Source organism: Cyprinodon tularosa, unplaced genomic scaffold (genome assembly GCF_016077235.1).
Source record: "Cyprinodon tularosa strain WSP-4 unplaced genomic scaffold, ASM1607723v1 ctg1081, whole genome shotgun sequence".
Taxonomy (NCBI): Eukaryota; Metazoa; Chordata; class Actinopteri; order Cyprinodontiformes; family Cyprinodontidae; genus Cyprinodon; species Cyprinodon tularosa.
This window is the reverse complement of record NW_024037873.1, coordinates 21,540-93,628: the sequence shown is the minus strand read 5'-3', so window position 1 is coordinate 93,628 and position 72,089 is coordinate 21,540. Positions and strand designations below refer to the sequence as shown.

Sequence of the window (72,089 nt, the reverse complement as noted above, 5' to 3'; positions counted from 1 at the left end):
CGTGGCCTACCACTTCGTGGCTGAGTTGCTGTCGTTCCCAAACACTTCCATTTTCTTATAATACAGCTGACAGTTGACTGTGGAATATTTAGGAGCGAGGAAATTTCACGACTGGATTTGTTGCACAGGTGGCATCCTATCACAGTTCCACGCTGGAATTCACTGAGCTCCTGAGAGCGACCCATTCTTTCACAAATGTTTGTAAAAACAGTCTGCATGCCTAGGTGCTTGAATTTATACACCTGTGGCCATGGAAGTGATTGGAACACCTGATTCCAATAATTTGGATGGGTGAGCAAATACTTTTGGCAATATAGTGTATATATATATATATATATATATATATATATATATATATATATATATATATTAGGGATGGAACGGTTTATGAAAACCGTCCGAACCGTTTGGTTCGACTGTCTCGGTTTGATTCGTGTGTGTTGCGTACGGTTCATGCGCAGCTCCTTTTTCTCATAGGTGAAGCTTGTACACTCCAGAGCAGAAGGTGGCAGTACTGCGACCAAAGCCAACCACAAGAAGAAGAAGCGAAGCAGCGTAGCCGAGTCTAGCAGAAAAAACTCTGTTGTTGTGGAGTTTTGTGTGGGTATGGCGAGTGAGAAAGAACAGGAGTTGGAAGACGCGCAAGCAGCACTTTATAGGTCTGCTGCATGGGACCACTTTGCATTTAGAGTGACCTACGATGACGGCGGAAAGGAAGTTGTGGATAAAAACAGTGTGCAAGCATTGTATGTGTGCATTGTATGCTAACAGCAACACGACCAACATGTCAGGCTAACAATCAACATATACCGAACCAAACCGAACCGTGGATGTTGTGAACCGTTCCACCCCTTATATATATATATATATATATATATATATATATATATATATATATATATATTAGTGCTGTCAATTGATTAAATTTTTTAATCGCGATTAATCGCATCAATGCCTGAGTTAACTCGCGATTAATCGCATTTTAATCGCACATTTTTTTCCTGATTGAAAATCATTTAAATACTCTCGATGACATACAAAAAAATACATACAGGCTAGGTTTGTGCCAATGTTCTTTTTTTAAATGAAAACAGGTCACAGATACTGATTTATGCCATAGAAACATATGGCAAGAAGATGGGGAGGCATGTAGCAAAAAATAACAAATATGTAGCCAAAAAAAAAGGCCCTGAAAACAGGCTGATGTAAAAGACAGTCTTTACAGTTAATACAGTCTTTTGAACAAAGACAAGCATTTTACCCTACTGCTATAAAATTTAGTAGAGTTAACATTAGATGTTAATTAACCAAGGTAATAATGAACAATTTTCAATCAATACATCAAGATCAATAGACCGACATCACTAGATGAAGGTAGTCTATGCTCTAGAAAGTTACTTTTCAGCCTCTTAACAAAAATGAGAACACACACACAAGCACCCACCCACACACACACACACACACACACACACGATACCGACCTGTGGCGTACACAGACGGCAAGAGTGCTGCTACGAGATTCCATTTCACCTCAGTAATCTGTTTTCTCAGCGTATTTCAGGTTGCTACTAGTTACCAGACACTCAACTTGTTTGTTGGTGGTGGGGCTTAAAGAAAAGGCACTAGCGCTACCCAGTGTATGAGCGTCTTTTTCCCTTGAGGAGCTCCGCTCTCGAAGCCTATGAGAAATGCATAGACTGGGGGAAAATAGCCCCGCCTTCCCGCAGGCTGCAGCGGGATGTACTTGGAAAATTGTACCATAAAACCACATAGCGTTAATCTCACGTTAAAAAAATTATCGCCGTTAAAATGGCCTTGCGTTAACGAGTTAATAACGCGATAATTTTGACAGCACTAATATATATATATATATATATATATATATATATATATATATATACCGTATATATATATATATATATATATATATATATGTATATGTGTCAGGGTTTGGTTGAGGTTTGGAGGACCCAAATGCAGAGGCAGAGAGGCTGAGGTGAATACTTGTAGTTTAATTATGAAAATGATTAACAAAGGCAGTCCAAAAATCCAACTAAAAAGTAACAGACCAGAACCATGGAGACATCAAGGGAAAACACGTAGAAGGAGCAAGGGAGAGACGAGGGGAGACAATTGCAGCGATGACAGGACCAGCAACAACAGAGGAACCAACAAAGAGTGAGAGCAGAGGGAGAGCATAAATAGCTGACAGAGACAAAGGGAGGGCTAACGAGCTGACAAGGAGCAGGTGTGAGGAGACAACGAGGGAATCAAGGGGAAAGGAACACACACATATACAAGAGGGGAACAGAGGACAACATAACTAACATAAATCTAGAAATTACAACAAAATAGGAATTAAACCAATAAAAACTAGAAAAAAGGAGCAAAGTAAAGCATAACATAACCAAAACCATGACAATATATATATATATATATATATATATATATATATATATATATATATATATATATATATATATATATATATATATATATAAATAAAATAACTTGTTTTACACAACATTCAGCAGTCTAATGGCAGTGGGGAAGAAACTGTTCTGGAATCTGCTGGACCTGCATCCAATGCTTTGAAGCTTCTTCCCAGAGGGCAGCAGGGAGAACAGTCCATGGTGGGGGTGTGTGAGGGGTCATTGATGATGTTACGGACTCTTTAATGGAGGGAACAGGAGCCCTGATGATCTTCTCTGCTGTTCTTACTACTCTTCTCACCTTCTTCCAGTCTGAGGCGCTGCAGCCTCCACACCACACAGTGAGACAGCTGGTCAGAATGCTCTCTATGAGGGTTCTGTAAAAGGTGGTGAGGATGGGTGGGGGCAGGTGGGCTCTCCTCATCCTCCGCAAGAAGTACATGTGCTTTTGTGCCCTTTTGACCAGTGAGGTGGTGTTTACATTCCAGGTGAGGGTGTCCAGGTGATGTGCACCCCCAGGAATTTGGTGCTGTTGACCACCTTTACAGCTGAGCTGATGATGACCAGTGGATCGTGGTTAGGCCAGTTCTTCCTGAAGTCCAAGATGATGTCCTTCATCTTCGCATGCGCTGCGCTGAGTGGACGCTGGCGCGTTTTTGCAGCCGCTGCTCTCCGCTACCTGTTTTTAAGTATTTTTCAACGTTTTTTCGGAACTTTGGGCCGTGTACTCACATTCAAGTGAGAGCAAAGACACTTGCCTTCGCTTTGATCATCCTAACTCCCGCTGCCATCCCGTTGTTTTTGTGTCTGAGTGTGTTTAACTAACCTCACTCTCCAAGTGACTCCTGACTCGACGCCGTTGCTGCTGTTGGTTAGCCACCCGCTGCCGTTAACAATGTCAACCTCCAAGTTCTACATCTGGTGTATCCTCCTCTGGACTGTCCTCTCCATTCTACACCGACCTGGGGCTGGTCTGTTCCAGTATTCGGCTGCTGATCTCCTCCTGCTCCGTGGGCTTCTGTCTGCGCCTCCACCGCCAGTTCTCCAGCTACACCCGGAGATCATGCTCCTTCCCCGCCGGAGATACATCCACCGTGGATCCCGTCGGAATTTCCACATCGATGACTCCAATCCAATACCATCATTCTGGTCCACTTCACGCCGCTCTCGCCGATATCCCGGTCGGACCGCTGACTTCAGTTCGCTTGCTAGCCTGGCTAAGGCAGCAAGCCCCGCCTCCGGTCATATCAACTCTCCCGTCAACTTTGGACTCCTGAATATCCGCTCTCTCACAAACAAGGGTCAGCTCATCCAGGATCTCATCAATGACCGTAAGCTGGACTTCCTCTGCCTCACGGAGACGTGGCAACAACCTAAAGACTTCTCCCAGCTCAACGCCTCCTCTCCACCTGGGCTTGTTTACCATTCTCTTCCTCGTGTTTCCGGCCGCGGGGGAGGTCTCGCGTTACTTCATCGCGAGAAGTGGAAGTTGTTGCCTGTTTCTATTCCTGTTTTCCGCTCTATGGAATGCTTTGCATTTGAACTGCCTGGTCCTACTCCAATATTTATTTCCATAGTCTACCGTCCCCCCAAACCACATAGTGACTTTTTAAACGAATTATCCATACTACTTACCCACCTGACTACTCTCTCTCCTAATGTCATTCTCCTCGGTGATTTCAATATCCATATGGACAATGTAAACCTTTCACTCACCAGAGACTTTTCCTCCTGCCTGGACAGTTCTGGATTCCATCAGTATGTTGATTTTCCCACCCATATAAAAGGACATTCACTGGACTTGATTTGCTGCTCTGGTTTAATCCCATCTAACTGTTCTGCTGATGATGTCCATATTTCAGATCACTTTCTTTTATCCTTCAACGTTTCCCTGTCTTTCTCTATAATCAAGCCTGTCCGCCAGATTTCCTTCCGCAATATTAAGAACATAAATACAGACATTTTATCCTCCCACATTGACAATATCCCAATCCCTGCTCTTTCCTCTCCGGACCACCTTGTCACCCACTACAACTCTGGGCTTTCCAATATTCTCAATTCCCTTGCCCCTCTCAAAACCCGGTCTAACCCTAACCCTAACCCTGACTCCTCCCTCTCCTTTCAGTCTCACATAAATAAAATTACCAGGTCTGCATACTTCCACCTTTAACCGTCTCCGTTCCTCCCTCACCACTCATACTGCCTCTGTCCTTATCCACAGCCTCATCACCTCCTGTATTGATTATTGCAATTCTCTTCTTTTTGGCCTCCCTCATAAATCTCTCCATAAACTTCAACTTCTTCAGAACTCAGCAGCTCGTGTCATCACCAGAACCCCCTCCTTCCATCATATTTCCCCTGTTCTTCACCAACTCCATTGGCTCCCAGTTCAATTCAGAATTCAATTCAAAATCCTTCTCTATACTTTCAAAGCCATCCATAACCTTGCTCCTTCATATCTGTCAGACCTCCTTCACATTGCCACCTCCTCCCGCTCCCTTAGATCCTCCTCCTCCATCCACCTCACTGTACCCCCAGCTCGACTTGTCACCATGGGGAGCAGAGCCTTCAGCCGCTCTGCTCCCCAGCTCTGGAACTCACTTCCTCCCGACCTCCGCAGTATTGACTCTCTCCCCTTATTCAAAGCCAGACTCAAAACCCATCTGTTCCAGCTCGCTTATCTGTGAATACACTGCTCTTTTCCCTATCCATAATTGTTTTTTTGTTCTCTGTTTTTTTATGTTCCTGTATCTGTATTTTGTATTTTTATCTCTTTTTATTTATTTTTTGTATTATTTGTAAAGTGACCTTGAGTGTCAAGAAAGGCGCTGTTAAATAAAATGTATTATTATTATTATTATTTCTCCACGTTCAGGATCAGGCTGTTATCTTTGCACCAGTTCACCAGCTGCTCCACCTCCATTCTGTAGTCCTGGTCATTTTCATCACTCATAAGGCCCACCACCGTGGTGTCGTCTGCAAACTTCACTATGTGATTGGTGGTAAACCTGGGGATGCACTGTTAAAAAAGTAAATGGCAATTGTTGTTCTAACACACAATTGTATTGTAATCCGACTCAGAAATATAAATTTGACATCTAACAAATAAATACACGTTTGCCCAACTCAAATTCTCAGAAGTTGGTTTAACAAGGAGTTTTAAATCGCCTATACAAGATTTTTTGAGTTCCCTCAACTGTAAACTCATGGGCATGCGCACTGCTTATGTTCATGGACACGCCCACTACGGTACGGGGTTTCCTATCCCTTTCTTCAAGGGCACAGCCTTTTTCCCTCGTGTTTGAGAAGATTGGCGGACATTGTGATTTTATGCATCTGGAGAACCACGGAGGAACGACCCTGGGACCTTACCAGTTTTCCCGGTGAGTGCTGCAAAGTACAGACAGTTAGCGGTTAGCTCCGTGAGTTAGCATTCCCTTGTGGTGTATTGCCACCGAGTTGAAGCATGAGTTCACATGTTTTTCACGTTCTGATGAAAGGAAAAGCAGCGCACGTGCGCGTTTATAATGCGCGTGTGCGCGTGCGTGTTTATGCCGCGCATGTGCGGGTGAGTGTTTATGCATAGAGAAAAGAGTGTGCCTGTTATTTTCATTGTACAAATGAAAAGAGACATTAAGTTGAGTGTAATAACTTATTAAATTTCTAAATTGTTTTATGTAGTGCAGTGTTGTTGCACTCAGGCACAGAATATTACAAGACTACATTATTTTACTTTCTTAATCCGATGTGGGTATTTACTGTTATTTACATTATTTACATGTGGATTTTTTGCTTTCATGATTTTATTTGCTTTACAAGAAAAACAGTGACATTAACATTTTATATGTTAACCCTGTAATGCAGCAGTTAATTCGTAATGAGTTAGAAAAGTTACATTACACACTGAAATTTATCATACTTGGAGAGATATAAACTGTACAGTTAAGAACAAGAAGTGAATGGATTTAACTAAGCTCTGTTGTACTATGCAGGCTGGGTTTTTTGGATACCCTGGATTCTGGATTCTCTCCTTAAATGGAGATGGCGAGCCAACCGTGTGAACATCTGGATTTGGACTGAAGAGAAGGATTTGGACTGAAGAGGACTTTCTTTTTTTGCATTCATCGTCCTGTCGGAGTGGTAGGACTAAAAAGAAAAACTCAGAGATAAAAAGGGAAAACCTTTTTCTTTTTCCGTTGGGAAACAAGACATTTTATTTCATTTTATTTTTTTTAAAAGGGTGCACCCAATTTAAAGAGACTACAATTGAAAAAAACAAACTGAAGGCCGTCCAAATTTGTAAAACTGTTATTTTTTCATATATGTTAATACACTTACTTCACAAAAAATTACCTGTGTGTTTTCAACTTACTAAAATGGTGTCTTACTGTTTTTTCCCTCATCATCACTCTTACGAATCTAGAACATTCTGGTCCAGTGTCAGGTTACTTTGATCTGTGCAGTTAAGATTATGTTGTTGAACATGGTTTTATACTGTATCTATGCAATGTTTGGCTTGAAGCAATAAAAATGTTGTATTAACATAATTTTTTGTGTGTTGAATGATTGGTAGTGAAGACGATTGGTAGGACTAAAAAAACTGAGTTGATAGAACTCAACTTGCAGATAACACTACAAAATCTGAGTTTGTAGAACTCAAAATCTATATGTCAAACTCATAAAACAAAGTTGATAGAACTCAGAACTTAAAGGTGAAACTCAAAAACCTAAGTTGGTAGAACTCAAAATTTCTATGTAACACTCCAAAAACCTAAGTTGGCAGAACTCAAAAATCTTTGTAAACTCAACCACAGTGAATTTAAGTAAGGAAAACTCAAAAAACCAAATGCATCACGTTGCCTAGAAAATGTAAGTTCTGTCAACTTCTATTTTTTTTTCAGTGTGTAGTCATGTGTCATCAGGGTGAACAACAGGGGGCTCAGGATGCAGCCCTGACGGGGAGCCTGTGCTGATCTGATCCACTTGTTTCCAGCTCCTATATATGCTGTGTGTTTTCCAACACACGCGTTACTAACGCCTTACCTTGTTTTAGTAACGAGTAATCTTACTAATTACTTTGACTGTAACTATAACGCAGTTACCATTGCAGACACCCCGTTACTGCGCGTTACTCAGGTCGCACAATGAACTTTTTTTTAATGATAGGACTCGTAGATGTAGTATCCTGCCTTTCTCCCTCATATCCCAGAATTACAATAAAAGGTGATGGTACACCCTCTCTGGTCATCATATGTCAAAAAGGAATGCACATTTTGCTGACTGTTAACATACAGGAATATAAGCAGTAACAGTAAATAATAAAATTAAATAAAAATGTACTACTCTTTAACAGAGCACACTGGAATCACTTGCTGTCAGAGATGGAGAGAAATCTCTTGCAGGAAGCCTGCACACATTCACTATAAAAAGATATGTATTCAGGAACAGCTCATTAGATCTGTTTAAGCCCTAAGGGTACCTTCTGTCAACTTTCCCTATTCTCCGCCCAAAATTATAATGTTGGGTGGGGAATGGGGAATTATGTTTTTCAGTCCAGTGGTCCATTTGTCACCTGTTATGTTACTGGGGCAAAACAAATGTGGCTAAGTGGTTTCCATGGTGATTCTCTCGATGTTTCTGATCTTTGGTTGTGGGTCTAAAATCATCCCACATTGGTGCCCCACAAACTGAGAGTTTGTAGATTTTATTATATCTGGTCAATGTGTCTCTGGGCGTTCAAAAAGAGGTGTTTTCACCTGTACAGTCGTCCCACTTTCTGTAATGTTCTCATTGTTTGCCACCAATTGAAGGTACGATAGAGGTGACTTTTTTGGTGAACAGGTTGACAAACTTCTTGTGTGATGAAAGCAACAGCTAAGGTCCTCCCACCATTATTGTTAACCCTTTCAGAAAGGCTTTGTATGACACCCAACCATGGGCTGAGTCTGCACTCTCATACACAAAGCCATCAACCTCAGCCAGGTGTATAAAATCTGGGAACCTAAAGGTATGACTGCACTCAGCCTCTTCCAGGTCCACTCCGGCAACATGGTCCCTACAGACATGAACATGATGAGCAGGGTAAGTCCACACAGCCAATAATATTCCTATGCTTTCAGGGTTGATCAATGCAGCAAATATTGTGGATCCTGGTTTAGGAACAAGCCCAAAAAACATAGTTATTGCAGAAGTTAAGAGTGATTGAAATCTTCTCAGTTAGTCATTACTTTAAATGTCATCTCTTCATCTTTAATTGTTCTTTTACTGTTCTCTTAGAGAACAAGAATGGGAAACGATTGTCTCTGTATCCAAAAACCTCATTGAGAATTAGCATAAAGTAATATTTCTTTCATTAGGATGTTATAAGAATACTGCTGAATCATTATATAGCTTACCTGAAGGACAGCTGAGTTCACAGCAATCTAACAGGAAATCTGTGTGTAAAGTTCAGAGAAGAGGGACAGTAGCAACAGCAAATAAAACAACTTATTCATCAAGACGCTAATCTTTCTTCATGTAACTTGTTTCTTCTCAGATCATCTTCTATGAAGACAAGAACTTTCAGGGACGTTCCTATGACTGCAGAAGTGACTGTGCCAATCTTTCCTCCTACATGAGCAGGTGTCACTCCTGCAGGGTGGAGAGGGGCTGTTTCATGGTCTACGATCGCACCAACTACATGGGTAACCAGTACTTCATGAGGAGGGGAGAGTACGCCGACTACATGAGCATGATGGGAATGAGTGACTGCATCAGGTCCTGCCGCATGATCCCTATGGTAAACAGCTATTTTGCTAAAGTACTCTATCCCCATGGTAACCAGTCTCACAATACAGCATATATAAGCTTCATGGTAATTACAAAAATTACAGCACTACTTTGCCCCCTGGTAACCAGACACATTTCGACTAAAGTGTCCTACATAGTATCCAGTAAGACTTCATTGCTTGGTTACAAACTGATACCTATAGTTGTATGTATATTGAAATATGACAGTGAGAAGATATGTTAGCGTCTTAGGGGAAGGGAAAAAATGACTTAATGTCCAATAGCACTCTACGTATATTATGTCCATTGTTTTCATTTATTAGATGTCTGTTTCTTCCTGATATCTAACTGACTACATAGATGTGAACTCACAGATTATTGTCTTCATCTTCTAGTATCGTGGCTCCTACAGAATGAGGATCTATGAGAGGGAGAACTTTGGTGGCCAGATGTATGAGATGATGGACGACTGTGACAACATCATGGATCGTTACCGCATGTCCAGCTGCATGTCCTGCCACGTGATGGATGGACACTGGCTGATGTACGAGCACCCCCACTATAGAGGCAGGATGATGTACATGAGGCCTGGAGAGTACAGGAACTTTATGAACATGGGCATGAGCAACATGAGGTTCATGAGCATGAGGCGTATCATGGACTCTTACTACTGAAACATTTTAAGATGCAAAGCTGAGAAACATTAAAGAATTCTTTGTTTCTTAAAATCTATCTGGGTGTTTTAATTTGTTGTACAAGATCTAGTTTAAAACTGCATAGGGGCAAAATACAAAACAGTTGTACTTTTTTAATGTTTTCTCAATCAAAATGCATCATAAAAAAAAATAAGGAGTCAAAGTAGAAATTGGGGTGGTAAATTTGTTTATGGTAACCTGTCACTCATCACAACTATCACTGTTAGATAAATCAAGAAAAAAAATTATAGTTTTAAAAGTTCAGACAAAGCAAACAAACAAACAAAATAAAACAAGAAAAAATCAAAATGTCCATATGAGTTCATTTTGTTTTTAGGAATATACTTTTTTGGGGGTATTTGGAAAATCAGTCCTAAAGGTTTTGTTAAACGTTAACTGGAATGTCTGGGCCTTTCCACCTATGGGCTGAACTGTATTGTGCTCACACTCAGCACTGCTGCTCACACATACCACAGCATATTTATGCTGGAGGTTGTCGTGGGAAAAAAGTATTCAACTATTCATCCGAGTTAAATAAACGGAGATCGATGGATTTCACTCAGTCGGCACATTTATTCACATCTTTGCAAAGAGAGAACAGTTCATCATACAGCCCTAATGGCACAGCATTCTGCTCTGTTCTGATCTGGGCAGCGTTCGTCCCCCCCTACCTACAACAATGGAAAGCAGTCAGAGTCATAACAAATTACACACACTTTGGTTAACAGTAACATGTTATGAATAAACCTTGAGAAAGAACCTGATTTGTTTTGGGAAGAAGCTATGTCTGGTCTACAAACACCATCCTGCAGGGAATGGTGTCGCCTTGAGAGAGAAACAGACTGAGTGAAAACTTTTATAGTGAGTAAATAGGATAAATTATTATATATAATAGAAGAAAGATAAAAATGTTCCGACAACAAGGTCAAAGCCCAGCATAGCCAGATTTTCTAAGTAACCCATCATGAATCCTCTCCTGGCCAAGAGCTTTCATTTAGAGGCAACCATGGGGAGTCATTGTTTTGATAGAACCTAGAAAAACAGTAATTCTGAAGTTGCAAAAAAAGATCTCACACAAGCTGGAATGCAGAAATACACATGGGTATATAATTTCCAGGTTTCTGTTAGCAGATGGAAATATACCAAACTTTGACGAACTGTGGCTACAAAGAAAACATGCCCTCTCAGTGTTTTTTCTCTCCTCAATCTCTGCAATGCTCCTCAGTTTTTGTCATACTGATTCATGGGAAAAACACCTGACCTTTGTCCATAAATCTAAATAAAATACTTCTTTATATAGGTATATTTAAGGGTACTGTGATTCAAGGTGGGAGTGTCTAGTGCCTAGTGTCTAGGAGGGAGTGTATGGATTTGTACTGTTACAAAATAAAAATTTATTGAATATCTAAAACATAAATCACCATCCAAGCAAATGTTGGAGTTCTGCACTTGGACACTCAACTGGAGTGTCCAAGTGCAGAACTCAACTAATTGTTGGACTTGTAGGACCAGTTCTGCTATTTTTCTTGATGTTAAGCACTTTTAACTATATGTGCCTGAACAACCAACAAAGGCAACATAAACTACCAGGATTCTAAGCAGTGGGAAAGTAAAAAAACGGCTTCAAGTTTGACTAAAGATATGGAAGAACTCAACCTGTCATTGAATGTCAAGTGTGAAGAACTGAGTAAGGTGGTGAAGCAACAGACAAGCTGCGCTTGGTTAGAGAAATTACAAAACACAAAACACAAAATTGAACTGCAATAAGTTTTAAAAGACTAAAGGGAACAAATGTGTTTTTGAATGAACACCTCACAAAGAAGAATGCAGAGATTGTCTACCAAGCCAGGATATTGAAGGATAAAAAATACAGGCTACATGGACTAGGAATTTTAAGACACTGATAAAACTTAATGGTTCTCCTTAACAAGCACAGCTCTTAACCATAAAAAATGTTGCCAAGCAGGAGAAATATAGATAAATAGAACAACATTGCCTTGGCACTGCTGGGGTTACAGTTCCTTGTGATTTGTCTATTTTCTTAGTTTTCTCTTTTCTGTTTTTTTTTTTTTTTGTTTGTTTCTGCATTTTCTTTTTTTCTTTTTGGGGGCATTGAACATACTGACGGAAGTGAAGAATATATTTGCTCATGAGTAAAAAAATTGAATTTAAGTGTGTTGATCTTACAGATCATAAATGTTATGATATAGAAACTAATATAGACCCAGAGACCAACTCCAGTTATATACGTACAGCACTGTGATATTTTTAAGAAGATAATTTTAATGTGGGGCCAGGGGGCTTTTCAATGATTCATTTTAATAGTAGGAGTTATTTTTTTCAGAAAAAAAACTACCTTGGAAAATTTGATCAAAAATTTAGTGCGGTAGCTGTTGGAGTTATTATGATTTCTGTTGTTTTTATCATTTTATTCATTTATATGTTTTATATTGCTATGTTACTGTCATCAGAGGAAATAGTGTATGCAGGTCATAAGACGGTCAAATGTTTTGCAAGAATGCTTTCCTGTTTTTCATTTGAGAAACACAGAAGTTGAAGTTCATAACCCCCGACTGTTGGGATCTGGAGGTCTGTCCACCTTTCTCCAGCAGAGGGCGCCCTAGGACTCTTGGAGCTGAAGCTGACTACCACACCTGCGGCTCGTTTGCTCATCAGGAGACCAGCATTTAAGCAGTGGCAGAGCTACACTCCAGTGCCAGAGTGTTAAGCCAGTTACGGTTAGCAAGCCTGAGCCAACCAACCTGTCTGATTCTCTGACTCCCCTGAAACCTGAACCAGAACCTAACCTGTTTTGTCTTCTCTGCTTCCTAGGAAGAACCTGAATGAACCCTGGAACTCTGGAAGAGTTTCTCAGCTGAGACCAGCTGTCTGATCTCAGATGAACCTTGGAAAGTCAAACTGTCTGAACCTGCCTGTCCGCTCTCAAAACGAGAACTGGAAAGTAACTCTGATCTGAACACTGCAGTCTAAAGTCAAGCCCTGCCTCTGCCTAGCCCTCTGCCTACCTTCTGCCTCTGGACCCTCCTGGTTCCCTCCCTCTGCCGCTCAGCCTAAATCTCTGAACAGGTACAGACCTGCATTGTTCAACAAACAACAGTATTTGGATCTCGGCTAACCGAACTGTCCCTCTCTGCAGAGAACCCAGTTGTGACCAGTCCTGGATCTGTTTCCCAAGAATCAGTTCTTTAATATCATTGTGTTTCAATAAACTGTTGAACTTTTCCCTCTGAGTCCGTGTGTTCTGTGGGTTAGAAACCTTGATCCCAACATGACACCGACACCTTTTTAAAAAGCGTATACTGAAACCAGACAAGTTCCCTATCTTAAAAGTTCATGCTATGTCTAAGAGATTGCGTAATCGAAACTAACTGCTGCTGTTGTAATGTGTTGACTGTTCAATAAAAAGCCCTGCTAGTGTCGAGCCAAACGAAGATGCACGGAGTGATCCTAAAGCTCTGTCTATCTTCCGGTTTGCAAAGCATTACAGAAAAAATCTTACACTGTCTTTGTTTCATTCTTTATAGGTTAAAGTTGGGGAAACTTAACAACCATAACAGTAGCAATCTCAGAAATTTGGATTATTGAGGGAAATAATCTGCTGGGGCCAAAATCTTGGTGTCATCATGACACCGTTATTGTTAACCGTCTGGACTCAGACGTGAACCTTCAGAGGCAATTAAAGGCAGTTACCAGGTCTGCCTTTTATCACCAGTAGAACATCTCCAGGTTTAAAGGAATAATGTCCAAGCATCTAGAGAAACTTATTCCTGAATTCATATTTGGTAGAATTGATTATTGCAGCAGTTTCTTCACAAGTTTGCCAAAAAAAAGTCCATCAGACAGCTACAGCTGATCCAAAACGCTGCTGCCTGTGTTAAAATAATATAAAATTAAAATAATATACTTTAAAATCCTTCTGTTAGTCTATAAATCACTGAATAGATCAACACCTCAATACATAACAGATTTGATGTCAGTGTAACCTCCAGGACAACTTAGGTCTTCTATTCAAGCTGACTCTGTAAAGCCAGAATTAGAACCAAACATGGGGAAGGAGCATTTAGTTCCTATGCTCCACTTATCTGGAACAAAGCATGAGTTCTTTAAGTCAGAGTTAAAAGGGTTAGTTTAGAGCTGTTCATTTAGAGCTGCCTTTGCCTGTTGATTTTATACTGCTTACTTAGGTATTATTAGTTTAAGGTTGTGATCCAAATGTTTTATTTTGTTCTCTACCTGCTTTTGTCATGTTTTTTTTTTAATTGCTGTCATTCTGCTTTAGTTGTAGTCCAATGGTTTTATTTGTTTTACAAAGTAATTGCCTTTAAGTCAATGAGTCGATGCAATCAACTGTTTTACCTTAGATAGAAAACCAATCTTTCTGTACGATCTGATTGAATTCTCTCCGTAAAGTGCCTTGAGATGACATGTGTTGTGAATTGGAGCTATATAAATAAAATGAATTTAATTGAAATGCTTTTGCTTTTATTTTTCTTGTATTTATTATCTAATGCATGTAACGCACTTAAAAATGTGAGTGTACTGAATTTGCTATACAAATAAAATTGCCTTGCCTCCCTTTTTTTCTGACTAAAATCATTGCACGTTGGTGCTCCGGAAAATAAAAGTTTGTGGTGTTTATTCTTCCTGGTCACTGTGTCTCTGTGTGTTCAATAAGAGGTGAGTGTTTTCACCTGTACAGTCGGCCCACTTTCTGTAATGTTCTCATTGTTAGCCACCAGTTGAAGGTAGGATACAGGGGACTTTGTTGATGAACAGGTTGACAAACTTCTTGTGTGATGAATGCAACAGCTAAGGTCCTCCCACCATTATTGTTAACCCTTTCAGAAAGGCTTTGTATGACACCCAACCATGGGCTGAGTCTGCACTCTCATACACAAAGCCATCAACCTCAGCCAGGTGTATAAAAGCTGGGAACCTGCAGGTATGACTGCACTCAGCCTCTTCCAGCTCCACTCCGGCAACATGGCCCCTACAGACATGAACATGATGAGCAGGGTAAGTCCACACAGCCATCAATATACTTATGCTTTCAGTGTTGATCAATGCAACAAATATTGTGGATCCTGGTTTAGGAACAAAGCATTGTTATTGCAAGTTAAGAGTGATTGAGATCATTTCACTTACTTTAAATTACTTTATATCTCATCTTTAATTTTTTTTTTCAAATTTTCTATAAGAACAAGAATGAGAACGGTTTATGTTGTATCCAGAAACCTCATTGATTATTTACATAAAGCCTAATTCTTGTAAGTAGTTTGTTATTACAATTACAATTACAATTTTTTTGAAACACTGTAATTTTTCTACAAGAAATTTTTGGTTATAGGTTAGAGATACCCAGATATTTACTGTGTATCTAAGTGTAATGTTACTCCCGCTGATCAAGACTATAAAAAGTGTTATTAGGACTGAATCGAGAGAATTGTGCTAGAAAAATTTACATTATAGTAATGTGAAAAAAATGTATTCATCAGGACAATAGTAACTCTTTCAAGGAGGCTTTGTGAAATGACACAATAATGGGGTCAGTCTGAACTTTGATACACAAAGCTGTTAACTTCACTCAAGTGTATAAAAGCTCCCAATTTACTGGTTTGACTGCACTGAGCCTCCTCCAGCTCCACACGGACATGGCCCCCACAGTCCAGACTGCCATCATGCCCAAAGGTTACTTGGCTTTCAGGAGTGATCAATGCAGCAAAGATTCTGGATCAGGGTTCAGGATCTTGTAGGATTTTGTTTTATTTAACACCAATAAACGATTATAAAGCTAAACTAAAGGAGATTCGTGTTCATACCAAGCCAATGGTAAATATGTGGAAACAGCTCATAGAACAGGGGCAGTATCGTTACTAAAATGCTATACACTAATCTCAAATGAAAATAGGATAAAAAAAATTTTCCGAAAAGAAGTATCTTGAAACGCTCTTGAAGACAGTTTAGATGATTGGTTAGGAACACCAGGATTTATTATGTATATCATGGTAGTTTCTACTGTATTGAATATTCCCATCACCTGATTCTTGCTGAAGAAAAACTTAGCTATAAAATGTATTGTTATGTGTGAAACAAAAATAAAGACCTTTAAAAAGCTTTTTTTTTTACCTGTACAGACATCTAAACTATAGTAATCTAAAACAGCTAGACTTCATTTTCCTTCCTTAAACTTGTTTCTCCCCAGATCACCTTCTACGAGGACAGGAACTTCCAGGGACGTTCCTACGAATGCAGCAGTGATTGCGGCGATTTGTCCTCCTACATGAGCAGGTGTCACTCCTGCAGGGTGGAGAGAGGCTGTGTCATGGTCTACGATCGCACCAACTACATGGGTAACCAGTACTTCATGAGGAGGGGAGAGTATGCCGACTACATGAGCATGATGGGAATGAGTGACTGCATCAGGTCCTGCCGCATGATCCCTATGGTAACCAGCTATTTTACTACACTACTCAATCCCCATGGTAACCAGTCTCACAATACAGCATTTGTAATCTCCATGGTAGCTACTTAGCTTACAGCACTACTTTGCCCCCTGGGCACCTCATGGTATCAAGTGAAACATCTTTGCTGGGTTACAAACTAAAACATATAGATATGTTGTATGTATATTGAAATATGACTGTGAGAACATATGTTAGCATCTAAAGGGAGAGGAGAAAATTACTTTTTTTCTAGAAGCACTCTACGTATATTATGTCCAATTTTTTCATTTATTAGATGTCTGTTACTTCCTGATATTTAACTGACTATATAGACATGAACTCACAGATTATTGTCTTCATCTTCTAGTACCGTGGCTCCTACAGGATGAGGATCTATGAGAGGGAGAACTTCGGAGGCCAGATGTATGAGCTGATGGACGACTGTGACAACATCATGGATCGTTACCGCATGTCCAGCTGCATGTCCTGCCACGTGATGGATGGACACTGGCTGATGTACGAGCACCCCCACTATAGAGGCAGGATGATGTACATGAGGCCTGGAGAGTACAGGAACTTTATGAACATGGGCATGAGCAACATGAGGTTCATGAGCATGAGGCGCATCATGGACTCCTACTACTGAAACATTTTAAGAAGCAAAGCTGACAAACATTAAAGAATTCTTTGTTTCTTGAAAATCTATCACAGTGTCTTAAGTTGTTGTACAAGTTCTAGTTTAAAACTGTATGGGGGCACAAAAAAACAGTTTTAGTTTTTTAATTTTTTTTCAATCAAACTTTAGCCTTAAAAAACATAAATCTGAGATAAAATACTGGGCTTTTCAGTCAAATCAGGACATCAAAAATTGACATTATCCACTCTCTACATCTGCCGAAAGTGTTTTAAATGTCTACCCAATCACAGAAGAGAAAACAGAACTATTTCGTAACATGAACACACCTTGTAGCAGCTTCCATAACATACATTGCTATTTTTTAACACAAAAATGCATTTGAACTTCCTTATCTTATTGTCTGGCTTCCTAACTGAATGAAAGCTCAAACAATAAACTATCTTCAGGTTATCTAATAGTATGTTAAGTATCATTGCTTAGGTTTACACCATGCTATTTAATACACAATTTCCTGAGGAATTTGGAACTTCTATTACTTTCTTTAATCTTTAAACTAGTTAGTGTGTATAAGGTACATTCTATTCGATCCATGTAGCCAGTCATCGTAAAAAAATCAACAATAATAATTTTAAATGTTCACCCAAAATGCTTACATTCTTACAAAAAATAGAACAAGCAAAACAGACAAACAATATTTCTATATAATCTTTTGGGTGGTCTTAGACAAAATCAGTCCTCAAGGGTTTGATGAACTTTAACTGGAATGTTTGGGCCTCTCCAGCAATGGCCTGAACTGTACTGTGTTTTCTGCTCAAACTCAGCACTTATGCTCACACATACCACAGTATATCGACTTATGCTGGAGCAGAGGCGTAGCCAGAAAATCCCAATAGGGGGGGCCAGTCAATCACCAATGAACATTAAGGGGTGGCACCAGAACCTCAGAGTCAATCTACACTGTTCCAACAGGAACACGCACAGCATCCATATTTTCTAAATAAAGACAATCTATACTTTCCTGCAGACTTTGCTAACAAATAGACATATATTTAAACATCTATGCTGTGTAAATAAAAGGTATTGTGGACAAAGTTCTTTCAGGTTTTAGTTCTGGGGCGTAAATATTTCAATTGTCATTACTTTCTTTTATCAATAATCATTCTGCAAAAAAAGGTATATTTAAAACTAATAATATCCACATTTAATGATTTTTTTATTTTATTATTAAAGTAGTTATTTATCTGTGATTTCACTGAAGACTCCTAGATTGTCATGATTTTTTATCCAAAGATCTGACCCACATGCAAAAAACCAAACCGAGAGACCAGCGGAAGGTTTAACAAGTTTATTATGAACTGGTAGAGAAGGGTCCAGTGCTGCTCTGTACACTGGGGAACCGGGACTGAAAAGTGAAGGGGAAGATCCTGCGGTTAGTTCAGGCTCAGAGGGAAATTTGTGTTTCGATTTGTAAAAGGGAATAAAGGCAACAGGACTCACGTTTCCAGAAAAGGTGTCTTTCTTTGAATCCAGTCGGTGTGGGTAGTTCCAGTAATAGACTTGCTCGTTGGAGGGCAGACAGGGTTTACCCAGGTTGAGATGTTTCCTTGAGGAACGGAGGAGCTGACTGCCACTTAGATTTCCTATGGTACTTGAACGGTTTCTTGTGGAGATGAATCCCCTGCTCAGTGTGAAGCCCAAACAATCCTTGAGGAAAAGTTGATCCGAACCACCTGTTTGAATGCTCAGCTCAGTTTGACGCTCAGACAATCCTTCCAGGAGGAAAAGGTCCAAAAAAATCCAGTTTGCAGGATGACTTTCTGCCGAGAGGCAAAGACAAAAAACAACAAGGTTAAGACTCAGGTGACAAAAAATTCAGTTTGACTAAGCCAAACTCAGCTTGGCTAGAGTAAACAAAATCCTGGCATCGAGGTAGTGGCAGTCAGCAGCTTAAGAGTCCTCCGGTAATGAGACATCCATCCACAGGTGTGTGAGAAGGCCAATGAGAACCACGCGGCACCTGGTGGTGGAGGGAAAACAAACAAAACACAACCCACACAAACTGGATTCCTAACAGTACCCCGCCCTCAACGACCGCCACCCGGCGGTCCAGAAGAACCGGAGGGCTGAGAGAGACGGAAGTCCCTAATGAGGGAGGGGTCCAAAAAAAATGATCCAGGGACCCAGGAACTATCCTCAGGACTGTAATCCTCCCAATTGACGAGGTATTGCCACCCACACCCACGGGGACGAGCATCCACAATACGGCGGAAGGTGTAGGCGGGAAGGCCATCAATGCCCAAGGGGGGAGGAGGATCAGCGGGTGGGCACAAGGGGCTCGATGAGACAGGCTTGACTTGAGACACATGGATGGTGGGATGAATACGGAGAGAGGAGGGGAGACGGAGGGCATATTCCCCTATGGTCCTCTCTATCTCATATGGATTTCTAACATAGATGACTTGAAGAGGCACATCATTTTATCTTTACCCCAAATAATTCAAAATTTAGTTCTTAAAAGAGCATGAATTCTGTATCACAAACAGTGCATTGCCGGGTGGTGCTGCAGTAGTTAGCTCGAATTATTATTTCAGCCTGACATCAGTGCTCTTGTTTATCAATTTTTGTATTAAGGATGGTTTTGAATGAAGCATTACAGTATTTTTTTTTTTTTGGGGGGGGAGGTCCTGTATGGAATCAAAGTTTTTCATTTGCCTATTTTGTGTGATAAAATGTTTGTTTGAATATGAGTAATGATAGAGAAATCCTGTACCATTCACTATGCTGTTTAGGGGGACAGAAAGCAGGTGCCTCCCCTCCCTACTCTAGACAAGGGTGAAGGGAAGGTCATGAGAAAAAATGAGTTCACAAAGCCTCCTTCATGCTATGGTTAAAATTTATGCCCTTCCGGGGTGAATGAGAAACAGTTATTTGAAATGTTTATCTCTGTAAATTTATGTCCTTTGATTAACTAAAGTGTTTCTCTTGAGAATACTCAATGTTCATGTGTATGTATGGTGTGGATTCTTTTTAAATGTAGGGGTGGGTTTCTGAATGCCTCAGAATCGCACTCAGCTGGTTTGTGCCATTCTCCTCTGCAGAGTAAAATAATACCTTTTCTTCCTTGCATATCAACTCTCAGGGCAAATTTTTTTACTCCACAATTTGGCGTCACGAACAGGATCCTTCGCTGATCTGTCCGCTCGGTGGATTTTAGAAGATGGGCTGATCACCAAAACCATAAGGGTTTTTCCTCTACCTCAAATAGGCCATTTCAGAGAAGAAGGACTCTTCTGATGCTCCAACGAGTGGATTGATCTTGACAGGACGACAATAACTTCAGGAGACTGAGAGAGGAAGAAAACTAACAAACTCCTTTAAAGATAAAAAGAAAAAAAAACTAAAATATTGTTTTAACATTAAGTAGGCAGTCAAAAGACTGACAAAAATTGGCCTTAAATAGGCTGAGAGTAAATCTTTTTTAAGTCTGAGGGTAAGTCTTTTTTAAGACCAAGGATAAGTCTTTTTTTTAATACTGAGTTTTGAAAATGTAGGCCTTAAATAGGCTGAGGGTAAGTATTTTTTAGGACCGAGGGAAAGTCTTTTTTAAGACCAATGTTGTAGGTCTTACTAAGGAAAAGTAGACCAAGTGTTGCAACAAAATAAAAAGAGAAAACAACAATCCGGAGTATTGTGAGCACTCAAAACAAGGAAAAGAAAAAAAAAGATAAATAAAAACATCTCATTGTCATGATGGATCAAAGGAGCAAGCCCATATGCAGAACACAAACGGAGGAGGCAGGGAAAAAGTTCAAATGTTTATAAAAGTTCTGAACACGAGATCATAAAGAAGTTCTGAGACTGGTTCACTGAAGTCTTGACTGGGAGCGGAGACTGTTGGTTAGCAGAGTTCATGAGAAGCTAAGCCTAGCTTCAGGCTTAGCATGGCAGACCTTGATCTGAGCTTCCAGCTCATAGCAGAGAACAACAAGGAATATCCACATAGGATTCTTCAGGCTGAGCTTCCAGCTCATTGCAGAGAACAACAGGGAATATCCACATAGGATTCTTCAGGCTGAGCTTCCAGTTTTTTGCAGAGAACAACAGGGAATATCCACATAGGATTCTTCAGGATGAGCTTCCAGCTCATTACAGAGAACAACAGGGAATATCCACATAGGAATCTTCAGGTAAACTCCACATAGAAGTCTTCAGGTTAAATCCACATAGGAATCTTCAGGTTGGCTCACCAGGGCAGATTAGCAGGTTAGGCTCACCTAGAGCTTCAGGCTAGAGACTGGATTCCTGTGAGGCAGCTCTCCCAGAGCTTCAGGCCAGAGACAGGTTTCCAGTGAGGCAGCTCATCCAGAGCTTCAGACTAGCAACAGGTTTCCTGTGAGGCACAGACAAAGGAGAGATTAGAATCTGATCTCACACTAGAGACAACTAAGATTAAATCAGTAACAGAGGCTCAGGTAGCTAACCAAACTAAGATCAACACTGCGGCGTGGAAGCAAGGTCTGGCAGGAGCTTATAAAGGGGAGGTCTCCTGATGAGTAGATGAATAACAGGTGTGCTGGAAGATTCCAGCTCCAGAAGACCCACGGCGCACACTGCTGGAGACAGAGGGTAATCTCCAGATCCCCACAGTAACTCCAGCCCTAAGGGAACATAACAAGAGACAGAAGAGGATCCTCGGCGCCCTCTGGTGGGCAAGCCTGAGGATCCCAACACTCATAATAGAATATAACATATAATATAATGATAGGAACAACTTAAAAAAATTACTAATGCACATCTTTCTTTTCTTTATTACCCTTCTGCTTCGGCTGTTGTGGCCGCGGGTTCGTCTCCAATGGCACCAATGAGCACCTCCAGCCTGTATCCTAGTTTACCACAAGCCCACTGCTCTCTGCTCGGCCTCCACCTTATCAACCAAAGGCTACAAATCCTTTTCTAAAAGAGGACGACTTTTATTACCCTGGTTCTCAGAGAGCCGAACCAGAGGAGGAAGAAGACAGAGGTGAACTGAGACTATCATTGGACCTCCAACTGGACTCACAACCAGACTCTAGTATCCCTGGGGCCAACAGCGGGGATCCATCTATCACCTTTGCTCCATGGTCACTAAATAGGAGCCATAGGAGTTACACTACCCAGCGGCGTAGGAAACGGGGGGGACATGTCCCCCCCAATATTAAAGGCAGGTGGATATGAACCCCCCCAAAAAATTGTACCGCAAAATATTGGATTTTGACACTTTTTTAACCAGCATACTTTTATTTTGAAGGCGCAGCATAGCGTTACTTCACTGTACTCCCCCTCCCCTCACTGAACTGCTGAGTGTTTGAGCACTCAGAAGGGAGGGAAACGGCGACACAGAAGTCAGAATCTTGTGAATGAGATAAAATGGTCTGTCGGGAATGCTGCTATGAATATTGCTTATTTATAACGTCTTGTTGTCAGTTCACTTTCATATATACTGTAGAAACTGAATCTTTTTGTTTACTCATCTTAGTCTTGTACGGAAGAGGATTAGGGCCACTGAAAAAAAAAAGTTAACTGATTTTTAAATTTTATTTTAGTTTAACATGGGGAAAAAGTCAGAATTTCTTCTGACTTTTTTCTCAGAATTCTGACTTTTTTTCTCAGAATTCTGACAGATAACAAACATGTTAGCATCAAGCCATAGCCATGTCTGTTTTAGAGACTAGCTCTCTTGTTTTAATCACCTTCTGCTTCTCCATTAATGAGGGGACCCCTCTGGCACGTAAAAAGTTGCCTAATTCTGTCATTTTCCATCAATGTGTCACTGGCCCCCTCAAACTACTCCCTTCTTTATCAGTGAAGCTGAGTGCTCCCACATCTCTTCCTTCATGGTGCCCATCTACATTAAGATCCAAAATTCTGAGATTAGAGTCAGAATTCTGAGAAAAAAGTCAGAATTCTGACTTTTTTCCCATACTAAACTGAAATAGAATTTAAAAATCACTTAACTTTTTTTTTTTTTTTTTAGTGGCCCTAATCCTCTTCCGTAGTCTTGGGCTGATCGCTCATCCAATATTTAACTGCTAACTTTCTCTAGACGTTTGCTATGCTAGCCAAAATGTTTTTTTTTTTTTTATATATACCGTATTTTCACGACTATAAGGCGCACTTAAACGTCTTTTTTCCCCCTCAAAATGTGCGGTGCGCCCTATGGTGCGGTGCGCCTTATGTGTGTTGTAACTGCAACTTTTGAGACCACCTCATTGAGGAGATGATGAAAGAGTGGCTGAATGTAAGGAGACCAGGTTTTTTTTTTCCACTCATCACCATTAATCTGTAACTCCATGCGTGCGCATCTCACAGCTGATGTGAAAAACATGGGGAAACAAATTAACCCTGTGCTCGCTGTTCAACCGCTCAACATCGGTGTGAACCGGACCCAGCAGGTGCAGCAGAAGCAGCGAGTTTACATGCAAAGTCAATGGTTGACGCGCGTATAGGTGCAGCAAAAGGTCCTGCAGCGCGTTTTGAGCCGCAGGTGCAGCACGTCGGGATCGTTTAAGCATCTGATGCACCGCCAACGCGCTGCTGCTGCTCCAGATGGAAAATTTTAAGCTTTGCTGCTGGACGCGCCGCATCAACCAATCAGAGAAGCTGATCTGGGAGCTGACAGCAGACAGACACAGCGCTCTGATGAAAGAGGAGATGATGAAAGCGTGGCTGAGGGAGGTGTAGCCTATGTGAGGAGAACAGGTGTTTTTTTCCACCCATCACCATCGCTGCGTGCCCATCTCACAGCCGATGTGAAAAAAAAGGTGAATCAAATGAACGCTGTGCTCGCCGTTATCCCGGGGGTCTGACGAAGGAACTTCAACCGCTCGACGTCGGTGTGAAGCGCCCGTTCAAAGTAAGGCTGCGAGCGGCATGGGAGCGATGGATGACAGACGGAGACCACAGTTTCAGGATAATGGGAAGGCAGCGCCGGGCAAGTTACGCCACCGTTTGCGGATGGATTGTAGATGCTTGGACTAAAGTGTCTGCTGGCTCTGTTGTTCAAGCTTTTGCAAAAGCCGGCATTATTTCTGAGGAGCTGCGCTGCACGGAAAGTGACTCTGACAGCGCAGAAGGGGAAACTGGCATGTCTGATTTAGCGCAGCTGTTTAATTCAGAAACAGAGGATGATGACTTTGATGGGTTTGATTAATACTTTGTAATAAATACATGAATAAAGCACAATCATACTCAGTTTTGCTCCCGCTCTATTTTTCTACCTGAAAGCTTAATTCAACAGCAGACTAACCCCTTGCTCACACTGGCTCCGGTGCAGTTACCGAGCCGACGGAGACCGCAACTCCCGCACACCCCCTCTCACACCGCCCTTTTGACTACGGTGCGGTGCGGCTCTGCGGCTCCGGCAACAGGTCCGGAGATTTAACAGAAGTTCACTTGAGTTCACGTAACTTCACGCGATAACACGGCCCAAATAAAGGATTTTTGCGAGAGCTTGTTGCGGAGGGCTCCGGCACGCCGCAAGGATAGCTTTCTTGCGGAATTTTCTGCAGCGCCGGAGTGTCTCGGTAACCGCAGCCGGACAGCTCAGCAGCCGCTGAGAGAGGTTTACGTCTTTTTAATGACTTGGAATCCTTGCGGCGCCGCACACACCGCACCGCAACGGTAAGACCGGAGTCTGTGTGAGCCTGGGGTCAGGGCGCGTCTCCTCCTCTTCACCGCGGTGGCTGGCAGGTGTTTTTTCATCTAAATAATCTTAATCTTGCAGCTATATTTGCTGTGATCAGTGGGAATAAAGTAGTTTTAATATGTTTTTAAGTGAGAAAGTCCACCTGAAAACTTCATAATTGCAGTCAGTTCATCCAGATTATCTATTTCTGTCGGAGGCGCTCAGACCCCCACATACCAGCGGTGCACCGACAGCAGAAATCCTTTCGTTCACCGGGGCTGCTGGCAGGTGTTTTTCATCTAAATAATTGAAACTGCAGGCACCAGGATACCGGTAATAAAAGCGAACATATTCTGTCGGCAGGTTTCAGGATTTTAAGTTAATTTAGGAGTGACCACAGCGCTGTGTCATCTGCGATGTGTCTGTCTCACGGCCAGCAGCCAGGTTTGATTAATACTTTGTAATAAATACATGAATAAAGCACAGTCATATTCAGTTTTGCCCCCGCTGTATTTTTAAATACGCAGTAGAGGTATTTAAAGGTAGTAGAGGACATGTACCGGTATATAAAAAACGCGCCCTATAGTCCGGTGCGCCTTATGTGTGCGTTAAATACAGAAATGGGACACATAACTGAGAGTGCGCCTTTTAGTACGGTGCGCCTTATGGTCGTGAAAATACGGTATATCTCATTTCAGTACAATGCCACCACCAACTAAAAGGCTAAAACAGCAGCAGGATTTACTCAGCTTTTTTAAAAAGAGAAACATCAGTGTAACAGTCACACAACACAAGGACAACACCTGTGTTGCCCTTGTGTTGAAATTAGCCCGGTCTGGGCGTGCGTTTTATGTGAATTTTTTATTTTTTGCGAAGTTTTGCTTCGCCAAAACGGACAGATGTTATACCTGCAGCGCTCCTGATCGTTAGTTAAAACCACAGGGAGAGTTAATTTTAATTCTTAGCAGTGGCGGCCGCACTAATTAACCAACTAATTAACTTCTGCACCTTTATTTCCTCAAATAAACTGCTGGCTCCTCTTTTTAGACTATAAATAGATTAACACAACATTAACAACTCTGTAGTTTTCTCTGTTCTGTACTGCAAACTGGAATTAAAGGCACCATTTCTACCAAGGGTCTGGACAGACTGGCGACCAGTCTAGGGTGTACCCCGCACATGCACCTCTTGACCCCACTAAGGGACAAGGGTGTACAGAAAATGGAAGGTTAGATGGATTTCTACCAAAGGTTTAGAATGCGTTTTTGAACCAGATGCTTTAAAGCGCCCTGTCCATAATTCTTCAACAAACTGTCAACTCCCTGTCACAAAGACTTTAGTTCAGAGTCCATGAGATAATACTCTGAAAGGATTTTAATCGATTGATTTTATTTGCCTCTGCGATTAACTCTGCGTGTAAAGTCTGTAATGTGACAAATAAAAGGTTTAGTTTGATTTAAAATTGGCCATGTTAGGCTCAAGAGCTGTACCTCATTTCTGAAACCATCTCATATGTTTAGGAGCAACAATGCAGGGACAGCACAAAGGAGACAGGAAAAGGAAAGGATAGTGCAACTGGGCTAGAGGCAGGAAGTCCTAGTGAGGGAGAGACAGGAGTGGAGCAAGAGGTAAGATAGAGTGACTCATACCAGTAGATACTTCATAAGAGTGCACAAAAAAAGTTGAAATTTTTTATCTTTTGCTTGTAGTAAGTGTAGTTCAGGGGCATTGACTGACATTGTAACTTTTCCTTCTAGGGAGTTCAGACTAGGGACACACAGCTGAGAGACTCTGAAGTCAGTGGACAGAGAACAGAGCCAAATCAGCCACATCCAAAATTCAAAGACCCTCAAACTCTAGCCAACAGAACTTTACATTTCCAAGAAAAGTGGTACAAGGAATTTCCCTGGCTACATTATGATGCAGTGAAAAAGGGCATTTTGTGTGCTAACTGCTTTTCCAACAGTTAAAGCACACTGTAGTCAGTGAGTTAAAAAGCTTGCCTATTAAATGTGTATTTATTGTTGGTAAATATTTCTTCATTTTTGATTTGGTTTAATTAGTCATACAGTTCGACAAACTGAATAAGTATATTTTGATAGATTTTTTTTTCTTCTTTTACTTAATGTTAAAAGTGTGAATAATTTGTTCACTACATTATCTGTGAGGGCTCTTTCATCTCAGAATTTTGTTGAATCAAAGAGATGGTTCTATGGTCAGTCAACCTATATAAATTCATTTTTGACCATTATTGCAAGTTTGACAAAATAAAACATATCAAACTTTGCACTGGTGTGGCCTACTGAATTGTTTTTAATCCAACTGAAATATTTGATTTTCTAGTGCGTATGCGGACACTAAATATGCCAAGGGCTGAAGCCCTTGAAAGACATCTCCATTTGCTTAATAAAAGACTCCAGTCATTTTGTTTGGTGATATGCTCACATCTTATGAACAAATGCATTATGTAAATTTTAAATCCATTATTTTTACAAGACACATTTATAAAGGAATAAAGTAAATGAATAATTAGCCTTTTTTTTAAGTAGCGGACTTAAGATATATTTCTGTTGAATATTTACGAATCTCAGTGCTCATGTGTCCCCCCCAATTGTAAACTTATTCCTACGCCCTTGACATTACCGACTAGTGAGGGAGCCGTTGGAGTGACCCACGGTTCAACAGACTGCAAGTAACACACACACACACTCACACAAAGTACATTATAGAGACATATATTAGTTTCCTGATAATTTTTTATGTTTTACTCCGGTGAGTTGCTGGTCTCATGTTTGAATTGATATTCCTTTTTCATCTAATAATGGATATCCAGTAACTAAAACTCTCAATAACAGTTTGGTCAGGTTTTAATTAGCTTTCTCTGATATACGGTATCCTACCGTAGCAAAACTTTTAATCTTTCTCTTATCTATAGGTACTTTTCTTTCATGATGTGCTGCATTAGAGATCTCTGAGGATTATCTAATATAAAACAGGCCTGTTTTCTCACCTCATAATATATGACATCTGGAGAGTTTTTATTTTATTTTATTTTACATCACCTAAGGCGCTTAAGAAAAATTTGTAATGGCTCCCACTCTGGTGTTTTCCAGTCCACTTTGTCTGTTTAACCATGAATGGTGGATGAGCTCCAATAATTTGGTAACAAATTAGCAATAGTTACCTTTTCTTCTCAAAATTAAATGCTGTAATAACAGGACTGTCACATATTCTGCGCATTTGTGATGGTTACTACACTGCTATCCCAGCATTTCTTAAGACACTGTGGGCGATTCTAATCTGAACCCCTTTCGTATCCCACCTTGTCATACCTAGAAATAATTGATTTTATTATTTTGCATTCAGTAAACAACACCTGAGGAAGTCCCACTTCATAAAAGTGTCCCTTTAAATTTCCCTGGATCTGAAATGCTTTTCCTTTCCAGATCATCACACCCATAGAACACTGTTGTTATTTTGACACATGAGAAAGCATGTGTTAAAGGGGGGAGATTTATATAAGGGTTTATATAATCATATAAATTTAATAATAATATTAATAAATTGAATACAATGTTGCTATCATTAAATAATTCAGTTTAGTCATTCAAGCTATCTCAGCCAAGTTTTTTTGGATTCCTTCTTTTTCTTAAATCTTCGTCATTCCTTCTAGGTTGATTTATGAGGCTGAACTATTTACTTAGCTGTCTGCCCAAAACCTGTGAACTGCAAGGCTGCTAAAGAGCCTGCTGCATGCCCCACCTTTTGCTAAGATAAGGTCATTTGTCATCTGAAATGGAGCTCATAGACTTTACTTATTTTTCCCCTTCTTTTTCGTTTTTCCAAATAACGTCTGGTGGGGTTTAAATGGTTACCTAAACAATTTTTTCGATCCTTTTTGTGTTTTGACCCATGGGGGACCATGCGTCAAAAGGGAGGACTAGGAAATGGATGGATAAAAATTGGTTAACAGTTAATTTTTCTCAAATAGCAACAAAGTTTGTGAAGATTGTTTAATCAATGCATGTCATAACATTTCTAGAGGACAGAAAATGATGGGCCAAGGAGCCCACAAAAACGGTCGATGATGCATTTCAACATCTTATGATAGATTTTATTGAACTCACTCCATGTAAAGGAAAGAAATGTTGCTTGATTTAGATATGTTTTCAAAATGGATTGAAGCCTAACATTTTGCAAGTGAGATATTACAACAAATGCTAAAATGTTTAATGTTAACCTAATGAAGCATTGTGTCTATCATCCACAGTGTGGGGGAGCTGCTGAAAGAGAAATTAGGTCTGTGAAGAAATGGGTCTGAATTGGGTCTAGGCACTCGAAATAGTTTTGATGCGCATGCGCCGCTGTAAAAAATCTAAGCTCAAGCTTTTTTGAAATTCTCTTTGCAGGACTGCCAGAGACTCATACAACATCTACAGTTGCATATGATGATAAAATGGTTAATTATTGCATTTCTCTTACAGCTCAGCTGAAGGCCGTGAGGGAGCAGACACAGGGAGTTCTCCCTACACCAGTTACTAAACCCTTGCATGATTTACAGCCAGGAGATTTAGTCTCTATTAGAAATTTCAAGAGGAAGAATTGGAGATCTGGCAGGTGGACGGGTCCATTCCAGGTGTTGCTGACCACCCGCACAGCAGTAAAGGCTGCTGATTGAACATCATGCCCACAGGCAGAGTACCAGACCAGGCTAAAGAAGCAGACGAACATAGCTCAACCGAGGAGCTACATTAAACACTTCCATCAGGAATCTTCATCAAGCATTTTGGGTTTTCCTAAGATGTTACCTATATCAACCTACTCAGTAGGAGCAATCCTAGCTGAGGCAGCATTAAGAAACATGTCTGCAAGAAACCTGCAGATACCACTGTGGCTAAAAGCTGCTACAATGTGCCAGATTTTCCATCTGGGGTGCGTGCTGTTCACACTGCTCTTCTGGTATGTGCATACCTCCCGGATTAAAGGACGACCTCCTGTGATTAATAATACCCCACATCGAAGACAGTGAACTGTTATATGACCTTCCAACTCTTCTTGTGAAGCTGGCTGCTCTGCAATAACAGCATCTATCCAGGTAGCGTACCGCTGCCTTCTGTGCTTGCATTCTGCTTGGAACATGGAGGAACACTGAGAAATGATATGATGGATAATGAAATGCCAACTGAATATCAAGGTGCTGCTGTCAAAGTAATTTGCAATTACTTTCAGTCCCACTGCACTGTGGCTTTTCATTTGCAGTGGATGAAGTGTTGAATGTGGTTTCTACAACACACCTCAAGACTGACGGCTCGTTTGGTAAAAGCATCAGTACACAGACAATGAGCTAGAACTAAAAGATCAGTCTGGATTGGGGATGTAACATTAAAAGCTCCAAAAGAAGAACAGAAGAAAAAAGACATTTCAATGTCTGATATTTAACTTATAAACTCAAATGTGTTAAAACAAAAAAACACTGATTCTTTTCTAAATGTATTAAAAAGGTAAACCGATCAAAATCATGTTTTTTTTATATACTCAACATGGCCTCTGTAATAGGAGTCTGTTGAAGCCTATGATTTTTTTTTTCATATGCCATAATTTATACACATAGACTTGGATGCTTTTAAACTCTGACATACTGTGGGTTACAACTGACTGACTATTTCTGGTCAGTACAGTTAACAACTTGTGCCATGGGATCTCCTCAATAGCTAATCAGATGTTTTTGTACTACGTATGGCATGTAAAATTTTAAAAGAATATCTTGAGTTTCGTAAAAACCTAAAAAGGGATTGATTTACAGTTATTTTGTTCTATCATAGCTGTTTGTTGTAGAACTTGGTCGTCAGATTAAGCCCTCATCATTTTAAAAACTCTAAATAATCTAATATGTTTTTCATCTGCCTTTCATTTTTCTTTCAAAGCAGGTTGTGTGTGAAGCATTAGAGAATTTATTAATCGTACATGTACAAGTAAGCAAGAAGGTGATAACTGCTTCTTTTCATGTGCCTTGTAAAGTACAAATTTTTCATATTCAAACTCCTGCGTTACATTGACTCAGTTACTTTTAATTGATTAGCAATTTAAAGACAAAAGATGTACTTTAATGATTAGGTTCATTGTGTCTTACTTTTTAGTTAAGTACTCTACTCCTACTTAATTTAAATTTCTGACTATTTTGTCTTTTGTGAGTGATTTGAACAATTCTTAATTCAGGTAAACAGTAGATATTAACAGGGGAAGTTTGTTACCTTATCCTAGGGTTACCATATTTTCATTTGGGAAAACCAGGACACCTAGGAGCGGGGGGGGGGGGGGGGGGGGGGGGGGGGGGGGGGGGGGGGTTGATTGAAAGAACAAATGTCCGTGATCAGAGGAAATGTAACTTGGCGCAGAACAGTGGTGAAAATTGGAAGTTCAGTTTAATATATTACAACTCTGTGAATAGTTTCATCTGAAATGAATGAAAATAGTTGTTTTAATGGTTATTAAGTCAGATATGTGGCTGTAGTGTTTGATTTATCTAAAGGTTTTTATCTGTTACTGTGTAAATGAGTTTGACTGTAATTTAAGGACAGATTCTAATTTATCTGCAGAGTGGGGACTATAAATCTGATAGGAGTTAAATTTTTTTATTGTTGTTTTGCACAATATGCTTAACTAAGTATTTTTTGTTGAGATTTTGCAGATATATTTTTATACATACATTGTTTAGATTTACTTATGTATTTCTAACCCTTTTATGGTATAGAAAATCCCTTTATTGTCCCACAATGGGCAAATTTACAGCAGCAGAAATATTATTGAAAATGGTCACACAAATGAGGACCTTAGAAAAATGTATAAGAATAACATAATAGGGAAGAGTTAAAATATAAAAAATAAAATACTGTAAAGTGTTTTAACAATATAAAACTGGAGAATTAATAACCAATATGCAGCTATGGACATTTTTACAGGAATGGATATTTGAAAATAGCAGCAACATCAGAGATGTGCAAAATGACAGCAGCAGGTTATTTAACTGACTAAGGTTTCTATCATTACATTTGATTTTATTTGTTCCTGCTCCCGGTGGTTGGAACATTTATTCCACTCTGGATTCTTGTGAGTGTCTTTGTTTGCTTTAACTTTTTTTAAAATAAATAAATAAACAAACAGTTTTGAAAACCTCGGTATTCATTCTTTTCCTGCTTTGTGTGTCCACTTTCACGGTTGCTAAGCAACAGAGCATACGCCGGTAAAACCCGCCGAAGGGTGGACCTGTTCGAATTTACAGACAAAACTCTTCCGGCCTCCTTATTTTCAAGGACTTCGAAGGATCCAGTCTAAGTAGACCGCGTCCTTGGAGGATGCAGCCCAGGTTTTTTCGAACAGAGCCTCTGATTAAGAACAGGGCTGCCCGCACTGACGCGGCTCAGGGATTACGTCACACGCAGCGTCGTGTGAGTGAAATCAGGACATTTCCTCACTTTCTAAAAAAAACCCGGGACGCCCGGGACAGGACGTGAAATACGGATATGTCCCGGGAAATACGGACGTTTGGTCACCCTACCTTATCCTAAAGCCATCATTAGTGGTGTCTACAGCTGTAGGCTGCTTTAACTAAATCTCTGAGATTGCAGACTGCTTCCAGACTGTTGATTGGGTTGAAGAGCTACCTTTTGATCTAAACAATCATTCTAGGGTGAATTTACGGTTGGACTTTGACTTTGAAATTTTAATGTTTATTTGTCCTGTTGGAGGTTGTACCTGTTACACTTTTGTGTTGTGCTAATATGACAATTTCAATTTTTTGTTTTCTTACTCTTATTCTTAAAAAATAAATATTTTCTTTTATTTTGCTTATGATCACCTAGATGTCTATTTCTGAAACAACAGCTTAATTCCAGTGATTTGTTTCAATGGAGGTTCTGTCTTAAACCACTTAATAGTTACGGATTCGAATGGAAGCACTGATGTTCGTCCTGATCATTCTTGTTTTTGTTTTTATATTTATTGTTACTACTCTTCTTACAAATTTGTATTTTTATGCAATGTACGTTATTTACAGTTTTTTACTCTGTTTTATTTTTGTTTGTAATTGTTCCGTTAAGGAACAACAGGGAGGATTTGTGGAATCAAAGTTTTTCCTTGGCGTATTTTGTGTGATAAAATGTTTGTTTGAATAGGAGTAATGATAGAGAAATCCTGTACCATTCACTATGCTGTTTAGGGGGACAGAAAGCAGGTGCCTCCCCTCCCTACTCTAGACAAGGGTGAAGGGAAGGTCATGAGAAATAATGAGTTCACCTAGCCTCCTTCATGCTATGGTTAAAATTTATGCCCTTCTGGGGTGATCGAGAAACATCCATCCATCCATTATCTGACACGCTTGTCGCGAGGGGTGCTGGTGCCTATCTCCAGCAGTCAATGGGCGAGAGGCGGGGTAAATCCTGGACAGGTCGCCGGTCCATCGCAGGATCGAGAAAGAGTTATTTGAAATGTTGATCTGTGCAAATCTTTGATGAACTAAAGTGTTTCTCTTGAGAATACTCAGTGTTCATGTGTGTGTATGGTGTGGATTCTTTTTAAATGTAGGGGTGGGTTTCTGAACGCCTCAAATTCATACTCAGCTGTATTGAGCTGGTTTGTGCCAGTCTCCTCTGCAGAGTAAAATCAAACCTTTTCTTCCTTGCATATCAACTCTCAGTGCCCATTTTTTTTACTTCACACCTGCTATTTGTCTATAAATCTTAATCAGTGGTGTAGTCCACGGTATACGGGGGTGGGGGGCGGGGGGGAGGTGGGGGTTGTACTTTGTATACCCACTTTTTTTGTAATAACCTCAGAAACTAGGACCCAATAGTCAGACAGACCAGTATGATTTTCAACAGGCTTTATTTTTAACAAAAGTACGAGTGGCTGGGCGTCAGCAGGGCAGATAACCAGATTCTCTGCAGAGATAGAAAACACAGGTCAGTGACTGGAATGTCGGGCTGATTATGTCTAGGAGCTAAAGTTACTGACCTGGTTCAAGGTTCAGTCTGATCCCAGAAAAGAGGGAGGAATACGCGAGAAAGATTGTCCACCGTTTGAAGCCGTAGCCACTTCCAGAACCCCCAGTGACGATGAGCTGAATGCCAGCTGAAGCTGAGGGAGCAACAGTGTCCTTCAGTGAAACAGTCCAGGATCTGTAACCCCAGTAGAATCCAGGGGGAAAAAAAATCACAGAAGACAGAGCAGACAAGGGCAAGCAAAAACTTTAATATCCAGAATTTGAAACAGGTCAGAATCAGAATTACAGATAAAACTCACTTGGAGCTAGAGCTACTCTCACAAACAGCTCGAATAATCTGCCGCTGATGGAAATCAGGCAAACAACATAAATAGCTGAGGGACAAGGTGGAAGATTATGTTAGTGAAAGGGAAGTTCCTCCTTCGCCCTTAAAGATGTTGGTATAACTTTGGATGATTACATCAGCTATGCTAGTTGGCATGGGCCATTTGTATTGTTGGCCTTCCTGAAATATGTTAATAACATGTCAGGGCTCGACAATACTGCCTTACGAGAATATATCACCTTTGATGTGTTGTAAATGCACTTTTATGTTAAATATTGTTATGTCACATATTTTTTATTGAATAATTTGGATGAAGACTTCCAATCATCATATGATATACATACATATATCTAATGATATACACTAAAAAAGTCTTTATTTCAATTTTAGGAGTTCATCAACTTGTCAGTTTATCCGATTGGTTTTGATGTATTTGATTTTTACTTTTAAATCTAAGCTGAAATATGAAAAAAGGTTTCAAATTCACATCTAAAATGTTTTATTTCAATGAATGTTTCAAAAATAACTGAAACACCGTGTTTGCCTCATCTGTATTTTATATCCATGCAGGCTGCCTGTGTGACCAGTAGTACCATCAAACTGCTCCTGATTAAGTTAAACTAAACAAAGCGACAGTTTACAAAAGAAAGTGTAGTGAAATTGTCCTCCCAACGACTTAAAAATTGGTGCTAAGTCTTATAAAAATTCTAAGTTCTTAAAAAACAGTTGAAAAGTCTTCAAACAATGATAAAAAATCAGGCAGAGGCAGCTGGGTCCAGGTCCAGAGTGGTTTATTGCAAAATACAGGCTATCCACCCGAGATGCGTACCGGCAAACATCTGACTTACATGCAGAAACAGTCCCACTTATATACACTCGAGGAGCATTTTTTTAAAGCCTTTCTTTGATCTATCAAAGCCTTTTCTTTACACTTTCATCCAGTGTGACTTATGTTTTCATAACATCTCATTAAAAAAGTCAGCATAACCTTGATGCTCAAAATTTCAGTAAAACATCACTTTTGTCTCGGCCAGTACCGCGCCGTATCGTTTTGTTTTATTTTGATATGACAACTCAATATATCACAATTTAGTGCAGCTGGGCTGTGCAACCTTGAATATTCCATTCTCAATGCGTATGTCTTACAAACAGGCCTCATTTCTGCAACCTTGTAGTATCAAAAGCCTTGGACTCAGTCCAATACTTCTGTCTCCGGTCCATAACCTGTCTTTTTCCCTCCTGCTCTTATCTCTCAAACTTCAAAGCTGCACCTGGCAGCTTCAAAGCTGCAAATGGCCTTGAACAGTGTTTTATTTTTTACTCATGCTCCTGCACACTCTTTGGCCTTTATAACATAAATGTATTTATTGTGAAACATTTATCCACTATATTTTAAATCATTGGTGCAGCATTAATTCTCTACATTTCCCCCCTGTGATCCTGAAAAGGATCACTAAGTGAATCTACAGGTGACTGTCAAAGTGAAATACTATAAATGTGAAGTTTCAAAAGTAACTGATGTTTATATATTTTGCACACCAAACTAAAAGTGAGACTAAAACACACCATATGCTTGTAGTGAGTGATATAAGATGTTGTGATTACATGATAAAGTGATAAAATGTAAAAAATTGAGAACGTCTTAAAACAAAGAGGGATCCCCCCTTGGCTCCCTTACGAGGACTTTTCCTCTTGCTTACTTTTTTTTTAGAAGGATTTTCAGTTGTTGTTTTTAAAGCAGCAATGATATGAGGTAGGGGAATTCCAATGCCTAAGCAGCTCCATCACTGCACTCCCCTCCACGAGGTGTCATTGCACACCCATAAATATACCAAATCAAACTCCATCATGCTTGGACTATGCCAGGCAAACTCATCATCTAATGGTCAATAGACCGTCATTACAACCAACATATGAGTAACCATGTGGCACTCTCCTGCACAGTACTTGTACTGTCACATATGTTATACATATACATAATTATTTCATCAGTTATCTTTAGCATAGGTATTCATAATCATTAATAATCAGTAATGTCCTTTATATCCAGCATGGTGTTGTGTTTGAAATTAATAATAGTTCGGGGCTCCTTGGGGGTTAGAAGGCATCATCCCCCACGGTCATGCATCGGTATTTCCTGGGGCATGTGGCTCCGGCAGCTGCAGCAATGTAGTAGTGGTAGAAGTAGCCATGCGCCCTTGATCAGCAGTCAGCTGCAGCAACTTCCCTTGCAGGGTGATTATGGTTTGCTGTGCCTCCTGAAGTTGACGTGTCAGCTCCTCACACTCTTGGGTCAACCGCTGCATCTTCCCCTTTTCCCTGGTTTTGTATATGCTGCGGCGAATCATTTCTAGTGGACGATGTAAGTAGGGGTGCGTCAGACCCTTCATCATCTTTGAATAAACCTCCTTGCTCATAGATGTGATTTCAGGCTTAAGGTCATTGTCGGTTTCGTAAGATTCCAGAGGATGAACCAAGAACCTTGCAACGTGGCGAGATTCCTCAGGGGTGAACACCATGCCCGCGATGACAACTCCGGTTCTGGCGGAGAGGCAGGCCTCATCTCGTTAAGCTCGGCCAGCACGCCTGAAGTGTATGGCAGCTCCTGGAGCGATCTGGCGAGCTGTCCTCGGTCCTCCGGATTCTCAGGACTGGCAGGGGTGCTGTTTGGGCCAAAGTCGATCCTCAGGGCCCCAGACGATGGCGGGTTGGACATTGGCATACTCCTAGGTGGTGGTAGTGATTGATCGTCCGGCTGTCCTCTAGGAGTCATCATGGGTCTGTACCACCCCGGAGGTGCGACGTCTGGCCCCTCTGCAGGATCTTCTGGCTGCCTGTTAGGAATATTGGAGCCTGTGGCTACTTCTACTTGTGTGCCTACCGACGCATGTGTGGAGATTCTCCTTTTATTGTTGTACTCTAGCCATGCCTCTGTGGTTGGGGGATATGTTAGGTCATAATAAGCTTCCTCATAAGACTCCGCCATTTTCAATTAATCTGCATTTGGAGACATAGTGTAGCATATTTATATAACTATAGGAGGCATATAGCCCATAAAACTGCACGTACCTGGTGGGGGTGGGAGGAGATCATGGTTATGTTGTATATGACCTGGTCCAACTGTATTTTTTACAATTGGGAACTGTCCAGTTACACTTACAATAAGTTTCGAGATCAGTCCCCGAATGAGGGGTATGACGCAACAAATAACTATCAATATTATCAATATTATTGCTCCTAGAATCATCCGCGCTGCCTTAAGATATTTTCCCCATCCGAGCTTATTGAACCAATCCCAGAAGCCCTTCAACTGAGTGTTCCAATTGGACCGCAACACGTGTTCATCTCTCATGCGTTTCATTTCCTGAAGGACTCCTGTGAGGCTGCCGTTAACATCTGTATGCATAGTGATTAAAGTAAAACAATCTTCCCCAATATAATCACATATTCCTTGGTCCTCAGCCATGCGGGATTCTAGCACGAACCTATTTTGTAGAACCATAAGTGAAGTAGCATGCAATTGATCCCTTACTAGATCTACACCCTTTATTGTAAAATTTATAAACCTTTGTTGATTATACCATAGGAGATTCACCCATCTACTATTTCGGGCTATGTACTGCGCATTGGCAACTGGTCCCCAGAGTGGTACTGCACCAACCCCTCTTCCACTTTCTATCCAATCACTCCCTATGGCACTCTGTTCTTCAGGTACCCCATATGGGACCTGATCCCAGGTGATATATACCTCATCTGATGTTTTCCACTCGTGTTTAACGGGAGTACTTCTTTTCGCGCTTGGTTATTTCGTTAGATGTTTCATTAATGCCTATTGGGTTATTTACTATTAACTTTAGTTGTCCTGTCAGCATTACTGGTGCACAGATGCCTTCCCACTGAGGGGGTAGTGTGGCCAACATCTGTGTCTGATTGTGACACATCCAAAAAATGTCACCTAAGGGGACAGATCCCTTCGCCAGACTCAGTAATGGGTACGTGGCCACAAATGCAGGTTGGAACTCATAGATAACGGCTCCCCCATCTGGTACTACCTGTTCACAACGTATGGTGGCCTTGAGACTTGTTTTACATATCTTAACGTGGCTAATGATGTTCCCGTTTGCTGTCGGTGGGTACCATGGTTTTTTACTACATTCCACGACTCCGTCTGTTGTCCACATCAGGTTAGAGGAGCTATCGGTTACTTCTTCTAATTCTTTCCCTCGGGCTATACAAAACGGAAAAATCAGTTCAGCTGGTTTTTGTCCTACTGGTGGAAGGGAGAAAGTGCTCATTACATCGTTTATTGAGGAGTTCAGCGCTCTGGGGCATACTGTCCAATCTTTTGACCATGATTTAATACCTGCAGCCATATGCATGACACAGTGAGCAAAGCACCTCACCGTTATTTCTGGGCAATCACCTATTTTACTTCCATGTATAATCTGAAGGGCCGGTAATTTTTTAACATTATAGCAAGCTATACAATCATCTTTAGGACGCTTTTTGGCTTTGAACATTGTCTGGACAGAGTACTGAATCCATTGTTGGAACAAATTGGTCTCCCAGTGTACAGTTTTTAATTTGCCTAGATCTCTTTTCTGTCTTCTATTCATTAGTCGTACCACTCTATGCGCTCTTTCTACTGTCATTACTTGTTTTGTTAGTGTGTTTCTGCATATGTTTGTTTTGCATCTTACCTCAATGATCACCATCCCATCCCCACGGCAGTCCATGCTTCGTGGAATTCCAAGCCAATGTTTCCCCATTGACTTTCCTAAAATTTCTTCAGACATTACATAATCATATCCTTTGATTTGCACATGCATTAGTGATATATTCTCCCCATAATTATTACTGATTACCCCTTGGTTAGTAGCTAGTGTTATCATTGCTAAGGCGCATGTTTGTGTTTGACGCATTAAATGTGAGTGTGCATTGTTAGTAGAAATCTTAATAAGATCCCCCCTTGTTAACCCACAAAGGGTTAACAAAACAAGAAAACTAGTCAGAGTCCGAAGAAGACGCATGCGAGAGACGCCCAGACGGCGATGGAGTGGGCGGGACCGATTCGACCCACTCGACGTGGAGGAGGAAGGGGAAAGGGAGGGGAGGAACGGGGAAGGTGCAGGTGAGGGATGTGAAGGGGACAGGACTCCACCAGCATCTGGTGGGTCAGAAGAAAGAAGTTCGTCCAGTGCCTGAACGAGGGATGGATCTGGGTCAGACCCATCAGAGCTCTGAGTGGCAGAAGGATCAGCATCATCGCCACCAGAGTCAGAAGGCGAAGCGGGAGCATAAGAATGAACACTGTCATCCTCAGAGTCCCCTGACATTGGAGGCCGCCGGGGCGCCAGGCGTGCCGAACACCTTTGACCAGCTGATGTGGACGGCGGTGTGGGGACATCAGTGCCCGACACCGGTGCAACATCCAACGTCTGTGAGCTTGTGGTGGGGTGCTGCGGAGAGAGACTTGTTGCTGCCCTGTCAGCATGCGCAGAGCCCGTCGGTCCTGGATCAAGTCCAGGTGGGTCTGGCGGCCGATGCCGGGTGCAGTGGTTTTTATGGAACCAGAAGGGCTTACCTTCAACTTTCAGGGCAGTGGGAGTGGTAAGTACAACTGTTAAGGGGCCTTCCCTACGAGGTTCGTTCCACTGACGTCTAAAGACTCGTATGAACACACTGTCACCAACTTGAACGTCCCTGACGTCCACTGGAATGTGTGTCTGGTCTCGGCTGTGACCTGCTTTCACCTGTTGAAACATGAGTCTGTGAATGCGGGTTAAGGATCTGAGGTAATCCCCCAGTTCACGCTCGAGCTGTGCCCGGGAAACCTCCTCCTGCTGGGGTCCTCGAACCTGTGGGAGAGGCATTGGTCGACCTGTAAGCATTTCATGTGGGGTAAGATGGGTTATTTGGTTAGTTTGAGAACGCATTGCCATCAGTGCAACAGGCAAGGCGTCAACCCATGTTAAACGGTTGTTGCTGTCAGCAATTATCTTCGCTAACTTCGATTTCAGCACTCCGTTAGCTCGTTCCACCGATGCCTGTGACTGGGGATGATACACACAACCAAATTTTTGTTTTATGCACAACTGTTTGAACATTTGCTGGATCACCTGTGAAACAAAATGAGGTCCGTTATCAGATGATATTGTATCAGGCATGCCAAATCTGGAAAAAACTTCTTTACACAAAAACCTTGCTGCTGCTTTGTGGTCGTTCCTAGCAGTGGGGCATGCTTCCACCCATCTGCTAAACCTACAAACAACCACCAACATATACCTCTTTCCCTGAACCTGAGTTATCATGTCAACGTAATCCATAATCAGATGGCGGAACGGACCGTCTGGCATGGGGATATGTGCTAAGGGTTGTGTAAACATTTTACGCACATTATACTTAGGACAATGTGGGTGTAAGGCCAGTTCTCTGTCTACCATAGGTGTCATATAAGGTGACCACCAGACTGCCTGTAGCTTTCGAATAACTTGGGCTCTTGAACAATGATCAGGTCCATGCATTATTTTCATGGCGGTTGGTAACAAAGACAAAGGTCGTACAAAATGCCCTTGAAAACTACGCCACAACCCATCGTGGGGGCGTGATAAGCGTGTCGCCCACCTTTGCACCCACAGACGTTTTTCCGCTTCAGATACTCTATTTTAGGCTTCTATTAACGAAGCTAGATTAGTAATAGGTTCACATTCAGCTACATGAACCATCGGCCCCTGCACTGCAGGGCCTGTGGCTTCTTTGGCTGCTTCATCCGCCAAGTTGTTTCCTATCGCGATGGGTGTTTTTGCCATCTGATGTGCAGCACATTTTACAATAGCTAACGCAGATGGAAGTTGCATAGCTTTTATTAAAGGAGAAGTTCGGTTTTTAACACTTTTGGCCCATTTTCTGTAGTGTCCAGGATGAAATCGAATGATCGACACCAAAATTTTGACAATTGGTCCTGTCTCTGCTTTTTGGCTCATTTAGAATCCACCCCTGGCTGCTTTAGAATGGCTTCCATAGAGCATGTCCGATAATGTCCTTAAAACAACCTTAAACGTTCTTTTTTTTAAATATGCTACTCACCGGGTCGTCAGCGCTGTTCAATGACGTTCCAAAAAAAGTTTCGTGAAGAAAAAACGTTCCTGTAGTGTTTTATTTAGCATTTTGTAAATCCCATTGAGTTCTGTTGGAATAGTCAATATTCCCCTGCCACCGGAAACGGAAATGGGGCCTGTTTACACAGTTGTAGTCTTTTCGCTTCACTCTGTGTACTCCGACGTCGAGGTGCTAACGTCTCTGTTAAACACTTTAAAAAACTCTGAAAATGGAATACGAAAGGTGGATTCTTGATTCTCGACGTCGGAGTACACAGAGTGAAGCGAAAAGACTACAACTGTGTAAACAGGCCCCATTTCCGTTTCCGGTGGCAGGGGAATATTGACTATTCCAACAGAACTCAATGGGATTTACAAAATGCTAAATAAAACACTACAGGAACGTTTTTTCTTCACGAAACTTTTTTTGGAACGTCATTGAACAGCGCTGACGACCCGGTGAGTAGCATATTTAAAAAAAAGAACGTTTAAGGTTGTTTTAAGGACATTATCGGACATGCTCTATGGAAGCCATTCTAAAGCAGCCAGGGGTGGATTCTAAATGAGCCAAAAAGCAGAGACAGGACCAATTGTCAAAATTTTGGTGTCGATCATTCGATTTCATCCTGGACACTACAGAAAATGGGCTAAAAGTGTTAAAAACCGAACTTCTCCTTTAATTCCACAACAGCTTGCCCATGTGTCACAGGGGTACCATCTGTTCTAACGAACCCTCGTTGTTTCCAGATGCTTGCGTTTATATGGCATACCCCGTATCCATATGCACTGTCAGCAGCGGCGTAGGAAGCGGGGGGGATGGGGGGGACATGTCCCCCCCAATATAAAAGCCAGGTGAATATGTCCCCCCCAAAAAATTGTACCGCAAAATATTAGATTTTGACATTTTTTTACTAGCGTGCTTTTATTTTGAAGGCGCAGCATAGCGTTACGTCACTGTACTCCCCCTCCCCTCTCTGAACTGCTGAGTGAGAGTGAAGGGAGGGAAACAGCGATACAGAAGTCAGAAACTTGTGAAAGAGGTAAAATGGTCTGTCGGGATGCTGCCTATTTAAAACGTCTTTGTTGTCAGTTCACTTTCATATATAGAAACTGAATCTTTTTGGTTTAGTCATCTTAGTCTTGTACGAAAGAGGATTAGGGCCACTGGAAAAAAAAAAGTTAACTGATTTTTACATTTTTTTTAGTTTAACATGGGTAAAAAAGTCAGAATTCTGACTTTTCTCAGAATTCTGACTTTAATCTCAGAATTCTGACTTTAATCTCAGAATTCTGACTTTTGTCCTCAAAATTCTGACTTTAATCTCAGAATTCTGACTTTTTTCTCAGAAATCTGACAGATGATTAATATTTCTAATAAATTTACAGTGTTTTTTTTTTTTTTTTTTTGGGGGGGGGGGGGGGGTACTATACAGATATATAAAAACAAGAAGGTCTAACTAAAAAAATAACCAGAATATATGTTTAGAGTAAAGATTGACTAGTGTTTACACAAGCACACAATTTCATATCTGCTGAGCTTGCTGTGCAAGAAAATGTAAAATATACATATAAAGAAATATAACAGGAAGTACTGCTAAAACAAACTAAATGTTAAATAATGTAGATATTGGTTTAAAAAATTCTTCAGATTTGGAAATTTGGAAGGAATACATAATTTTGAAATTAATCAACAAATCTGGTAAAAAATAAATAAATAAAAAATAAAAGTTGCACTTTTTTACTTGAGGAATTTGTTGAATAACTTCATAATTATGAGTTTAACTAGTTGGAGGTAATGCTACACTTCTCTGCTTCCTGTCCTGCTCATAAAAGGTAAACATTATAAACCCACCATTCATTTTCTACACTATTTGGAAAACACAACACAAATGTAATATAACAAAATGTTAGCATCAAGCCATAGCCATGTCTGTTTTAGAGACTAGCTCTCTTGTTTTAATGACCTGCTCCTCCATTTATAAGGGGGACCCCTCGGGCACATCAAAAGTTGCCTAATTCTGTAATTTTTCACCAATATGTCACTGGCCATCTCAAACAACTCACATCTTTATCAGTGAAGCTGAATGCTCCACATCTCTACCTTCATGGTGACCATCTACATTAAGATCCAAAATTCTGAGATTAAAGTCAGAATTCTGAGAAAGAAGTCAGAATTATGAGATTAAAGTCAGAATTCTGTGAAAAAAAGTCAGAATTCTGAGAAAAAAGTCAGAATTCTGACTTTTTCCTGTATTAAACTGAAATAAAATTTAAAAATCACTTAACTTTTTTCAGTGGCCCTAATCCTCTTCCGTAGTCTTGGGCTGATCACTCATCCAATATTTAACTGCTAACTTTCTCTAGATGTTTGCCACGCTAGCCAAAATGTTATTTTTTTTTATATATCTCATTTTAGTACAATGCCACCACCAACTAAAAGGCTTAAACAGCAGTAGGACTTACTCAGATTTTTAAAAAAGAGAAACGTCAGTGTGAGTAACAGTCACCTTACACAACTTGTGTTGAAATTAGCCCGGTCTGGGATTTTTTATTTTTTGTGTGGTTTTGATTCGCCGAAATGGACAGATGTTATACCTGCCGCGCTCCTGATCGTTAGTTAAAACCACAGGGAGAATTAATTTTAATTCTTAGCAGCGAACTGCTGCACAACCACTAATTTACCAACTAATTAACTTCTGCACCTTTCTTTCCTCAAATAAACTGCTGGCTCCTCTTTTTAGACTATAAACAGATTAACACAACATTGACAACTCTGTAGTTTTCTCTGTTCTGTACTGCAAACTGGAATTAAAGACGCCATTTCTACCAAAGGTCGGGACAGACTGGCGCACCAGCACCTCCTGACCCCACTAAGGGACAGGGTGTACAGAAAATGGAAGGATAGATGGATTTCTACCAAAGATTTAGAATGCGTTTTTGAACCAGATGCTTCAAAGCGCTCTGTCCATAATTCTTCACCACACTGTCAGTTCCCTCTGTCAGTCAATCTATATAAATTCATTTTTGACCATTATTGCAAGTTTGACAAAATAAAACATATCAAACTTTGCACTTCTGTGGCCTACTGAATTGTTTTTAATCCAACTGAAATATTTGATTTTCTAGTGCGTATGCGGACACTAAATATGCCAAGGGCTGAAGCCCTTGAAAGACATCTCCCTTTGCTTAATAAAAGACTCCAGTCATTTTGTTTGGTGATATGCTCACATCTTATGAACAAATGCATTATGTAAATTTTAAATGCATTATTTTTGCAAGACACATTTATAAAGGAATAAAGTAAAAGATTAAATAGCCTTTTTTTAAAGTAGCGTACTTAAGACATGTTTCTGTTGAATATTTACGAATCTCAGATTTCCGACATGTGTCCCCCCCAATTGTAAACATATTCCTACGCCCTTGACTGTCAGTATAGATGGTCACTCTTTTACCATTAGCCAATTTACATGCAGCTATTAATGCTTTTATCTCTGCCAATTGGGCAGAGCACGGTTGGTCAAGGCTCACCGACTGCACTTTGGTATAGGTGCCGTCGGGGTCAAGTCGGACTATTCCATATCCAGCTTTATTCCGTCTCACCTCTGATGCATGATCCGTCTACAAAAAGCGTCAGATCAGATGGGATTGGATGATTGTACAAATCCTCCCTTACCTTCATGAAGGTGTCCGTCTCCTGGAGACAATCATGGGGCTCACCTTCTGAGGGCAACACCATTCTTGTGGCTGGGTTGATTGTGGTACAGCATTGTATTGTTAGGTCAGGTCCTGAAAGCCGAACTTCATAACCTGTTCGACGAGCTTGGGTTATCACAAAGCGTGGGCTTGTGAGCAGTGCATGTAATTGATGTGATGTATACAAAATAACAGGGTGGCCCATAGTAATAACTGAGGCCTTTTTATATGCGAAGGCTGCTGCTGCCAAGCCCTGGTAGCAGGGAGGCAGGCCTTCTTCGACACCATCCAATTTTGTGCTATAATAAGAAATTGGCTGTTTACCTGTGGGGGTGTCTAATTCCTAGGTTTCAGAGTTTTAGTTCAGGGGAAAGTTTAACTCAACCCGAACTAAGTTTTTCTTTTATTTTTTGAGCATTAAAGTGTACCTCCTATTTTTCATTTTTGCAAAGCGGTCAATCACCAGACTGTGACTCAGCTTCGAAAGTTCTTTCTTTTCAACTGATAAAATAACAAGATGATGGAGCCTGTCTTTTCCCATTGTGCACCTCAGCCAAGTGTGGAGCCTTCTCAACACACTGAATGACCTTTCACAACTACAGCTGTAGACTGGGATGGTGAGGGAGATCTGGATGACCTGTGTGGGGAACATTAAATTGTTATCAAGCAAGTTCAAAACACACTGCATATCCTTGATGACAAGGCTTTCTTTTTCAACCATAAAAAGCTTTCAAAGCATTTTGAATTAAATTAAAGTTTCTTTACTCCAAATTTGTCCTGGGGATTATGGGACAACTTCACTTGTCTAGGACCATCATGCTTTCCCCCTAAGTCAATAATGTGCCCTTCTTGTTTGTGGACGCTGGTTGTTGCTCCCTCATCACCTTCGTGGTCCTGTCTCTCCGGTCCTTCATCTGTCTCTTGCCTGTCAGTCTCGCTTCCTCCTCCCTTTCCTACTCCAGCACCTTGATTCTCATTCTCTACAGCAAACATTAAAAAACGTAAATTTATAATTATGTAAATATCAATCATATTGCTAATAACGTTCCTAATGTAACTGGTTAGCTTAAATCTCTAATTCATCACGGGACCTTACCTCCCTCTCTCTCATCTTGTTTTACTGCTTCCCTGTCTCTGATTCATGTGAGGAATTTCCTGATATCCATCTACAAACCAATGCAGTACTTTTCAGTTAGTAGCCTATAAATCATGTGGTTTCACTGGGAAAATAATAAAATTGACAGGTAAGAAACGTTACCAGAACTAAAAATGCGTCGCGGCCGTACAGTGTCCCATCTGACTCAGTTGAGAGCAGCGTGTTAGTTTACCTTCAGTTAATGGAGTGACATGCGCTGACGTGGGAGCACTAATACATCCTCAGTTTGGAGTTAACAACACACTTGCTGCGCATTTGAGTAGAAATATACGTCTCCTCCCGTTGGAATTATCTAAATTGATGCATTAAAAAAATGTATCACTGTTGCAAATATTCATGAGATTTATACTGGGGTTCAGCTCATTTATACTGGGGCACGTGCCCCAGTAAATGGGGTCTGGCGACGCCGATGCTCAAAAGCACTCCACCTCTACCAGACTTCAAAACATAGTTTAGAGCCACAGGAAGAAGAAAGTGAAGTCCCCCAGACTGATAAGTTGTGAGAGTGGTGGGAAAGTCTCAGTTCTGACTTTTGAAGGAGGCGGTCGCAGTTTCCTGCTGCTCCTGCACCTCCCTACTCTGTCCCTGCTTTGCTGTGTCTTTTCTGAGCCCTCTCTTCATATCACCCAAATTCAAAAAATTGATCTGGTCAGCTTGTCTCTCAATGCAGTTGGTCAAATTTTCTCTACTGGCGGTTTTAGAGTTAACCTATTAAAACACATGTCCACCAGTCATTCATCATTACTGGTTCATAGCTAAGCTCATTGACCTTTCTCCATCACAGATTAGATGATGTCATCAACCAGGGTGCTTATGACAGAAAGCTATTGTAGTGCGTCCACAAATTATGCTAGTTTTAGCAGCAGGTGGATCTGGTGTGATAAACCAACTGCTGACGATCGATGCATTCTGTTTGGAAGAGGAATATTTTAAAGATGCTGAAGGAAACCACTGCTATCGAGATTTAGAGCAATTAAACTTCTAGCCCTCCCTATATCAAATACGCCAGTTGAAAGAGCTCTTTCACAAGTTGCTCTGCTTAAAGACGAGTCAAGAAATTGAACGGGCCTGCCAATCCTTTCAAATTTGATGGATGTGCGAACTGGACTAACACGGAATGGATGGACATCAACAGTGATAATTTACTCGTAGATTATGATATACGATTAACTAGAACTGGAGTTGTAGTTAATGGATAAGACATTCAAAATTGAGCGTAAAAGAATTGAATTTTCTTAGTTGAATACTTATAACTATATGTAGAATGTATAGCAAAGCAGACAGTGGTACTTTTAATTACTTTGTTAATAACTGTGTATAATTCATTAGACGGTTGGTAAAAAATACACTCATATAATATGCTTCAAACTGTAATAAAGATCTTAAAAGAATGATGTATTTGAGTATTTTATTTTTTACACTACGACTTGGAATTATGGGTAATCCAGAGCGTAGATTATAACCATAACCGTTATGTACAATGTGTTAGCGACGAGACAAAAAATCATGGTTACGTGGTTTTCATGATGATTCTCCTGCTTTTTCTGGTCCTTGATTTGTTGTTTCTGACTAAAGAGATCCAACATTTGTGCTCCAGAAACTGAAAGTTTGTAGATTTTATTATTACTGGTCTCTGTATCTCTGTGTATTCAATAAGGGGTGAGTGTATTCACGTGGAAAGTTGTCTCACTTTCTATAATGTTCTTAATGTTGGTGGTAGGATTCAGGTGACTTTGTTGGTGAAAAGGTTGAAAAACTTCTTGTAATGAGAGCAACAGCTAAAGTCCTGACACCATTATTGTTAACCCTTTCAAAAAGGCTTTGTGTGACACCCAACCATGGGCTGAGTCTGCACTCTCATGCACAAAGCCATCAACCTCAGCCAGGTGTATAAAAGCTGGGAACCTACAGGTATGACTGCACTCAGCCTCTTCCAGCTCCACTCCGACAACATGGCCCCTACAGACATGAACATGATGAGCAGGGTAAGTCCACACAGCCATTAATATTCCTATGCTTTCAGGGTTGATCAGTTCAACAAATATTGTGGGTCCTGGTTTAGGATGAAACCCAAAAAAACATTGTCATCACAGAAGTTAAGAGTGATTGAGGTCTTTTCAGTTTGTTGGCCAATTTTGTGACCACTTTTTCTCTAATATTTTTGCTGCTGTAATACGATAATTTCCCCATTATGGGAAAATAAAGGGATTTTCAATTTTCAATTCTATTCTATTCTATTCAAACTGCCATGTTCACAGCAATCTAATAGTAAATCTGTGAGTATAGCTCAGAGAATAGGGACAGAATCAACTGGAAATGGCTAAATAATATTTTAAATAGTATATTTTTTTAAAGAAGGATTGTAATCTTTCTTGAAGACGGTTTAGATGATAGGTTAGAGAGACCAAGATTTTTATTGTGTATCTTAGTGTATTCTTGCTCCACTTTGGCCTTTTCGATCACCTGATTCCTGCTGAACAAGACAGACTTCTCCGTAAAATGTGTTAACATAATTGAATTTATCATCAGGAATGACGCAGCCTGACTTTCATCATAAAAATGTACATGTTTCTCCTCAGATCATCTTCTATGAAGACAGGAACTTCCAGGGACGTTCCTATGACTGCAGCAGTGACTGTGCCGATTTGTCCTCCTACATGAGCAGGTGTCACTCCTGCAGAGTTGAGAGAGGCTGTGTCATGGTCTACGATCGCACCAACTACATGGGTAACCAGTACTTCATGAGGAGGGGAGAGTATGCCGACTATATGAGCATGATGGGAATGAGCGATGGCATCAGGTCCTGCCGCATGATCCCTATGGTAACCAGCTATTTTACTAAACCACTCACAATACAGCATATGTAATCTTCATGGTAACTACTCAGCTTACATCACTACTTTGCCCCCTGGTAACCAGACACATTTAAACTAAAGTGTTCCTCATGGTATCCAGGGAGACTTTTTGCTGGGATGTAACTGATACCTATAGATGTGTTGCATGTATATTGAAATATTAAAGTAAGAAGATATGTTAGCGTCTAATGGAAGAGGAGAAAATTACTTTTGTTCTAGAAGCACTCTACGTATATTATGCCCATTGTTTTCATTTATTAGATGTCTGTTACTTCCTGACATTTAACTTACTAAATAGATATGAACTCACAAAATATTTTCTTCATCTTCTAGTATCGTGGCTCCTACAGAATGAGGATCTATGAGAGGGAGAACTTTGGTGGCCAGATGTATGAGATGATGGACGACTGTGACAACATCATGGATCGTTACCGTATGTCCAGCTGCATGTCCTGCCACGTGATGGATGGACACTGGCTGATGTATGAGCACCCCCACTATAGAGGCAGGATGATGTACATGAGGCCTGGAGAGTACAGGAACTTCATGAACATGGGCATGAGCAACATGAGGTTCATGAGCATGAGGCGCATCATGGACTCCTACTACTGAAACATTTGAAGATGCAAAGCTGAGAAACATTAAAGAATTCTTTGTTTCTTTAAAATCTGTCAAGTTTTCTTAAGTTGTTGCACAAGATCTAGTTTAAAACTACATGGGGGTAAAAAAAACAAACAACACAATTTTAAGTCTTCTTGAAACTGTGTAAAAATAAATCCTTAAAAAAACTACCAATTTCATTTGAAATTCTGGGCATTTCCATCACATCAAGACTACAACAGTTGTTTTAGAGACAAAGAATTGTTTTAACCATGTCTACCCAAAAATTAGCATTGAAGCCAAAGATTGAAGCAACATGAACACACCTTTCATAAATTACATTGTCATTCAGTAATACAAACATACACTTTCTAACTTCCTTAACTTACTTTCTTCTTTTGAAAACTAAAACTATAAACAATCTTGAAGGTATCTGATAGTATGTTAAGCATAATGAATCAGGTAACATCTCGTTATTAATCACACAATTTATCAATGATTTTGGAACTTCCCTAACATTGTTTAATCTATAAAGAATTCAGTGTGGCAATTGGGTAGGTAGATTTATCTATGGTAACCAGCGAGTCATGAAAATTTTCAATATGACAAAAGCAAAAAATAAATAAAAATAAATAATTTTATAATTTCAGACGAAAATGCTTACATACACAAAAAGCTGTTTTTTTAAGAATAGAATATGGGGGTATTTGACAAGCAGAATATGTGCACATAAAAACAAAAGCAGGGAGACTGCCCTACACCATGAGTAATCGAGCACACAAGATCCACCAGCTCAGGAAGGAACTGATGGTCCTGAGGCGGCAGTTTAAGCAGGCAAGAGAGGAGGAGAGGGGACCTCTCTCAGAGCTGCGCAACATACTTCGAAAGAAGCTCCTGACTTTGAGGAGGGCTGAGTGGCATAGGAGAAGAAGGAAGGAAAGACCCAGGAGGCGTACTGCCTTTCTAGCAAACCCGTTTGGGTTTACGAAGCAGCTGCTGCGGCAGAAACGTAGTGGTCAACTTACCTGTTCCAAAGCAGAGGTCGACCATCACCTGGCTGCAACCTATGGAGATGCATCCAGGGAGCAAGACCTGGGAGACTGCCAGTCCCTGACTTCGATGGGAGGGAGCCCAGCTGGAAGAAATCCAGAAGGTAGTCAAAAAGGCAAGATCAAGCTCAGCCCCCGGACCTAGTGGGGTACCTTACAAGGTGTACAAGAACTGCCCAAAGTTACTCCACAGGCTCTGGAGGATTTTGAAGGTAATCTGGAGGAGGGGAAAGGTTGCCGAGCAGTGGCGATTTGCAGAAGGTGTATGGATTCCGAAGGAGGAAGGGTCTACAAACATCGATCAGTTTAGAACCATCTTCCTGCTCAGTGTTGAAGGGAAATTATTCTTCACCATTGTGGCAAGGCGTCTAACTGACTACCTCCTCAGGAACTCCTATATCGACACCTCGGTCCAGAAGGGAGGGATCCCAAAGATACCAGGGTGACTGGAGCACAATGGCATGGTCACTCAGCTGATCAGCAGCTGATCAGCTGGAGAAGGGAATCATCACCAGATGTACCATTTCAGTGATACTCTTCGCACTTGCTATGAACATGCTGGCGAAGTCCACTGAGGTTCAGTGCAGAGGGCCCCTAACCAAGTCTGGTGTCAGGCAGCCGCCCATCAGGGCCTTCATGGACGACCTGACTGTGACAACATCAAATGTCCCAGGGAGCAGGTGGATCTTGAAGGGGCTGGAAGAACTGACCACCTGGGCCCGCATGACCTTTAAGCCCGCTAAATCGAGATCCCTTGTGCTAAAGAGAGGAAAAGTCACCAACAAGTTCATCTTTACACTTGGCGGCACCCAGATACCATCCATCACAGACAAACCGGTGAAGAGTCTGGGGAAAGTTTTCAACTGCAGCCTGAGAGACACAGCAGCCATCAACGCAACCAATCAAGATCTGGAGGCTTGGCTAGCCACGGTGGACAAATCAGGTCTACCTGGCAAGTTCAAGGCCTGGGTGTACCAACATGGCATCCTTCCAAGGATTCTCTGGCCCCTCGTTGTGTATGAGTTCCCGATCTCCACGGTTGAGGGCTTTGAAAGGAGAGTCAGCAGGTTCCTGCGGAAGTGGCTGGGTCTACCGCGGAGCCTGAGCAGCATCGCCCTATACGGAAAGAACAACATGCTGAAGCTCCCATTCAGCAGCCTGAATGAGGAATTCAAGGTGAGCCAAACTAGGGAGGTGCTGCAATACAGAGAGTCATGTGACCCAAAAGTCTCTCAGGCTGGTATCGAGGTCCGGACGGGGCGGAAGTGGAGGGCGGCAGAGGCTGTGGAAGTGGCGGAGTCACGGCTGCGGCACAGGACTCTGGTGGGGACAGTGGCTCGGGGAAGAGCGGGCCTTGGTAGCAGCACAACACCTTGCTGCGGTAAGGCAAAGGAGAAGAGGAGGAGAACGCTGCTCCAGGAAGAAGTGCGGGCAGCAGTGGAAGAAGAGCGGGCCGGCAGGGTGCTTGGAATGCGGCAGCAGGGAGCCTGGATGCGATGGGAGCAAGCAGCAGAGCGCAAAGTCACGTGGACTGAACTGTGGAAAGCCGAGCCCCAGCGCATAAAATTCCTTGTCCAGGCTGTATACGACGTATTGCCAAGCCCGTCTAACCTGTTCTGTTGGGGGAAGGTGGAGTCACCAGCGTGTGCCCTGTGCCAGAAGAGAGGGACCCTAGAGCACATCTTGAGCTGCTGTCTGAGGAGCCTGAGTGAGGGGCGCTATCGCTGGCGTCATGACCAGGTCTTGAAGGCCATAGCGAGCACCATCTGCAGTGGAATAGCCCACTGCAAGCGCCTCCACCCATCAAAGAAGACTATCTCCTTCATCAGAGCTGGAGAAGGACCACCAGCTGTTGCCAGGGTCTCTTCCTCTGGCCTGCTCACAATGGCACAGGACTGGGAGCTGATGGCAGACTTGGGGAAACAACTGAAGTTCCCAGAAAATGTGGCCATAACATCACTAAAGCCAGACGTGGTGCTGACCTCAGCAACATCGAAGCAGGTTGTGCTTCTGGAGCTCACGGTCCCTTGGGAAGACCGCAAAGAGGGCTAAGTACAGCGATCTGGTGGAGCAGTGTCGGCTCAATGGGTGGCAAGCAAGGTGCGAGCCCATTGAGGTGGGATGCAGAGGGTTTGCTGGCCAGTCCCTCTGCAGAGTGTACAGCATGCTGGGCATCACAGGGGCAACAAGCGAAGGGCCATCAAGGAGGCAGCAGAGGTTGCCTCGCGGTGGCTGTGGATCAGGAGAGGAGATCCGTGGGTAGGGTAGCGCTACCCGGACACAAGCTGGGATCTGATCAACCCTGGCTGGGTCACCTGGAGGAGAGTGTATGATGTTTGAAAGACCCGAAACACTCTATGATACCAGGTAATATCACTGATGATGTGTCCAGGTTGCATCACTAGTGGATGTATGTACAAAGTGACAAGCAGAATATGTGCACATAAAAACCTGCATCCAATGGTAACTTTAAGTTCATAACAACGAAACTGTAGACTTAGTACCAGAAGTCATTCAACAAATAAGATAATCATAGATCTCTAAAAGACTTTTAATAAGAACACTTCTCCTGAGCACTAATCCTTCAGTTGTGCATACCTGCCGAGAGTCTGCTACATTAAGGTCCATCACAAACCACACAGTTGGTAGGGTGAGTGGACCGTCCAAATTATTTCTTTTTCCATCTAAGGGAAGAGGCCATCCCATTCTCATTTACATCACCCACATACAACCCAGGCGCCTTCCACAGTTGTGATTGTGACTTCATTTTGAGTGACACTTGATAGTTAAGGGTTAGTGCTTAAGGGGTGGTTTGGAATTCAGTCTTGGCGTGCTACAGGGAGGGAAAGTGGAGCTTCAGCTCCTCTGGATGCTAATATAAACACCTAAGCACATCGGGGCAGGTAACAGCACACCTGAGACACTTTTTGCCAGAGGCTGAAGCTGTCAAAGATGGAGAGAAAAATCAATGGGAGGAAACCTGTACAATTTCAAGAAAGCGGTTTTGTTAACGCCTGCTGCCAAAGATATTTTGTCTTTTTATTCAAGGGCTCAGCTGCTAGAACCCTGGACTTTATGCACCCCCGGAATCACACTACATTTTGTAGAAAGTAAACTCCCCGCTGTGCCTTTTTAACCAGTGCTTCTGCGTCCTCTGGCCCATTACGTTCACTTTGTGTGCCCTCTCCGCCCTCTTCCTAATGTTTCCATTGACTTCATTAATGGTTACCCTGTACTTTAATCTAACTCTGTCATTCTCACAATAGTCGACATATTCTCCAAAAATTGTTTACTTCACCTCTTCTAAAGAAACCTTCCTCTGCCAAAGAGATGGGCAACATTCTTGCTTAGCAGCTTTTCCACTTATAATGCATTCCACAGACATCATATCTGACAGAGGTCCCCAATTTGTTGCCCAATACTGGAAGTAGTTCTGATCTCTGCTAGGAATCTCTGTCAGCCTGTCATCTGGTTTCCACCCTCAGACAGATCGGCAGACAGAGAGAGCCAACTAAGAGGTCAAGACCAAACTGCCTGCTCAATTAGCCTTATCCCACTAGATGAACATAAATTTTCCATGGGTCGAGCATACCATCAACTCCCTGCCCTATATCACCAGTAGTCTCTCTCCGTTTATGGAATCCAGTCTTCACCCTTCAATAAAAGTATTTAAAAGGCCATTCAACCTGACTATCAGCCCTGAGATGCCAACAAGCTTAGACAAAGCCTAGCAGGAATTTTGTCGAATATCCGAGGTCCAGTCACAGCCACCAATTGTCATCGCCCTGTTAGGACCAAAGTACCAGGTGGGACAAAAAGAATGGTTCTCTACCCATTGAGAGCTGGAAATTGGTTCCTTGGTTCATTGTCCCTTTCCTATCACTATAGTGGTGAACCCGGTGGCTCTACGCCTTGGACCATGAAGATCAATCCCAACTTTAATGTGTCCCGGGTCAAACCTGTCAAGACTTCCCGGTCCGGGCTGTCCTCCTGACCTCCTCCACCCTCCCGACTCATTGACGGTGATCCCGCTGACACTATCCTTCATATCCTCAAGTCCTGAAGGAGGGGCAGAGGCATCCATTACCTCATTGATTGAGATGATGACGGCCTAAGGAATGGTCCTGGATCCCTGCTAGGTTAATTTTTAATAAAGACCTCATCAAAGAATTCAATAGAGCTCACCCTAATCAACCCAAGAGGTCATCTGGTATCTACCCTGGAAGAGGACGTTCTGGCACTAATGCTGGTTTTATTGAGGATTCAACACACTTGTCAACCCCGTCCTGATTCGAATAAACCTTCATCTGATTCACCTGACTATATAACCAGCTCTCAGATGAGTCACTAGTGCCAGATTATTACAGGCCATCGATGAGTGTTATCCAGGATTCCTGTATACCTGTGTGCCTGGCTGCCTGATCCAGAATGCAACAATAGAAACATATACCTCTGTTTCTGTCTGGTCACTAAACTGCTCAATCTCCTTTCAGAAGTTCCAGTGGCTGATTCTGATGAATCCCTCCTGAACTGCAGCAGTTTCACATTACAATAAACTAATAAACTCTCTCAATGTTTCTGGTTGATTTCTGGGTCTTCCGTTTTCTGATCATTACAAAATGATGGACATAACTGAGCAGCGTCTTCAGCGTCTCTTTCACTTATCAAGCTAATTAATAAATCAGACTCTCATATGGTGCCTTCCAGAGCCCCTTTGGTTACCATTTTGTCCGATGTTGTGACACTGAATCCACATGGTCCTCATGGTGTTGTCACATCACAGTCAGCAATATGTTCTTATTACTCATTACTGTTCTTATCAGCACTGTGTTTACTGAGTAATTCATCATTAACACAGGTATTCTTATCCACAATACATTAATTTTAACAAGTTGACACTAACATCTTTAAATTTCAATTATCTGTTTAAAACCCCTGTTCAACATCTTTTCATTAATCTGAAAATTACGGCTCTTATTGGACTAAAGTGGGACAAAATAAGACTGACTAAACACAGCCCAAGTTTCAACATTTATTTCTGGACTAAATCAAGACAGACTGACCAGATTTAGCCTAAGAACCGAAGTCTAAATGACATCTGGTTTTTGGGGGGCTTATTCTTAAGACCTGCAGCCCAAGTTGTTGGCCCTCCTGTCACGAGACTTTTTAACATGTCCCTACAGCTACCGTAAATCCTCTAATATTGGCCTGTATTCCATTAGCAGCCGGGTCTCTAATAATGGCCGGTTTTGCTGTCGGCGGGGGTAAATCATGGCCGGACGCTAATACAGGCCGGGGCTATAATTGGAACCAACAATGTTCCTGGGCAGTCCTCAGCAACCTGTGATAGTAACATGCAAGTACCACAGGGGGGCAGTGTTTGCTAACCAATCCAAGCCGTTAGCATGGTAAGCCCCATCCTTAGCGCAGACAGGAGGCCGGATTGTTTGGTTTTTATGACCGGCTGTGATGCCAGAACAGTTTCCATTAATTTTTTTTTTTTTAACTTTGTTTGGCCAAGAATCCATTCTGTGTCTTTTTTTTGTATTGCTGTGCAGAAAAATAGCAGCTGCTGGAAGATGTCTGAATAATGTTCTGTATACCGTTATGGTAACTGCTCTTTTTCAATAAATGAACCTAGTATTTTATAGGTTTAAAGATACACAAAATCTGGTTTTTATTCCTTCCACTGGTAGTCTGTTTTGATCAAATAGAAATAGAGGCCTGCCTCTAATTCTGGCCTCCTTCCAATAATGGCCTGGACCAAGATGCACCTAAATGAAATAAAGGCCCCGGCCTATATTAGAGGATTTACGGTATATGAGTTTTCCTCTGACAGGAAATCATCTAGTCTAGAGTTTACTCTCTTTAAAGTTGGTTCTGCATCTGACCACGCCACAAAGGCACCCAATTATGTCATTAATTAGACAATAAAAAACCTATCTTTTTCCATGTTTATGGATGTGCTTTATATTAATTAAACAATAAACTTACTGTGAAATAAGAGAATAAGAAATAAAAGCAAGTAAAACAAAAAAAAAAGATAAAAACAGGTAGAAAAGCAAATGAAACATTTGGACCACTGATTTTAACTTTAACCTCTCAAAACCCACTGGGTTGCCAGCGACCCGGTGGGGTAATAGCTCAGAATGCATAAAATTCCACCAGTAAAATTTTTACCAATATGGAGAGGTCAGACATTGGAAAGCTTAGATTTTCCACAATTCAACCACCAAGATCATTTTATGGACACAGCAAGCACCAAAGCACGATTAAAAAAGATATAGCAGCATGTCAAATTGTAAACAAACAAAGCAGCCACAACTACATACACTATATTGCCAAAAGTATTTGCTCACCTGCCTTGACTCACATATGAGCTTAAGTGACATCCCGTTCCTAATCCATAGGGTTCAATATGACGTCGGTCCACCCTTTGCAGCTAGAACAGCTTCAACTCTTCTGGGAAGGCTGTCCACAAGGTTTAGGAGTGTGTTTATGGGAATTTTTGACCATTCTTCCAGAAGCGCATTTGTGAGGTCGCACACTGATGTTGGACGAGAAGGCCTGGCTCTCAGTCTCCGCTCTAATTCATCCCAAAGGTGTTCTATCGGGTTGAGGTCAGGACTCTGTGCAGGCCAGTCAAGTTCATCCACACCAGACTCTGTCATCCATGTCTTTATGGACCTTGCTTTGTGCACTGGTGCACAGTCATGTTGGAAGAGGAAGGGCCAGCTCCAAACTGTTCCCACAAAGTTGGGAGCATGGAATTGTCCAAAATGTCTTGGTATGCTGAAGCATTCAGAGTTCCTTTCACTGGAACTAAGGGGCCAAGCCCAGCTCCTGAAAAACAACCTCACACCATAATCCCCCCTCCACCAAACTTTACACTTGGCACAATGCAGTCAGACAAGTACCGTTCTCCTGGCAACCGCCAAACCCAGACCCGTCCATCAGATTGCCAGATGGAGAAGCGCGATTCGTCACTCCAGAGAACGCGTCTCCACTGCTCTAGAGTCCAGTGGCGGCGTGCTTTACACCACCGCATCCGACGCTTTGCATTGCACTTGGTGATGTATGGCTTGGATGCAGCTGCTCGACCATGGAAACCCATTCCATGAAGCTCTCTGCGCACTGTTCTTGAGCTAATCTGAAGGCCACATGAAGTTTGGAGGTCTGTAGTGATTGACTCTGCAGAAAGTTGGCGACCTCTTCGCACTATGCGCGTCAGCATCCGCTGACCCCGCTCCGTCAGTTTACGTGGCCTACCACTTCGTGGCTGAGTTGCTGTCGTTCCCAAACACTTCCATTTTCTTATAATACAGCTGACAGTTGACTGTGGAATATTTAGGAGCGAGGAAATTTCACGACTGGATTTGTTGCACAGGTGGCATCCTATCACAGTTCCACGCTGGAATTCACTGAGCTCCTGAGAGCGACCCATTCTTTCACAAATGTTTGTAAAAACAGTCTGCATGCCTAGGTGCTTGAATTTATACACCTGTGGCCATGGAAGTGATTGGAACACCTGATTCCAATAATTTGGATGGGTGAGCAAATACTTTTGGCAATATAGTGTATCTTTGAAAGCATCCAGAAGCCATTTTATAAATCCAACGTTTAAATGTTTACACTCCGTTTGTCCATAAGGGTCCACAGATTAAAAGTAATCTACCATATTAGTAATAAAAAATATTCCGATAACTGCCGATAACTTCTGTTTGTTGACATCAGAAAGGTTAGCTGGGCATAGCTTATTCTAAGCATCCTGCTAATATTTACTTCTAATACTTATTTCCTTGGTTGTTAGCCCGCGATGTTTGGTATGGTTCTTTAGATCAGACACCAGTGGGTGGAGCCATTCAAGCTGACACCAACATTTCAAAACCCCACAGCTCTGGAACTATTATAGCTATAGGTCTGAAATGTTCTGCATTTGTGGTTGACATGATATAGAACAAGTTTAATACAATGCCTTTTCTCAGAATGTCTTTATACTGTTCAAAACAGACCTATCATTTCCGAGGATGAATAAAACAACTTTGATTCATGTTTGAACTGATGCAGCTTGGTCTGTTTTCTACTCACCCAATTTTAATTAACTAGAGGGTATTAGCTTTCAAATAATGTATTGCATATGTAATTTGGGCTTACAAATAAATTACTAAGTTATTTGCTTTTCCATTTGGGTATGCAAAATAGTAGCCTGACGTAGTCCGACTCAATTCTAGTCAGAATATGAGTCTGATACTGCTCCATAGAGCTGTGATTATGGGGCGTGTTTCGAACGAACCAGGAAAAAAAATGCCTTTGCACTCAATTGGATAGACCTACAACCAATAAGAGCAACGGAGTGCGTGACGTATGTTAAGCGAGGCATAGTTGTTGTCCACAAAAATCAAAGCGTGCAATTGCACGCCTATAATAAGAAGATGAGACTTGATCGCGTTTCTCTGTTCCTCTTTTAAAATTAATTTGCTGTCGATATCTTCTAGAACAGACCTAATAGCAGAATCTACTCACCTAAACTCTCCAGCGGCAGCCATTATTGTTGTCACCCAAGCGCACATTGGTCACGTGGTTGATTACGTGACTGTTGGTCATCTGTCCATCATCGTATAAAGCCCGCCCTGACAATTTGATTGGATCGCCTGACAGTGGGCGATAATACTCGCGCTACTATGGAGCAGAGCCAGACCGAACTTCCCCGACCTCAAACTTTGTGGGCGGGACTAAGTTCGGAATGGCACCCAGGCTAGCAAAATAGGCGAGGATTACCCAAATTGAGGTGGGTTTTAAGAGGCAATGCAGTTCTAAACAGATGGGTTAATAACATTGACTCAAAGGAACTCCTGGGAGTGTGTTCCTGATATGTGGAGCTCAGGCACTAAATGTTGCTTCTCCATGTTTGGATCTAGTTCTGCATGCATAGTAGTAGGCTTGAACTAGACAGAGATGGCAAAAGTACTCACTTTCCGTACTTGAGTAAAAGTACAGATACTAGTGTTAAAAAGTACTCTGGTAAAAGTGTAAGTACTGATTAAACTTCTTTACTCAAGTAAAAGTAACAAAGTACAGGCTTGTAAATTTACTTAAAGTATAAAAGTAAAAGTAGAAACCACTTTTTTCATGCCGTTGCCTACATTTTAAATGGATGTCTGCCAATAGGACTAGATCTCCGTTGTGTTCATTTTCAATCATCTCGTCGTCCATGCTACTATGCTAACGCCACCGCCACCAAGCTGCAATGATTTGCCGCCAATGAATACCGCAGAATCTGTCGATTCATCTTGTAGTGGTGCGTCAAATGCAACGTAGATTCCCATCCAATTAGATTGAATTTGGTATTGATGACGTGAAAAATAATAACGGTAACTCCATTGAAATGATTCAAAACTAAAGTAACGAGACAATTTTTTAAAATGTAAGGAGTAGAAAGTACAGATATTTGTGTAAAAATGTAAGGAGTAGAAGTAAAAAGTCGCCATAAAAATAAGTAGTAAAGTAAAGTAAAAATATCAGAAAAATCTACTTGAGTACAGTAACGAAGTATTTGTACTTCGTTACTTCCCATCTCTGGAACTAGAAGACCTGAGTGGTCTGGAAGGTTGATACAACAAATCTGTTATGCCAGTCCATCTTAGGGCAAGGTGCTGATGTATTCAGTGCTTTATATATTAACAGATAGATTTTAAAGTCTATCTCTAAGCTACAGGGAACCTGTGGAAGGACTTCAGAACTGGACTGATCTGCTTGTCGTGATCTTTTTCAATGATCTGACCCACATGCAGAAAACCACTCAGAAGAACCAGGGGAAGGTTTAACAGGTTTGTTGAAAACTAATAGAGATGGGTCCAGTGCTGCTCTGAATGCTGGCGAACCAGGACTGAAAAGTGAAAGAGGAAGTTTCTGTGTTTAGTTCAGGCTCAGTGGGAAATTTGAACTTCTATTTGCAAAAGGCGGAAAAAGCAACAGGACTCACATTTCCAGAAAAGGTGTCTTTCTCTGAATCCAGTCGGTGCGGGTTGTTCCAGAAATTACTTTGCTCGTTGGAGGGCGGACAGGGTTTACTCAGGTTAAGGTGTTTCCTTGAGGAGTGGAGGAGCTGACTGCCACTTAGATTTCCTTTGGTACTTGAACGGTTCTTGTGGAGATGAATCTCCTGCTCAGTGTGAAGCTCAAACAATCCTTTGGGGAAAAGTAGATTCAAACCTCCAGTTTCAATCCCAAGCTCAGTTTGAAGCTCAAAATGAACAAAGACAAAAACAAATGTTAAGACTCAGGTTGACAAAAACTCAGTTTGACTCAGCAAAACTCAGCTTAGCTAGAGTACTCAAAACTGGCAAACACTCTGGCGTTGAGGTAGTGGCAGTCAGCAGCTTAAGAACACTCCATTAACGAGGTAACCCCTTGCAGGTGTGTAAGGAGGAGAATAAGAACCAGGCGCTGCCTGGTGGAGGAAGGAAGACAAACACACAAAAACACAGACCACACAGACTGGAGTCCTAACACCATTGTCGTAATGTGGTTTTAATCTACACTCTGGGTTACCCATACAGTAGTTCCAAGTCGTAGTGTGAAAAATAAAATACACAAATACATTGTTCTTTTAAGATCTCTATATTGGTTTTAAACATATTATATCAGTGTATTTTTTACCAGTCGTCTAATGAACCATACACAGTTATTAACATAGTAATTAAAAGAACCACTATCTGCTTTGCTATTGCTGTCGTGTTTAAACGGCTCACCTTCATGTTCAAATCTGGCATGTGTTATGTTATAAATACATTGGCTGATCCGAATGCTGGGTGCGATTGAAAGTAGGCTGGCTGCGGTTGTTGAACTAAAAGGTGCCATAGGATAATATCTTGGATGTGCACACTTGCCTCAAGATGGAAAAGCAAGAAAAGACTCGAAGGCTAACAGAAAATTCCTGTGCAGTGTGCTCTGAAAACAAAAAGTGCTATTTTGGATTTGGCCTCCCTCTTATTAAACCTCCCATGTATATTATGGTGGGAGGGCCCAGAACTGCCGGCTCCCCCCATCTACCATACCCATGAAAATCTGTGGATGCGTCCAGAACTATAGCGCCGGTAGATAAACTTCCATCTTGTCAAGGCCACAATGGCCTGTGGACATCGCTCATGGACAAATTGAACGCATTCATCATAACTACACAACTGATGCTCAAAATGTCAGATTGACTTTTATGTGGCTCCAGCCTCCAATGTTTTCCTTCTGCTGAAATGTTTGTCTTCTTTTGCCAACGGAAGTGTTCTGCGGCATGCATGGCCTCAGTAAATTGTTCCCCCTGGCAGCCCCCCCACCTACCCCATTGTATGTGATGTATGTGATGAATGGTTTGCACTGACACTGAAATCTCGATTACAATGCAAATTGTAGTTGACAATAAAGAAATTGATTGATTAAGTGTTGTATCACAAAAATTTTATTTTTTTGCCTTAGTAGTAACAATGAAGACGCCTATAGAGCCTCCCATCTGAGTTTGATTTCAGAACGAAGGCCTCTGCTGATCATAAATGAGCATCATTCAGTGTCATGATCTTGGCACAGATGACTGGCTTAATTACTCATTCCATTCACCTGTGTACTCTGCCCGTTTTCCCTTCACTGCTCATCTGATCAATTTGATCCTTCCTACCTCTATTTAAGGTGCTTGCATCCAGTCACCAGGGCCATTTTAATCTTGTTCTGGCTAGCCAGTGGTGAGAGTGTTTTTAGAGTACCTTTGTGCTTTTGATTTTCTGATCCTGACGTGTTCTGCATCTCAACCACTGAGTCTGCCTGTTCCCGCCTGATCTCAGTGGTAAGAGTGTTTTTAACATTACTTTAGTGTTTCTGATTATCTGATCCTTTCTGTGTCCCAACCACTGAGCCTGCCTGTTCCCATCTGAACAGTTTTCCTGAACTCTCTTTGGACTCTTGGTTTGTCTGACCTGGCTTCAGTCTCCTGGACCTGTGAGTTTGCCTGTTAATGATCTGATTCGTTTGCCTTACCTGGCTTTTGACTCCGGGATCCATGAGTCTGCCTGTCCTGATCTGTTTGCCTGATCTGTTTGCCTGATCTGGCTTTAAACTCCTGCATGTTTTCCAGGGGTGAAGCATCTGAGATAACCTGGGTGGCACCTGCTGCATCTTGTTGGCAGCCCACCAGCTGGATCCTACCTCGTTTTCTGGCTATGGACTGATCTTGTAAACCAGGTTAGTGAGTCATGTTGATAATCTTCCTCTGTTAGACTTATGTGGTCACTGTTGTGATTCTATAGTTAAATTCTATTCCCAGCCTGCTGGGAATTTATGTTTCTGATACTTTAAGAAGTTTATTGTCCTCCCCTGTAGGGGTGGTAAAATATCTTATTTAATCAGATATTATTTCAGCTGTTATATAGTGTTTATGACACACAGTCCTACTAACTGTGTGTTAGAACAATAGATGAAAGAGTGATTCGAGCACTAATCATGGTCAAACAGTTATTTCTGCACATACATGGAATAAATTCACCACAACTTCTGTTCAAAATATAAGATTTTATTAACAAAAATCATTCAGCTCCAAGTCAAACGTATTTCAGTTTAACACTCTCAACTAAGACTAGTAAAACTCAACTAAACCAAACTAACTACTATGTACAAAGAGGAAGGGGAAAACGGTTGAAAAACATATTACAGTTTAAGATGGATTCTGTGTTTGAAACCAAAGTTTATCTGGAAGAATTTGGGATATGATCAAATTAGCTTTTCACTAATTTTAAAGAAATTGGAATGTTTTCAGACCAATTCACAATGCAAATCCATGAGGTGAATAAAACATTATTTGGCCAAATAATGTTTTATTAAATGATTTGCTTAATCAAGAACCAAAAACCTTTAGTTAAATGATTCTTTACCCTCTTTGAAATAGCTAGCAGCGAATAGACATCAGGCTTCCACTAAATGACTCTTGGTCATACTTGGTAATGGAAATGTAATGAGCATTTGAGGAACACATAAACACTAATGTTATTTCAGTGTTTAAATCCTTAGTGAATAAAGCTTGTCTAAGCTTTAGCAACAGCTCAGCACACATTCCTGTAGCATAGCGTAGCATGCAGTCCATTCTTTAGCATCAATTAGCGTTGTCTTTACTCAGCAGTAAACACGCGATATGATTAGCATCATCAAAACACACATTGCTTGTTCTGTCCCTAATCATGCCAGACCTGCAAACCTTTTTCCATGTCCGTTTGGAAAGCTTGAGTTTTATCCAGTTTTGCAGCTCTGCAGTCAGGGGTTCTTTGTCTCAGTCTCACAGCAGGGGTCCCCTCAGTCTCACACCAGGGCATGCTCCTCATCCAGTTTGGCTCTGTAAGTTCTGAAACTCAAGAGAAATGTGTTGCAAAGGTTCTGTTTGCAGCAGTTAGGTTCTGAAGAGTTCTGACTCATCCTTGATGGTTCTGGGGATCTGGTTTCCCTGGGGCCTGGATCTCCACTGTGGGCCACAGTGGGCCCCAGCTTTGAGAGCAGGAGCAGAAGCAGGCTGGATCAGACGAGGGAGAAAAAGTGAAGAGAGGCAAAAGAGAGAGAATCCTGTGTGCTCTGTGGTTTTGTTCTGCCCTCACAGAGGGGGGGTGGTGGTTGGTCACACCTCTGTGACTTCCATGTGGCTGCTTTGGCTGAAAAAGGGGGGGCTGCTGAAGTCCCTAAGCTGTTATTCATCAAAGCCGCGTTTTCTTCTCTGGTCATCCTATCAGGATGAAATAGGGACACTGCTTCCCAATGTCCAAAAAGTATGATCATGGCATATGGCACAACATCACTAACCTGTTTCCTCTCTCCTGAGTGTCCTGCTTCAGATGCCATAGCCGCTGCAACTACAGATCAGTGTTTTAATCAATGCTATTTGAGTTATCCCAGTGTTTGTCTTGCCTTGAATACTGGGTCTCTCTGTTTTGAGTCGTGACATCCAGAGGTTGAGGAGGTAGAAAAGGTGCACACTATGGATGGCAAAAATGAGTCCTCCAGCGGTCTAGAAATCTTACAGTACCTCAATGTGGAGTACATATGGGTGCATAGTGTAGAGCAGTGGTCTCCAACCCTGGTCCTCAAGATCTACTGTCCTACAGATTTTAGATGCATCCCTGCTTCAACACAGCTGAATCAAATGAATGGCTTGAAAAGGCAATGAATCATTTGATTCAGCTGTGTTGAAGCAGGGATGAATCTAAAATCTGTAGGACAGTAGATCTTGAGGACCAGGGTTGGAGAACACTGGTGTAGAGGTTGTAAGGGGGCACCCTGGAAGTAATACAGAAGCAGTAGTAAGTTACACAGTAGCTGCTAGCATTTATTGAGACAATTCCATAAAAGGGAACTCCCTCTGGAGGCTAAAAGGGAGCCCCCTTGGAGGTCATAAAGGAGTTACGTTAAGGAGAAAGTATGAGTATTATTAATACCCCCACTACTTTGAGATGTTAAAGATCCCAAAAAGGGGCAAGCAATGAACAGCTTCCCTAACACCCAAAACTGTTCAGGACAGTTGAGGACTTGGCTTTTGGTGTGATGAACATCAATGCTTTATAGAGAAAATATTTTTAGATGGATTGGATGTCCAATCGAGAACTGAAAATGATTGTAAGGCAGCAATATTATGACTATCACTGCTATATGCAACGGAGATGGTTTCAAAGTAAATTAAGCTAATGTTTCTGGTCCCTGGTTTGTTGTTCCTGGCTTAAATAAATTCACGTCAGTAAGCCAGAAACTTCAGTGAGAGGTGAATGTTTTTACCAAAGATATCATCACACCATCAACAATGTTCTCGATGTAGGCTGACAGCTTGAAGGTAGGTAACATGTGACTTGATTTGATGGTGAACAGGTTAATGTATGGGGATGAAAGCAACTGCTGAAGGCCTCAAACCATCAATATTAACCCTTTCATAGAGGCTTTGTGCTATGACACAATAATGGGCTGAGTCTGCACTCTGATACACAAAGCCTTTAAACTCACTCAGGTGTATAAAAGCTCGCAATTCACAGGTATGACTGCACTGAGCCTTCTCCAGCTCCACACTGACAACATGGCCCCCACTGACATGAACATGATGAGCAGGGTAAGTCCACACAGACATCATGCCTAAAGATTACTTGGCTTTTAGGAATGCAGCAAAGATTCTGGGTCAGGGCTCAGGATCAAGCAGGGTTTTGTCAGTATTCGTTTTTATCTAATACCAAAGAATGGTTATAAAGCTTAACTAAAGGAGATATGTGTTCAGACCAAGCAAATGATAAATATGTGGAAACAGCTCATAAAACAGGGGCAGTATCAATACTAAAACGCTATATACTAATCTCAAATGAAAATGAGATTATATTTTTTTCAAGAAGAAGCATCTCGAAACTCTCTTGATGACAGTTTAGATGATTGGTTAGGAACACCAAGATTTACTATGTATATCATGCTAGTTTCTCTTGCATTGCATTGTCCAATCACCTGATTCCTGCCGAAGACAAACTTCACTATAAAATGTATTGTTATTTGAGAAATAACAATTGAGACCTTCTAAAAGCTTTTTCATCCGTACAGACATCTAAACTATAGTAATATAAAACAGCTAGACTTCATTGTCCTTCTTTGAACTTGTTCCTCCCCAGATCACCTTCTACGAGGACAGGAACTTCCAGGGACGTTCCTATGAATGCAGCAGTGACTGCGGCGATTTGTCCTCCTACATGAGCAGGTGTCACTCCTGCAGAGTGGAGAGAGGCTGTGTCATGGTCTACGATCGCACCAACTACATGGGTAACCAGTACTTCATGAGGAGGGGAGAGTACGCCGACTACATGAGCATGATGGGAATGAGTGACTGCATCAGGTCCTGCCGCATGATCCCTATGGTAACCAGCTATTTTACTGTACTATTATATGGTAGCTACTCTCATAACATAAAGATCTCCATGGTAACTACTCAGCTTACAGCGCTACATCTTCCACATGTTGATCAGACAACTACAGCTTGAGTATTCTTCATTGTAAACAATAAGAGTGCTGCACTGCTTCTTTGGCAACTTGCTGACTGATACATATGGATGTGTTGACTGGATATTAAAGCATACATGTGAAAATTCTTTTTGAGAAACATTGTATAGTGTGTATACTGTATATGACTGACAAACTATTATTTTCTTTATCTTGGTCTAGAAGCACTCTAAGTATATTATTTTTCAGTGTTTTTATTTATTTGATGTATGTGACTTCCTGATGTTTAACTGACTATATAGAGATGAACTCACAGATTATTGTCTTCATCTTCTAGTATCGTGGCTCCTACAGAATGAGAATCTATGAGAGGGAGAACTTTGGAGGCCAGATGTATGAGCTGATGGACGACTGTGACAACATCATGGATCGTTACCGCATGTCCAGCTGCATGTCCTGTCACGTGATGGATGGACACTGGCTGATGTACGAGCACCCCCACTATAGAGGCAGGATGATGTACATGAGGCCTGGAGAGTACAGGAACTTCATGAACATGGGCATGAGCAACATGAGGTTCATGAGCATGAGGCGCATCATGGACTCCTACTACTGAAAAAATTCACAAAACAAAGCTGAGAAACATTAAAGAATCGTTTGTGTCTGTGTCTTTAGAAAATGTGTCTTTCTTTAATAGTACAAAATGCACTCCGTAGTTGTAGGGGTATAACTTGGTGTTGTTATACCTTTTTAATGATTTCAAAATATACATTTATTTTGAAAAAAACTGCCAGGTTGTTTTAAAATACTGGGCTTTTCAGCTAAATTAATTTTATTTATTTTTTATTATTTATAAATCTATTATACAACTGCAGAACCTGTTTCAAAAATGTAAACAAAACAAACAGATGAAAAACTAGATTTAAAACAAAATAAGGGATTTCATATTACTCATATTAATTTGTTACATGTTTCATCAAAGCATAATTCTGCTTACTTGAAACACAGCTGCACCTTTTCTGCCATCTCAACTAACTGGAAGCTCAAGCTAACAATGATTTATCTTCAGGGTATCTTATAAACCTTATCTTATATATTATATAGTATATAAGCCCCAGTGCTCAGGTAGCAACACATTATTACATGCACAGTTTACTCAGGATTTTGGAAATTCTGTCACTTTAGTTTATCAAAGGTCACTCATCACATGTAAGATAAATAAAAACAAATCCACCATTACTTTTTAAGGAAGGAGAAAGTAAAACAGGAGGGGGGCAGTTTAATAGTCTGCCCTGACAGACATGAAGCTATTAAACCCTGAAAGGTCTTGCTGTCTGTTCCTCATGCTGTTCAAAGGGGCCTTTTGATATACGGCTATGTTCTAACGTTTCTCCTATAGTATTGCAGGTGAAAACCACAATATTCCCTGTCTCCCCAAAACAATTAAGACAAATAGTAGTATTCAATTCTGTTACACAAATTAAAAATAAATTACAACTTTACATTAATATTACAATTAATCAAACCAAGCCATTACAGCATTGGGCCAGACAAAGACATACAAATTTGACAAATGAAAAACAAATTACTGTACCTTCTGTTGGAGGAGGTTTATACAGTACAGCATTGTGTGTATACCTGTCTAGCCCTCAGAGTGAGGGCTAGACAGGTACACACATGCAATCTGATGCCATCTAGCCCTCTCTCTGAGGGCTAGACGGCATCAGATTGAGGACCAGTTGTTGCAAAGTGAGGACATTTTGCTTCTCCTCACAAGCTATTTCAACCCAGTCTCATGGGAAAATGTACCCCCACTACGTTGGTCCACACTGCAAAACGTAGTGGAGGTACATTAATGGCCATTTTTTTTGTGGTACTGTTACGTTTCTTCTGCCTATACGCTTTCTATTGTTTTACATCCTAGTCACGTGACTTTCAAGATTCCAGCTGGGAGAAGAAAAAAAATATATATATGGCCGACATTCGCTCATTGTTTTGTGGAAAGATTAATGACTTGAGTTTGTTTTTGCATTAAAATGAGTTTTGATTACATTTCTAGTGAGAAATGTATAGTTTGTTGCCAGAATATTTACTCAGGGAATGTACATATTCACTTGCTTGTTCGTTTCTTGCAAAGATTTTTCAAGATAATGTGAAACTGTAACATTTTGGTATAAACATGGCTGAGATTTCTCTAACTTTTAGTGGGAAAATCAATAATTTCAATCAGTTTCTGCATTTAAATGGGTTTTGATTACATTTATAGCGAGAAGTGTAGGGTTTATTTACATAATATTTACTTAGTGAACATACATAATCACCCGCTTGCTAGTTTTTGCTACGTTTTTCGGATCTCGTCAGGATTATGTGAAATTGCAACGTTTAGGCTGCTAACCATCGCCTAGCATCTAGCTGCCGCCCCGATTCAACATTGAATTCTTTGTGATTTAACTCCATCTGACGGATCAAACCCTCGCCACTGCGTGCGTTGCGTCTGAGGTTGATTTTCAGATCAATGCATTACGTCGTGGCATACGGGAGAAACTAATTAAACTAGTTTAAAAAAAGGATAATGGGTTAAGATCGGATGTGTTTTATTTGGAAATCTACCGGATCCTTTGTGCAATTAACTTCCTGTTTGGTGCGATCTCATTGATGGGTTTTGACCAGATTTTGACCAAAGAGGAACTAAAAAAAACAAAAAACAATTTGAATACACAACCAGCATATCTGGAATCAGTGACAGAGAGCGACTGGGACCAGAAGTTTATTAATTTCTCCCCACTGATTTCCATTCAAAATGTTTTCGATCCCACGAGCTCTAGGGAAGGGGCGGGCATACCGCCACCTACTGTTCATGAGTGTGTAGCAACATTGTTTTACATCTATTAAATTCTATTTTTAAATTTTGTATTCTGAAGATAAATAAATAATGCTTTCCTTAATCTATAAATATCTTTTATATTTCCTTTATTTCCCAATAATCCTTTAAGACTCCATTCTTGGCCTGTCCTCTTTTCAATTTCTTCCTTTCAGGTCAAGATGTTTTAAAGTTCATCAATACGTGTTCTATATTTTCTATCTCTCCACATCCTTCACATTTATCATTATTTTTCCTCCCTATTAAGTATAAATTGTCATTTAAATAAGTATGACCTACTCTTAATCTGATCATTATTATTTCTTCCCTTCGGTTTCTCTCATTAATATTTCTATTTAATACTGACTTTTGTACTTTATATAACCTTCTTCCTTTTTATCTTCATTCCACCTTTTTTTTTTTGCCATTTTTCAATTTCTTTCCTCTTAATAAATGATTTTCCTTCCCCTTTCCCTAAAGGAATTGTAATTGTTATTTGTCTACTTTTCATTCCACCTAACTTTCCATTAATTAGCTTGAAAACAGCACTTTGTAGGCACCCAGTTTCTCTAACAATGGCCCTTTTTGGGTTACCCTCCATGCATTGGGTGTCAGTTCAGTGGCAGTTCCAGAACATTTTCATAGGGTTGACCAGGCAGCACAATAATGTGCATGTGGCCAAAAAGTAATAGGGATCAAATTCGGTTCAGAGTCAAGCTATTGGGATCAGGCATCAGGTTCAATTTGCATATTTTCTTAGCCAAAACAAGGATTTGTTGGGCTACTGTAATTTTGAATTGAAAAACGTCCTGAATGGGAAGTCTTCAAACTTGAAAAACAAAGTCCAAAGTTTTTTTGTTTTTTTTTTGTTTGTTTTTTTTTTGGAATGATTATGACCTGGATGTCTAAGAATCTTCACCAGCTTATCAGGGAAATGAATGCCCACAATGTCTATATTCTCCAAAAGAGAATAACAGAACAGACCTTCATGAGGCCCTTGTTAAAGCTATGCATATATTTATGCATCTATGCTCTTCAAGTAACTTTCTGGTTCGACGCAACATTTACATTAAATGGGTTGAGAGGTTGTTCTTTACCAGTAAATACATAAAAGATTCCCAAATGACTGCCGATACAAACTCTCCCCTATAAAACCTAAAACTAATTCTTATAAGAGAGTAAAATCTGTATTAGTCTTCATTAAATGTAGCATATTGTTGTACATAATCGATTGCTTTATTTTTGGTGTCAGCTTTTGGTCAATATGCTAACCTTAAAAGGTCAAAGTGGGAAAATGTAGTAGTAGTAGACAAATTAGCAATTAGAGCAGGCAATAACAATTACAATTCCTTTAGGGAAAGGGAAAGAAAAATCATTTATTAAGAGGAAAGACATTGAAAAATGGCAAAAAAGGTGGAATGAAGATAAAAAAGGAAGAAGGTTATATAAAGTACAAAAGTCAGTATTAAATAGAAATATTAATGAGAGAAACCGAAGGGAAGAAATAATAATGATCAGATTAAGAGTAGGTCATACTTATTTAAATGACAATTTATACTTAATAGGGAGGAAAAATAATGATAAATGTGAAGGATGTGGAGAGATAGAAAATGTATAACACGTATTGATGAACTTTAAAACATCTTGACCTGAAAGGAAGAAATTGAAAAGAGTTGAAAGGACAGGCCAAGAATGGAGTCTTAAAGGATTATTGGGAAATAAAGGAAATATAAAAGATATTTATAGATTAAGGAAAGCATTATTTATTTATCTTCAGAATACAAAATTAAAAAATAGAATTTAATAGATGTAAAACAATGTTGCTACACACTCATGAACAGTAGGTGGCGGTATGCCCGCCCCTTCCCTAGAGCTCGTGGGATCGAAAACATTTTGAATGGAAATCAGTGGGGAGAAATTAATAAACTTCTGGTCCCAGTCGCTCTCTGTCACTGATTCCAGATATGCTGGTTGTGTATTCAAATTGTTTTTTGTTTTTTTTAGTTCCTCTTTGGTCAAAATCTGGTCAAAATCCATCAATGAGATCGCACCAAACAGGAAGTTAATTGCACAAAGGATCCAGTAGATTTCCAAATAAAACACATCCGATCTTAACCCATGATCCTTTTTTAACTAGTTTAATTAGTTTCTCCCGTATGCCACGACGTAATGCATTGATCTGAAAATCAACCTCAGACGCAACGCACTCAGTGGCGAGGGTTTGATCCGTCAGATGGAGTTAAACCACAAAGAATTCAATGTTGAATCGGGGCGGCAGCTAAATGCTAGCGATGGGTAGCAGCCAAAACGTTGCAATTTCACATAATCCTGACGACATCCGAAAAAACGTAGCAAAAACTAGCAAGCGGGTGATTATGTATGTTCACTAAGTAAATATTATGTAAATAAACCCTACACTTCTCGCTATAAATGTAATCAAAACCCATTTAAATGCAGAAACGGATTGAAATTATTGATTTTCCCACTAAAAGTTAGAGAAATCTCAGCCATGTTTATACCAAAATGTTACAGTTTCACATTATCTTGAAAAATCTTTGCAAGAAACGAACAAGCAAGTGAATATGTACATTCCCTGAGTAAATATTCTGGCAACAAACTATACATTTCTCACTAGAAATGTAATCAAAACTCATTTTAATGCAAAAACAAACTCAAGTTATTAATCTTTCCACAAAACAATGAGCGAATGTCGGCCATCTATATATATTTTTTTCTTCTCCCAGCTGGAATCTTGAAAGTCACGTGACTAGGACGTAAAACAATAGAAAGCGTATAGGCAGAAGAAACGTAACAGT

The 72,089-nt window shown here is 41.0% G+C and overlaps 2 protein-coding genes across 7 annotated transcripts in view; both read left to right on the top strand.

Moving 5' to 3' along the window:
- Positions 1–9,932, top strand: part of LOC119787676 (gamma-crystallin M2-like) — a 19,723-nt gene extending 9,791 nt beyond the window's left edge. Inside the window, exons 1-3 of one of the 2 annotated variants that reach the window (XM_038291683.1) lie at positions 8,384–8,513; positions 8,968–9,210; positions 9,596–9,932. In XM_038291683.1, coding sequence (XP_038147611.1) covers positions 8,442–8,513; positions 8,968–9,210; positions 9,596–9,874 — 594 coding nt within the window. In that variant the 5' untranslated portion in view covers positions 8,384–8,441 and the 3' untranslated portion in view covers positions 9,875–9,932. Of the gene's footprint in view, positions 1–8,383; positions 8,514–8,967; positions 9,211–9,595 lie in introns of those variants that run through there. The other variant, XM_038291672.1, reaches the window with a different exon arrangement.
- Positions 9,933–14,776: 4,844 nt separating this feature from the next.
- Positions 14,777–67,087, top strand: LOC119787628 (gamma-crystallin M2-like). Of its 5 annotated transcripts, none has more exons than XM_038291617.1 (3): positions 14,777–14,932; positions 16,119–16,361; positions 16,727–17,055. In XM_038291617.1, exons 1-3 carry the CDS (start codon positions 14,861–14,863, stop codon positions 17,003–17,005), a joined length of 594 nt encoding a protein of 197 aa, XP_038147545.1. In that variant the 5' UTR covers positions 14,777–14,860; the 3' UTR covers positions 17,006–17,055. The 5 variants fall into 5 exon arrangements, with proteins under 5 accessions (XP_038147545.1, XP_038147557.1, XP_038147536.1 ...); XM_038291629.1 differs by lacking the exons at positions 16,119–16,361; positions 16,727–17,055 and adding exons at positions 48,508–48,750; positions 49,117–49,450 and having other exon boundaries at positions 14,851–14,932; XM_038291608.1 differs by lacking the exons at positions 14,777–14,932; positions 16,119–16,361; positions 16,727–17,055 and adding exons at positions 47,773–47,913; positions 66,089–66,331; positions 66,751–67,087.
- The last annotated feature ends 5,002 nt before the right edge of the window (positions 67,088–72,089 follow it).

What these genes read in the sequence shown, in the direction of transcription:
- LOC119787628 (XM_038291608.1), top strand. Translation starts at nt 47,788, where the DNA reads ATGCACAAAGCCATCAACCTCAGCCAGGTGTATAAAAGCTGGGAACCT. An exon ending in ACATGAACATGATGAGCAGG is followed by an intron (nt 47,914 to 66,088) that starts GTAAGTCCACAC and finishes GTTCCTCCCCAG; the next exon opens with ATCACCTTCTACGAGGACAG. An exon ending in CCTGCCGCATGATCCCTATG is followed by an intron (nt 66,332 to 66,750) that starts GTAACCAGCTAT and finishes TTCATCTTCTAG; the next exon opens with TATCGTGGCTCCTACAGAAT.